Genomic DNA, 56,144 nt, shown 5'->3' with positions numbered 1-56,144 from the left:
CTGATAATAATAATAATAATAATAATAATAATAATAATAATAATAATAATAACTTCTATTGCAGAATTGCGGTCTCGTTCGCCCGGAGATAAATATTCTGGAGACCCTATTTTTCTCATATGAAGTCTTTCAAAAAAATTTTGTTGTATTGTAAACTGCATTAAGGTGAAGAGGAGCAAATTATTAAAGTTCCTACACACACACTCTGACAGTTTTAAAAGAAATAATTTGTAGATATTATGTGTAGAGAATTTACCTTAACAAAATTGTTAAACATGGTTTTAAAGCTGTTCAAAATATAATTTTTACATTTTGAACTGAATATCAAAATATCATTTCTCTAAATATTATTTTACAATACGTAAATCACATCTACTTAACGACTAGTAGCGCATATACCTACAATGCAAGTTACGAGCTAAGCCTAACTGGATTACGATAGTTCACGATAGATTTTGTCGCTAATTTTTTTATAAAATTTCTATAAAAGCACAAAAAAAGTAATAATTGAAGACTGTACTCACCTGAAAAATACTTTCTGTGTGTATTTTATTAAATATACTGTGAAGTAACTCCATTTTACGTGCCGGGGTACTGATAGTTTGGTTTATAATCACCCTATACGTCACAGAAATAGAGGGCGCTACAGGTATTGTTTAGAAATTAAAAATATATATATATAGAAGAAACTCAATGCAAAATTATATATGTAAGATATGATTAAAGAGGCCTGTTCGCTCTGGATTCATTATTATTGTGGATTATTGTGTGACACAGAGCGAAACGGAAGACAGAATAAATAATGACAAGTTTAATACTAATTGTAAAACACATATATATTAAATATTAAATATATACAAAAGCTTTCGGTTATTATGGTAATCTTCATCAGTCAAACTGACAGTTAAGAGTGTGGAACATGAGAGCGTGTACTGCTAGTCATGTATATGACACTGCGTGATGCAATAGTTAATTGTTTGATGTTGACGCCTGTGGCTGTGACGTATGTGAACGTTGCCAACGTTTGTCATTCATCAAAATGGTTGCTTCAATAATAGGGTGGACACGACATCCACTGCTTCTTTTGACTGAGGTATTTGAACAAGTGATGTTCAACGACTCCAGCCAGGTGCGTCGCCGGTAGTGGCAGAACCTATGTACAATCGCGGTGCGAGTCAATGTCGTGGCTGGTTGACCTGAAGTGTTCGGAAATGGCCGAGTGTTCTATGTCCGCTAAGCGGATGGCCCTTTCGTGTTCCGAAAGACGTTTGCCGAGCCGTCTCCCAGTTTCCGCGATGTAGCAGCTAGTGCAGTCACGGCAAGAGATGCGGTAGACTAGACCACTTTGTAGTAAAGTGGGAACCGGTGTTTTCACTCTTTCTGCCTGGAAGCTGTACGCACTTTATCCCATGTGATTTCAGGACCCTAGAAACCTGTTGTAATAGGTTTGGGTAGTATGGGATAAAGGCGCTCGCGGTTGAGTCATCACCTTGGATGTTCCTGTTGGTCGCTACATGGGCATGTGTCAGTAGGTCACACCTGTCAAGGGTGTGACCTACTGACACATGCCCACTGACACAAAGGCAGATCTTGCGAGGTGTGGCTGTCCCACTGGTGGGACAGCCACACCTCGCAAGATCTGCCTTGACCCTAGCGATCTCGATGCGCCTCTCATCCACAGAATTAGAGTGTGTCCAGGCACGGGGTTAACAAGGTCTGTGCAGCGCCAAGATAATGGCTGCGCGTGTGTGATCCGAAAGTTGGTAAATTGGCCAGCACACATTGGTTTACGGTAGACAGTTGTCTTCAAGCGCGTGCCCTCGCGTCGGACAAGGGTGTCCAAGTATGGTAGGGTATTGTCCGATTCTAGTTCGATGCTGAATTTTATGAAAGGCGATAGAAAATTGAGGTGGTCTAAGAGCCAGTTGCTCGAATCTCTGGGGATAACCACAAACACATCATCCATGTAGCGACACCAAAAGGTGATGGGATCTGGTACATTCGTAAATGCACGACCCTCTAATTCTTCCATCGCGATATTTGCCGTGACTGAACTAACTGGGGAAGCCATGGCTGTGCCGTGCGTGCACCTGTTGGTAAATGGAGTCGTTGAACATAATTGCACCACCTGTTAAGCACAGTCTGAGGGCAGTGGAGATATCGTCTGGCGCTAGTTCGGTCCTGCTGCAAAGGGTCTGGTCGTTATCCAAGAGTTCCTTTGCACATGTGATAGCAAGTTCCACTGGGATGAGGTGAAAAGCGACAATACATCAAACGATGCCATGATTTCATCTTCTGAGATGGATATGGTTCGGATCCGTTCTATAAATTCACTACTGTTGAAGACGGTGTTGGTGGTCTTGCCTACTAGGGGAGAAAGGAGTCCCGAGACAAACTTTGCCAACTCATAACTCGGCGAGCCACAACAGGAGACAATGGGTCTTAACGGTATTCCTTCTTTGTGAACTTTTGGTAGTCCGTAGAATTGCGGAATCTGGTAGCCAGAAGCACGGAGGCGACTACGTGTGGATTCTGTTATTTTCTTCTGTTTAAACCAACCGTTGACGAGGATGTTTACTTTCGACTCCCATCGTTCCAAGGCTTTGATGGGAGGAACGGTTAAGGGTTGGTAAACAGAAGTGTCCTGCAGGAGCAACAGGAACGGTTAAGTGCTGGTAAACAGAAGTGTCCTGCAGGAGCAACAGGGCTTTCGTCTCGTAATCTGTGCGATTCAATACGACTGTTCGACGTCCTCCCATCAAAGTCTTGGACCGATGGGAAAAAAGTAAAAGTGTAAAGTGTATTCGTGTCTAGCGGCACCGGAGGTTTCCCCCAACTCCGCGTTGCTTTCATTGTAGGTGTAACAGTTCACTGTAAAGGCCAGAGATTTAAAAGTGTATGGATTTTGTAAGTGTAGTGTTGTGTTTCGTTGTTCTTCTGGCCATTTAGCCGCTAGACCCCTGCTGGAGCCCAACGTTGTCCACACTTAGCCTCGTGGAGGCAGACCAGGTACCCAGTAATTGATATTTTACTCTGGCAGGCCCTGCCACCTAGTTTCCTGAGATTTCAGTGGCTAGGGCCTTAAAAAAAAAAAAAAATAAAATAAATAAAATAATCGCTGAAAAAGGTTTAAGCCGAAAGAGTTTTGCGTGCGCGGTTTGAATTTGGACATATTTTAGTTTTTAATATTGTGTGGGACGTTCGCTGGTGTATAGACAGAGTAGGGGAGGGAGACTAAAGACTGGGGGGAAAAGCCAGAAGTATGGGGACAATAGAGTAGGTGTCCCCAAAAGCAATGGGGCAGGCCCATGCCCCACCAGAGGTAGAGAAGCGGGGAGTGGCAGGGGGGAAACAGGAAACCGTCTCCCCCTGCCTGGGGATTGGGAATTAAAGGTGAATAGGACTATGGAGTCCTATTCAGACCGCCATATGGCGTAATGCAAGTAGTTCCTGCATTTATGTCCAGTCCGGGCTTTTTGTCACTTGGTTTGTTTGGCATGTAATCATCTTCGTCGGTTAGTTCCTATGGCAGTGTCTGACCAGGTTCCTTGTCACTTTGCTATTTTCTTGATCTTTGTAGGGTCCTGTTGGGTCCTTTGATCCATTTATGGCCTCACTTTGGTCGGGGTTGTCTTCTTCCACGCTCATTTTGATTTCCTCTTACTCTTTGCAGTCTTGTGGGGTGGTCGATTTTCTTCGAGCATGTAATTTACTTTCATTCATTGTGGATGGCAATTTCCGTTCTTCTTCGGTCGAAGACTTCTCGTGCAAATTGGCTGAAAGCCGCGTAGTCGTCTTCTGTGTCCAAGAGATGGTGTTCTTTATTTTTTGGTATGTACTGTATTTTAGTTATTAGCAGGCTTCTGTGTTCCTCATAGCACTCACAGTCGTGCATTATATGATGCCATGTTTCAGGCTCACCACAGGTGCAAGTTAGCTCCTCCGTTATGCCCAGCATGTTCAATTTTGCCTTGAATGGGCCATGGCCCGTTAGTAAGTATGTTGCATTTAACCCCGGGTTAAACCACGGGGGGGCTTTTGGATACGTCTTGGCAACCAGTGGTATGAATTTCTTCGTCACTTCGCCTTTGTTTGATGCTGTCCATCTGTCCTGCCACAGCTGTAGCAAGTGAGCCACGATTCTATGCTTTTCTGCTTTGCGGTTGTTGTTTGGTTCTAGGGTGAGTCCATAGATGGTAGTGGGTGTTCCCTTAGACAGGTGGTACATGAGCCCGCAGCGAGTCACCTCCAGGTCCAGTGGGAGGACTCCTGTCAAGACCTGGAGGGCGTGCGTGCTCACTGTTCTGCATGCACGAGAGATGATGAGCATAATGCTACGCTGGATTGTGTCCAGGTGTCTTCTATTTACTACTGTTCCTGCTTTTTTGTACCATATCGGGGATCCGTAAGTAATGGCTGGGATGAAAATTGCTTTGTAATACAGGGACAGGGTTTTTCTGTTTAATCCCCAGTCCCTGCGTGAGACTCTTGCTATTAATGCTGCGTAATTCCTTAGTTTTTCTTTCAGGTGGATGATGTGAGGGGTGAAGGATAAATTACTGTCGATTGTAATTCCTAAGTATCGTATTTTGGACCGATGGGAGTCGACAGTAAACATCCTCGTCAATAATTGGTTTAAACAGAAGAAAATAACAGAATCCACACGTAGTCGCCTCCGTGCTTCCCGCTGCCAGATTTCGCAATTCTACGGACTACCAAAAGTTCACAAGGGCTATAAGTGCAGTCCTGGCGTGTAGTTCAGTGGCTTCGATCGCCGTAACTTTTTTATGTTCAAATACGTGTGGAAAAGGCCTGGGTTCGAATCTTGCTACACAACGTAGCCACCGAGATCGTCGGTCTCGTGCGTAGTTATATACCCATGATTATTAAGCGGGCTATTTTATTTTTTGGACAGGAAAAATCAATTATGTGATTAAATATTTGATTTCGGATTAGGCTTCGTAGATTGTTAAGAGGAAAGACCTAATGCATATCCTGAAGTTAAACGTTGCTATAAATACGTCATTAATAGAATATAATTTTAGATTCAATTAGCATCTTGTTAATTTTTAAACTTAAGATGGTCAAAAAGAAAACAAAAACCTCTCATATTAAGGTGCCCCGAAAACAATCACATTTACCCGTGTGTATAATGTCTGCTTGTGTGTGATCTCTGGTCGGTTTGCCTGGTTTGCTTGACGAAAACCCGCAGAGGAAGAAAATACCTTGCAATCTACTCCTGAGACCGACTAATTCAGCCAAGGAGTGAAAAAATGCGCATGAAAGTGAACAAAGATCAAATAATCACCTTCCTCCACGTACTGGAAGGAAATTACTTGATTCGAATCCCGTCAATAATGCGAGGAATTTTTATGGGTCTTTTTCAAGACGTGGCTGAGTTAGATGATTTCAGGCAAGGGTAGCATGGCTTTTTACCCCCGGAAACTCACTCGGGGTTTTCGTCCAGTAGACATCAAATCGACCACAGAACACACGAAATTTACAGACATATTATATACGATGCAATATGGCCTAAGTTTCTGACACGCTTTAAACTTTACACCAGCCAACCCATGAAAGTTCCTCGCGTCGTTGACGAGACATTTACCCAAGCTCTTTCCACTCGGTGTGTGGAGAACGATTATGTAACCACAGTGTTACAAGCAAGGACCTTTGAGATGGTCATTGGCGTGAATGGGTTGTTGAGTGTCGCTTTATAGTCCATTTTGAAATTTTATTTTATTTTATTTATTTTATTATTTTTTTTGCTATTTCACTTAGTTTGTGGGTTGTTTTTTTGGCCCATCGATCAATTTGGTAATAGTGAGCTAGTTTCCTATGATTTATCCTGAAACTCATGTACAAGTGAGTTCACCAGCCGATTTGTATGCTGTGCTTGATGAAACTCGGAATAACTTATAAGAAAATCATACTCCCTCATCCTGACTACAAGTTATCATTATCTAACTACAAGTCTCCATTGAAAAGACATTTAATTGTTTAAATGTCAACCAGATATCTCTAAACGATAGAAAAGTTGCGAGCCCGCTTTTAGTCGAGAATAAATCATAGTTTTTAAATTTCTCTTTGTTCATTTCTTCCAATTATATTTAAGAAGTTTGAGAGCTGGACGTGACTGGTAGTTGCTTGATTTTTAGAAGAGCCTCTGTCGACTTAGACCATAATTGCGCCATCATGTATTAAGTCTGAAGAACGTGTTATTAGGGCTATCGAAGACTAACTTATCAGCCATGTGTATTATATCCATAAATTGCATATGTGCTCTGGTCGACTTGCCAGTATTTCTGGAAGAAAAACCTGAGTTTCTGGAAAAAAAAACTTGCTACCATGCCTGGGCACGACTAACTCAGTCACCGAGTGAAAAAACCCCCATAAAAGTTCCTCGCATTATTAACCTGATTCGAATTTGGGCATTTTCCACTCGCCTTGGGGAGGATGGTGATTATAACCACTGTCCTACCGCAGGGCCGATATGCATGTTGTGCGGAATGAAAAACCATAAATAACCCACTGGAGAAAACTACTCCTCCACCAGAGATCGGCTAACTATAGGCACGATTAAAGAGACCTTTAGAAATTCCTCATGGACGAAATTCGAACCTAAACCTCTCCAAAAGAATGGAGAGGTTTAGGTTCGAATGGAAAGTAACAAAACCACTATACTGTAACGGAGGACTGGACATGACTTAGCATATATATAATTAATTTCAGAAGTCGTAATTGGGAAGATGGTGAGATCAGAGATTAAAGTAATTCTTTTCGAGCTGCATTTCAAATATATCAGACTTGTTAAATTCATAAGGATAATATAAAGTTTACGAATTCCCATGCATCAATCAGAACTTGATCTTGACAAACATTTCGCTCCGTCAGCTTGTTATAATGAGAGGTATTGCACTAGGAATTATAAGTATTGACAAATTTGCAATAATAATTTCTAATTCCAAGTCTTAATTAACTACTGGATTAAGCAAGGATTCACTTCCTCTGATCCGTTTTGTTAGTTGATTGATTATGCATGCAGTAAACACCTGTAATACGAACCGAAGAGAAACTTCCTATCTGATTTATAAATTCTATTTGAGCTTCATTTCAATCCTCCTTAAGGATTAGCCTACACTAATCTGTAACCTTCAGTTGTTTAAATAACCTTTGAATATTCTTTGGAATAATACTCACACTCGAGTTTCTCTCAATACCCTCTGGCCTTCATGTTTTAAGGTTATTATAAAATCAAATCTGTTATTATCATGCATTATTTAATAGTTGAAAAAAAGAGCCATTAAGTTACATCTTTCTCCAAAGAGCTGACTGTCTAGCCAACCAATTTCCAAACGTCACACCACAATGCATTTATAAAGTGAAACCGTTTTTTTTCAACTAAAAGTTTAATAGGATTTTTAAAGCTAAAAGCTTTCTCGCAGATTACAAACATATTTCCTCTGATTAGCCAGCAACCTCCGAATTCTTGAAGTAAACAGAAACCACCTTAATGTTCTGTTCGCAGTCGGAGTGATCAGAATACTTACTGAAGTGCTTTGAACTAGAAGTGGTAAGAGCCACTTCTGGCCTTTGTAGTATATAAAGGCAAGTGACTGCCCTCTCTTTATTTATCAAGAAAAGCAAACGCTTTAGAGGTGACATTGTAAGGCGAATTTAAATCTTCTGCTTAAATAACCACTAGAATCTTTTCAGCTAGGCAATCGAAGAAGGAAGCACACATGTCAGCTACAAACAAATTGATTCATCGAAGGGGCTTCAACTAGTATAAGGCTAAATCCCTTCAGATTGTAGGTATATCTTGGAATAAAAGAGGAAACAGGCAAAGAGACAGATAAACAGAGAGAGAGAGAGAAAGAGAGAGAAACCAATAGATTAGTATAACAAATAGACAGTAGATCCTCGAAGTTGAATATATTTCTTTTCTCCATTTTAAGATAGGAATGGTGAATCACTTGTCCCCAAGAGCATTAAAATACTAAAAGATATATTTGTTAGTGGGGGTTTTGGGCTTTGGTTGAATCTCCTGGGAGGGAGGAGTGCATGTGGATTGAAAGAGTCTTTTCGGGTTATTTTATACAAATATCCACAGGCGCATACATTAGCTGAATTCAGTCTCTGAATATTTTCAGTAAGACTACGTTTCTGTCTGTATAAGCTTTGTTCATGCCATTCGCAAGAAAATGAAGACTTCAGTATAAATAATGAACATATTCATTGGGATGGACTTCTATATATTTAATAAAGATGTATTCAAAATAAACTATGATTATTCCTACTCTGCATCACCTTACTACCTAAATAAATAAAACTTGTATTTTCAAGGATTAAAGTTTTATACTTTGCATTATTAGATTTACGCCTACGGACATCTTGGAAGGTACAATTTCATATAGATACTGAGATCTTGGCAAGTACAAGATTGCTTTCAGCATAAGTGATATTCTTGGGCAGCCCGATCTTTGATTGTCAGTAACAGTCTGGTTTTCTTTGTACCTTATAAATGTTCGATCAAGAGAACGTTGCGTAGGCTGTGATTTATTAGAATGACGAAAGTATAGTTCTTCAGTGTTCTCTCTTTGGCTAAGACTGCACACATACAAAAGAAAAATTTCTAGATAGAAGAATACTCAGCCTCTACTTATCACGAGAGTGGTTCAAGGTTAATCTAGATTTTACTATTTTTACAAGAAACAAATATATGCTATGCTCTGCCATGCTTCACTAAAGGAAAAAACAACTCGTTAGAAAAACGAAATATTTAGCCCTCGTGGGTTGTAGTTAGTAGAATCGCTGTCCTCCCCTACACTGGGTGGAAAAGACCTAAGTTCGAGTCCCGCTAATGACGCGAGGAACTTTCTCACAACGTGGTTGAGTTAGTCGGTCTCAGGCGAGGTAGCGTGGTTTTTTCTCCCGGAAACTCAGACTTCTCGCTCGAAAAAACAGAAAATCGACCACAGAACACTCACAATTTACAGAAAATATATACGGAGCAATATGGCCTTAATCGCGGATGCTCCTAAAACTCTACTACAACAACAACGAAAATTTTAATATCGATGTGCTTTAATAGAACAATAATAGAGAAATCCTCCATTAAAAACTCTAATAGCCCTCTAGAGGAGGCTTTCTACAATTTACTTATTTGAAGACTGGAATTTTGGTTCTCGCTTCTGCAACTGGTTCTCTATTGGAACTAGGGTATCTTGTTCTTTCCCAAAACGTCCGAAAATGTTCAATTGGATTCAAATCTGAGCTGGAAATGGCAGGTTTGCCAAGGTATTCTTTTCAAACCACTGTTCTGCTGTTTGTGTACTTTGTGATACAGAGATTGATGCCGATATAACTACAACCACCCCTCCCACAGAGAATTGTCACAATTCAGGTAAAGCAGAACTGCTCAGAATGTCATGATAGACGCTTGCTTTCATGGTTTAATTGGCGTAAACAAGTGGAACAAGTCAAAATCGCCAAACGATCAGTCATGTGACCTCTGGAATTAACCATTACTTCCTAGGACGAAGTGTCGAGCTACTCTCTCTGTACACTAACAGAATTATTCCAACCTAATTGAAGTGCACTAATGACAGCAGAGTACCAATACCTAGAGGAATCGTGTAGCCGCTTAAGGACATCGCGCTGGAGTTCTTCATCAGTTTTGAACTTTCGCCCTCCCATATACTATTTTACTGACCTGGACAAGTAAAAATCACTGAGGGTCAAGTGTGGACCGTAATAGGGATGGGGGTTCGAGTCCGTCACCACCAAATACGGAGGATGCGGAAAGGTCAGGGAATGACCACCGCATATCCCGGAACAATATGGCCTTAGTTGCTAATGCTCCTAAAAACCAAATAACAAAGAAACAAAAACAAAAAAAAAAAAACAATAGGGATGGCTCATGAACTTCCAGAGGGATTGCCGTTAAAGTTGTAGTATCTGGTCATGCATTGTCTGTCTGGTGCACGTTATTCAGTAAGTGGTTATTCTAATGTTGAGCACGCCATATAAGTGCGTGCTCAACATTAGAATAGCCACTTAAAATAAAGAAAAAGGATGCTACCCTCTCCTGAGACCAACTAACTCAGCCACGCTAGGAAAAAAAACCCATAAAAGTTCTTTGCGTCATTGGTACAATTTGAACCCAAGCTTTTTTCACCTGGTAGGAGGAGGATTGTGATTCTATCGACTGTATAACCCCTGAGGACATTCTGAAAACTTTTTACATTGGCGACACAACTCATACGTGACAGAATCTCTTCACCATACTGTGCACATAACCTGCGTAGAATTACACTGGGCTTCACGTCCTCTTTCTCTAGAAATTTTATAATACGGTGTGCTGCACTTCTGGAATTTAGTTTGACGTCATCTTGTATTGTGTTTAGTGCGCAAGCGCTGAGAACACAGTTATGAAGAAGTGAGAGTAATGTCGCTGTATCCACAAAGAAAATAGTTTCATCATACTTGTGTTAAGTTCTTAAAAAATAATAAATAAAGTTAATGTCAACCTTGAGTTGCCTCGGGCTTTGTTAAAAATTAAAAATATTAATTCCATAGCATTGTTACTTGTGCACTGTATAAGTAATATTCTCCTTTTCTCTTATTATACTAGTGGCATCCATGAATGGAGAGAGTTAATCGAGAGCAATTGCAGATTGGTGTGTCCATCGTTTGCAGGTGATGTTCATCTGGCCCAGCGACTAACTATGCTGCAGTCGACAGCATTGTCCTCATATGCCTTCTGTAGTCGTTTATGATATTTATAGTAGTCTCCTCGCACAACAAAGTTCAATAATTGCATGCTGCTTCAGATGGACATCTTGAACAACGCGTTTGACGACTGATACAGCAAAGCCACCTGTGGGAAGACCCTTAGCATAATACCACCTAGGAAGGATGTCCCTATACATTGTATAAGTAATAATACTGTAGAGTGTAGAATAAAAATAGCTGCTTAAAAATTATAGTCCATTACTTTTGGAGTGGTCTTCGGTTGTGTTTATTAAACATGTAGAAACTAAATAGATCAATGATACCGGTTAACTCAAAATCTCTTTGGTGATGTTAAAAAAAGTATTAGGAGAACTCAAGACGTCATGCTTCGTTTTTGAAATAATTTTTTTCTGGCTGTTGTTTTTAATAGTTTTCTTTTAATTTAGTATTGTAGGATTAATTTTAATATATTGGGTGTGGACTATTCTTATTTTTATTGGGGATTTCATTAACGTTTTGCTATCGAAGAACAAAAAAAAAAATGTTTGGAAAAAAATTTAAAGAACACAAAATAAGAAAGAAAGAGATTTAAAATCGTTGTTCGCCAGGAAACTTCAGGTACAAAATAAAACCTCAAAACTTTCAACACTTTGAAACATTCTTTAAGTATGCTTGCCATCCGATCCTTATTTAGCAACTGATTCATATTAAACAACCTGTGGCGATACTTTAAAAATTATATCCTGCCGGTATACACGATATTCTGAAAAAAAAAAAAAAAAAAAAAAAAAGAAAAAGTGAACAGCTCGGTAACTTACTCCAAGCCATTTCTCGGGCAAGTTACCATGACAACCGCCTCTCCAGAAACCCGCTCCTCATCACTAGTATAAAAGGCTGCCGCAGGTGAAACCGGAGATTTCGTGTGCAAGGAAACCACGACACCTAGTGTGAGAAAGGAATTAGTGTTGGGGTGGTTTCATTTCTTCACATTCATCAGGTAAAGGTAAGAAGTTAAGTGGCAAGGCAAATCTCTGTGTTTTGAAAGAAAGCGAGAGAGAGAGAGAGAGAGAGAGAGAGAGAGAGAGAGAGAGAGAGAGAGAGAGAGAGAGAGAGTTTATTCCCTTGACTTCAAAATTGGTGAGTGTTTACTTCGATAGCACAACAGTGTTCTATGCTAAAATGACTGACGTCTGTATCTTAAGAAATAGCGCTGTCACTCCACTAGAAGATGAACAGAACTATGTCATGTTTCTTCTAAAAGGAATTCCATGTCAGCTGGCAAAGCTATATAAAAAGAATCATTCCAGGTCAAAGAGTAAAGTGGCTATCGGACGAGTTGATAGACTCCTGTGATTGTTGCGCAAAATGATTATTTTCAATTCAGTTGTCCTTTTATTATTGCGAAAACAATAATTGTCCTTTTAATGTTCCAATCCCAATAATTGTCTTAGATTTTTGCGTTACCATGGCAGCAGTTGTCCTTTTAGCGTGAACTATGAAGAAGTATCGTGTGTCATGGTCACGCTTGTCCTTGGAATGTTGTTATGGCAACAGTTGTCATTTTAGTGTTGTCAAGGTAACATATCGAGGCTTACAGCAAGGAAAAGTATATATAGAAATGGGAATATATAATCAATTTTACCTAAAATTTTTATTTTGTTTCTCTTATTTACTGAAAATAGAAATTATGCTTTATAATGCAAATTATAACCTCATTTGAAACTAATTATAAGTAGCTTGAGACCTCAGTGATGTACATCCATATTTATCGCAACCCCGGGTTCGACTAATCCAATCGTCTTGATCCCTTCTGAAAATTGGCTGCAATGTTTATGTTGCTCGCTCACTTTGAGGAGACCCCTACAAATTGAGTGATTCATCTTAGAAATAAACTGGAAAAAGTTTTAAGAGCGACCACGATTTATCATTCTTTGAGGATAATTGCAGTGGATTTGTCGCATTAGAGAGTAACTCATAAGAAACTGCGTATCATAACTGGATCTTTTTACAACTGGATACTACACTGACATTACTCGTTCCTTCTCATGGGAATATATAATCGATATATAAAATTGAAGACACCAAGGTGGGTCTTCTATTGTGGTCAATGTGCACTATGTGACTTATACAAGTATTCGTATGTCATACCTGCTTAAAACCCAGGAGGAAAATCTGACAAAGAAAATCAAATCCAAGCTTTTCTAAGCAGAAAGCAATAGAAAAGAGAAAGGCACCAAGATGAGATCTTCGTGCGTGTGTCCGCAGTTGAAGTGATTGCTCTTATGGCGCTTGATAACAATACACTTTAACACAGCTTAAGTTATTCAGACAGTTTTAATTTAAATGTCAGGAACGTTGGTCTGCGGTCGATTAAGTTTTGCATTAATGGTCTTTTCTTTTATTCAAATGTAAATTTTAATCACGTAGGTTTATGTGGATAATTACGTTTTTGCTTTTTTAACATTTTATGTGGTTTATAATTTTTGATTTTATTTCTTTTTGATTATCTTTTAGTTTTTCATTGAATCTTTCTATTTAATCGATTTTTATGATGTCAACCAAAGCCAAGTGCTTTTCCATTACATTCCTTAGCTAAATTTTGCTATTTTTTTTAGCTGTCGCCTTTTTTTCTTTGAAATTGCCCTTTCTCTGTAAAAAATTATCGGCATTTCAAGACTCTTTCATTGTGAATGTCAAAGAAAGTCCACAAAGCATCGTCAATGATGATTTATCGAAAGCTATCCTATAGAAATAGGAGGTCATAATCCTACTGTAAGACCACATTTGGAATACTTTGTTCAAGTATGACACCTCATCTGAAAAAAGACATTGAGCTTCTTGAAACGGTTGAAAGACAGGCAACTCGAACGGTGAGATCGGCAGAAGGATGACTGTATGAGGAAAGACTCCGATTACGTGGGCTACAAAGCTTGGCAACCAGGCACCTCAGAGGTGACATGATTGAGGATTATAGGGCTCTGAGAGGGATTAGTAAAATGAATGAAGGTGGAATTCTCACTGTTCTAAAGAATTAAACGATCCAAGACCTACACATTTTTAAATCTCTGGCATTTACAGCGTACTGTAACACACCACAATGTAAACTACGCGGAGATGGGGGAAACCCCTGGTGCCGCTTGACCCTAAACACACTTACACACTTACACTTACACTGTTCTAAAGAATTCCAGAACTAGAGGTAAAAATTCAAATTAGAGGGGGTTGAGGTTTATATAAAATTGTAGGAAGTTTTCTTTTAGCCAGCGAGTTGTTAATAGCTGGAACAAGTTGTCCTCGCAGGTAGTTGAGGCTGACAGTTTGAATAAATTCAAAGGTCATCTGGATACTTGATTGTGTGGGTAGGGAAGTATATCATTTGTGTTTTCTTATCTACTTGGTTGGATTTTTTTTGCAGTGCACTATATGGCGAATACAATTACTATTTTTACTATTACTATAATGACATTCAGGTCACTTTGATGACTTTACCAACCTTGAATCAAAAGAAACAAAAACTCCCAACGATGCTTCCCCAAACCACGTCACCTATGCAGCTAATGACAGAGCATAAATGTAGCCAGAGGAAAGTAGAAAAACTCCCATCTCGTACATTATTATAATATCATTAAAATGTTAAGGGTTTTTTTTCACAGAGTATTTTATATTTATACATTTTAAAATAATTTTATATACAGCGCACAGTTAGACTACTTTTTTACTTATGAAATAATTGTTAGTTTCTCTTTCTAAAGCCAACAACATCATTCATTGGTTTTGTTGATAGAGAAAGAAAAACACGGGTATCTGAAGTTCCCAGTTTATATTTCTATTCGTGTTTTCTATTTCAAAGAATTTCAATCTTTAGAAGTAGAATGGCACCCATTAAATCTCAGATGATGTCAATTTGCAGTGTTTGCCTCACTCGCTCTTCAGATAGGGGAATACAGTAATTGAAAATGATTGAAACCAGTTAAATTCTCAGCTGCTTTGAAAAGATTTCAATTCAGGAAGATTTGAGAACTTCGTATTCGTACCAAAACCAACAAGCAGTACGATTAATGGAAAATTAAGATATTCATACCAAAATATCCACAGGAGGCATAACTGAAATGTTAGAAAATTATTGCATAAATTATAAACTAGTTAACTGTGAAATATCAGGTTAAACGGTTATTAAACAATTGGATGTCTATCTTTTAAAATAATAATACTTTAATCTACTTATATAAAGTTATTAGTGTAAAATTAATTTACAATATTTACTTCTTTTTTTTTAAGTTTTCCATTGAGGTTTGATCATTCGCATCGACTTTTCTTGGCCATTCGCAGCTATAAATGAACAACCCAACATCACCAAAAACAGAAAGAAAGCATCAAAGATTTAATGAGAAACTTGGAGATATTTTGCTTAACAGTTGTGATGAATATCTCTTCAGGAAAGTGTTCCATGATCTCTACTGGTTAAACAAAGACGAAGCCAATATCTGAAGAAATGCGAAGCCACATACCTTGTTGCAACAACACTCCGGATAATCTTACATCATCTTCAATCCTGGATCTGGCAATGGGAAACCCTAATACCGTGGATAAAAACGAATCGACGATGGGGTTACCGCTTTATATTCGGACAGCTACCACGGTGTTCTGTGTGATAATTTTGATCATCGGAACTGTGGGCAATATTCTAGTGCCAATAGTAGTGTGTTGTACGAAAGACCTGTGGAACTCTACCAATGTCTTCCTGATAAATCTAAGCGTGGCAGATATGCTGGTGCTGTTGGTATGCATGCCTCCAGTTCTCATTGAGTTGCATACCAATCCAGAAGTATGGACCTTGGGACAATTTATGTGTAAGTACTGTTCACCTATAAAAGAAAACATTTTAGTTTTGTTGTTATTAGTTAAGATCAGTTAAACACGGTTATTTAATTATTTTTTGATTGTCGATTTTAACTGTATCGATTCTGAGAACGATTATATATGTTGCTAGTGACATCTACTGACCATTAGTTGAACTGCTTCGCTTATCGGTTACGATAAGTTTGAAAACAAAGTTATATTGCTTTAGTTTCCGATTTATCCACGAGATCTTCTCTCTCTCTCGCAATTTACAGACAGTATATACTGAGCAATATGGCGTTAATCGCTGATGCTCCTAAAACCCTACTAGAATAACAACAAGAATAAGCCTTTGAGAATACTTCGACTTATTAAAAGGAAGGAAGAAAGAAAAAAGAAACGAAAGCCGGTAGGCGTTGCTAATGAGACGAATAAAACTGTTGCTAGTATCTAATAATAGCTTCTACTATTAATATGATGCCGCTTTTTCACAGTCTGGCGCTTTCCTTCACTTTTTAAAATTAGTTTCATTGAATACCACTCACCAACTTTCCTTTACTGCTTTAAAAATAAATTAAATCCTTGACAACGTTGCTTCTCCACCTTTCAACTCTTAGACAACGTTACTGTCATGACCACGCGCTCCTACGAAGTTAATGGAGTCTCAGCACGACACTACATGTGAAAGGCTATTCAAATTAGCCTGCATGCTCGCATATGTTTCAATAAGAAAATTTTAACGAGAGTATCCTTATTCTTATGGAAAAGTTTATCATAACAAAACAAACAAAAAACATAAAATTGAATATTAAGGAAATAAAGTGACATAATTTCAAATTCTAACACTGTATGGCTGTGTGTTTTCGTTCTGAGTATTTATACCAATGTAAAGGTCATCAAAGGCATGTTGAAGGAGCAGAAAGTCTTATGAATAGCAAAAGAAGGACCAAAGGATCAAAGACACTAAGTACAGAAATTCTCAAGTGATTTTTACGGGAATTATGAATAATAACAGAATGTGGAACAGCTTATCCAGTGCATATTATACAAAGCGTGGGTTCCAAAGAATGCAATGTTAGGACAGACCTTTGTTTATTCAAGGTCAAATATCAATCAGTTTATGTCATACGTTTTGACATTCAAGGCCACTGAACCCTATCAAAGCAAGAAAAATTCCACACGTGCACCGTGAATGGAACACTCATTCTTTCAAATGCAAAAGGATAGACCACGTGCAGAGGCACAGCGAATGTACGAAAAACAAACAAACAAAAAATATAAAAAATTCGTTATTTGTGGACTGGGTCTTTGTCAGTTTTGTGTTAATGATATACAAGGTGTGGAAAAGCTTATATATGTAACTCATTTCAAAGTAATAAATGAACGTACTTGGAAATGATCTAACTGTGAACAGAATAAGTTGGGCACACCAACAAAATTTCCAAAGGGCAAGGAAATTAGATGAAAGAACAAACTAATAATGAAGGAAAATAAAAACGAAAAGAAATAATAAAAGAGAAAAGCAAAAAGAAACATGCTGCAAATGACAGCAATAGCAAGGACACAAAGGATTGAAATAGATTAGTAAACTGCCAAATTAATAATGAAATTAAAAGATATGGAAGAAAAGATAGAAGAGAAAGAAAAGATATACTAAATTATTTTAGAAATCGAGGGGAAAAGGACCAGCAAAATATACGAAAATTCTGGGAGCATGGCGCGTGCAACTGGTGAGTCTGTTAAAAGAAAGAACTGAAGCCATACCAAAAATTAATGAAACATTAGAGGAACTAATGGCGGACCACTAACTGAGGAGAGAAGTGAGAATCCTGTATATAAGTCCTAAAAGAAGCAAATAAAGTGATATAGAATAATAACAGGTAGAATTTTGAAAACAAAAGCAAAGTTCAGATATCTTTGATAAAATTTCTTGATAAAATTCTACATCTAATCGATTACACTAAGTTGATTAAATCCTTAGGTTAGGAAAGAGGTTGAAGAGCTCTTAGAACGAAACAAAACCAAGCACAAATGAAGAGAATGTGATAACAGGGCAAATACGAAAGAACCCTTTAAATCGAGTGCAAATTTGAACGACGATCAAATAAATATTAACCTGAAATATGGAGACGGTGAATCTAAGAAAGTGAAGCAGGTGAGAGACGGAAGGAATAAAACTAAGGAATTGAGAAGACAAAGTCAAAAAACGGAAGATGTGACCAGTTAGAGTTAAAGAAAGCGCATATGATAAAAACAAATATGGAAATAAATATAAAGATCAGAAATGGAATACAAGTCGACCTACTGGGGATACTCCATTATGATAGGAAAATTGATGTAAAAAATATGTCAGTGAATCAAAATTGGCAAGGAGAAAAAATAAGGAAGAGGAACATAAGGCAGTAGTAAGAAGCAAAGGGAAAAACACTTCTTTTGAAAGACGAGATGTTGTAGTTGGGTTTTTAGGAGCATCAGCGACTAAGGCCATATTGCTCCGTATGACCTGTCTGTAAATTGCATATGTTCTGTGAAATAAAGAAAAAATAAATTAAGAAAAGTGAAATAAAGAAAAAGAAAAAAAGAAAAGAAAGAGAGAAAACTTATACAACATCATCAAAAAAATAAATAAATTCATTTCATCTATCCATCCCCTCCAAAAGTTTGTCCAGTTCCTCCTAGAATTTATGCGAACTGTCCGCTTCTGCAATAACAGCAACGGATGGTAACTTATCCCAGCAATCGATCATCAGTTGGCTGAAGGAAAATTTCCGTATATCTATTTTGCAACCATTCTCCCTCAATTTGAAATTGTCTCCTCATAGACTCAGAAAGAGGAAGAATCCCATCATCACTGAGTTTGCTCAAGTCATTCAACGCCTTAAACACCCCAATCACATCTCCCCGCAGGTGCTTAGTCTCCAGACGCTGCAATTAGCAGAACTGAAGCCTTTCGTGGTAAGAGCATCGCTTTATTCCCATCACCAATTTGGTTTCCCTTCTCTGTACCCGTTCCAGCAGCTCTACATCCTTCCTAAAATGAGGCTTTCAGAGCTATATGCAGTTTCAAGATGTGACCTAACCATTGCTTTATACAATGGAATAACCACCTCCTTATCCCTGCTAGCAAAATTCCTGTATATCATTGACAATACTCCATGAGCTACTCTAGTAGCCTGTCTGCACTGGTCAGAAAGCTTCATATCTGACTGCATAGTTACCCATACGTCTTTTTTTTTATTTTCTACAACCCTGAGTGTTGTAACACAGAGTTGGTACGTCACTCTGAGATTACTCCTAACCATATGCAGTACTTTACATTTGTCAATGCTAAACCTCAATTGCCATTTCTCAGCCCAACTGCCTAATGTTACAGTGGCATATCGTCTTTTACTGTCATTAATCACCCTGAAAATCTTTGTATCATCTAAAAACTAAGACATTAAGCTTGGTATACCCTCATCAATATCATACAGAAAACAAAAATGGGCCCAGCACCGAACCTTGTGGGACTTCCCTAACAACATTAGTCCATGAAGAGCAGTGTCCATTGATAATCACTCTTTGTCTTCTCCCACTCAGCGATTCCTTTATCCATAGCAGTAACTTTCCCTTAATGCCACACTACAGCAATTTCTAAAGCAGTCTTTTATGCGCAACAGTATCAAAATATTTCCTGGAATCCAAGTATATGATATCAAAATTAAACTTTTGCATCCAGTTTCGCTGCCATAGCGTCATTGTATCCAATCAAATTGGTTAGACAAGATCTCCCCTTAAAAAACTTATTCTGGACCTAAGTATAACTGCTCTCCTGTCTATATGGTCCTGCATTACTTCTTTAACCAGTGACTCCATTATTTTCCCTGGAACAGAAGTTTCTACAGCAAACTGTTCTATAATTTCACAATACGCCCTCTGATTTCTCTTTTTAAATTAGCAATACATTCGTATATCTCCAGTCCACAAGGGCCTCTCCTGAATCCAAAGATGATTTCATAGTTATGGTTAAGGGTTTGTTTACCTCCTTTGCTGCCTCCCTTAGTATAATTGGATAGATCCTAACCACACCGTTGCCTTTTAAATGTTTAACTTCCATTTTCCTCCAGTTATCGTAAAATCATTCAGCTTTCTGTTTGATAAACTTCCGGCATACCCCACCCTAAAGAATTCCTCATGTGTGAATGTAGAGACAAAATACCTATTCAGCAACTTGAGCAAGATCATGAACAGTTAGACCATTAGCAACAAGAGGACCAATGTCATACAACCCCTTCCTTCTACTGTTAATATAAGTAAAGAAGTCTTTGCTATTTTTCTTTGCATCCTTCTCCAGAGATTTCTCGTAATCTGCCTACGCTTGCCTAATACAATTCGTACCTTGATTGCAGACTAATTCATATCTACCATGGGCTTCTGTATCACCTGATAATTTATGTTCATCCCATGCATTTTTTTCTCCGCCACTAGTTTCATTAGTTCATCTGACATCCATTTAGACCTAAGCCTTGAATAGTATTTCTTCGTTGGTCTAAAAAGCCTAGTAGTTTTTATGATTATCTCCCTGAATGCCTCCCTATTTAGAATTCGCTGTTGGTAACATCACCAGTTGGCCCCACTGTATAGAATTTAAAAACTGTCTGAGACCACTGTAGACACCTTTATGAAAGCAAAAACCCTTCTTTTTACCCTTGATGGTAGTTACTTCTTTAAGTAAATCCCACGTCAATACACTGTGATCACTGCCACCTAGTGGTTCGTTTTCGGAGGTTGCCGTTGTTTTGCTTGATGCTCCAGGGCAAGCTCTGGCGTTGAGGTGAGCAGTTCAGAACTTGATCCCCCCCACCACAACTTAATTCCTGAAAGAGCATCCATCTTGTTCAAGCTCTCACAAAACGCTCATCAGGACGTCTGAAAGGTGCTTTTCTTTCTATGTGAATTTCTGTCGGCTGACAAATATTTAATACTTAAAAAATATTTGAAGATTATTAAAAATTCCCTATCTGTATTTCACATGGGCATTTATGATTTACCGAACCTGATCTTGTTAACTAAACGAATCTTTTCAGCTATCTGACACTAAGTTCCTCATTTTCTGGACAGCCGTGGTCATGACAACGAATTGCATTACCGACATATTAACTTTACAGCAAATATTGGTAATTTGTTGCCATGGTGCTATGTGAGAAATATCTGATATCCATCACGAGAAATATTTGCCTGGAAGGTGGTTACGGCTTTCTTTAACATTAATCAGAGACGTGTATAGTAGAATTTCGTCAATAATTTGTTTTAATGAGATTCTACTTTGTTGCATAAAAAACTCCACAATTTTCTTATAAATTTTCGAGTTTTTTAATAACGAGATTTGTTATAACCGGAAAAACTTTAAAACTTTTATTATTATTAATTTTTTGATGCATGCCTTTTAATATTAACTTAATCGGTTTTTTAGGTTTTTGTTAATAATATATACTATTTTTAAATTATTTTTCTTTTGTTTATTAATAATTTTTGTTTAGATTTTCTTTTATTTATAAGAAAAACCATGAGAAAATAATATAATTGAAAGAAAATATATAATTAGTCATCTACCACCTAGAGTCATCTAGGTGGTAGATGACTCTCACCAACCGGTGCAATACCACCACTTTGTTAATGGAAGCTTGAAGTGGTGGAACGCATGTTTGGCATTTAGCGCAAAGCTTTGTCAACCCTCTCATCTCTTTCGTCATCCTGTATGATTGATGTCTTTTGAGGTTATAATGGACATCATGGTGAGATCCAATCTTCCTTACATTACAATGGTAAAGCGCTAAGACGGTGTTCGCATGCCTGCCGCTAGATAGTCCACCAGACCCAACCTATTGGTAACTCTCTAGGAGGCTTCCGGATCAGCTAGTGTATGATCTCGCTGCCTCTATTCTGCCAGATACCGACGGAATCTGGCAGAATAGGGAATACGAGGGAATACGAGTAGTGTGTATGCGGGGGCGCTGTTAAGGCCACATTATGTCAAGGAGCTGGGTATATTCTTCCCATGTGCATGCCATATCCAAAAGTTTCATCGCTTCATACAGCATGTCCTCGCCACCTTTTCTTACTCATGAATTGTCAAATTAACAGAACAAACTTACCTGCGAAAAAATCTAAACCTCCCAAACACGTTCTTGTTCATTTTACAAATATATGTGGTCTCAGTTCTAATCTCAATGATATTCATTTCCACTTACAGTCGGCCAAACCGCGTGTACTTTTTCTAACAGAATCCCAGTTATTGGTTGATTCAACGACTGCTCATCTTACTTGTCCGAATTACTCGCTGTATGATTCCTTTCGCTTTAAAGGTGGTACTTGTGCATATATTCACTCTGATATTCCCTATCAGAGAATCAGTATTTTGAAATCTCTTTTCGATCTTCTCTGGCTTCAAATCTCTCTACCACACTCTGTTAAATTCATCTGTGCCTTTATCGTTCTCCCAACTCCACTAATCGCTTGGAACTCTTTGACTTCCTCTCCAGCTGGCTTCCATTTACTAGTCACACGGACCCAGCTGTTCAAGATGCTGAGGCTTCTGCAATTACTACTGACGTCGCACAGATTCATTTACCTACGAGCATGCAAGACAATCCTAACCACTCATTGTGTGGTTAGGATTGTCTGGTACTCTGGTGAGTGGTCCTCTAGGCACCTCAGATCACAATTTGGTAATGGTCACTTCTCCAATGGAGCCTTTCTCTCGAGACCCTTCTCAAACTGGCGTTGTTTGCCATTACAAGAATGCAATGATATGTGAGATTTCTTTTCTTCTTTTCGTTGGTCGGATTACTATTTCAAATCTAATGTGAACGTTTGCTCAGATCGTGTGAGTGAAATTATTCTTGTACATGTTAACGTTATCATATTAATTATCATTATCCATAAATGAGAGCTGGCAAATTGTATGGGTCAGTTATTTTGCAGTTCAGTGTTTTATAACATTACTGTATATCGTATATGAGTCAGTGCACAGTGTCCGTCAAAGTTAATTGAACATGTTCAGTAATACACTATACAACAATGATTTTTTCCTTAGAATAAAGTTCAGCGTATTTTTGTACTCTGATTTTGAAAATGTTACCGAACCGAAAATGTTGTAGCAATCAATTTTTTTTCCCTTTTAGTTGTAAAATATATTTAAAATAAAATAAGAAATGTCACACCTCACAAAGGCTGGCTTGGAGAATATTATACTTGTAGCTATTGGTTAATATAATACATTGGTGTGCAAAACTTGAGGACCAACTATTTCTAAAGGTTACAACCACAAAATCTTTACTTAAGGTACTCTTTACTGATGAGAGTAGATCCAGTCTCAGCAGCGATTCTGAACGTCAGCTAATCTGGCGAGAGGTTGGCACACGGTATCACACCGCAAACGTCACTGAAAGGGATCGATATAGCGGTCGAGGTGTTCTCGTCTGGGGAGGCGTTATCTTGGATGGACGTACACAACTCCAGACACTGGAAGGCGGTACTGTAACCGGTGCACACTACTGTACTGAGGTAATCCTTCCACATGTGCGTCTGTTCCGAGGTGCCATTGGTCCCGTTTTCGTGTTTATGGACGATAAACACGAAATCCTATCGCACTACAGCTGTTGATATGCTTTTGGAAAGTGAGGACATTGTTCGTATGGATTGGCCTGCCCGTTCCGTCGATCTAAATCCCATCGAACACATATGGGACGCTCTGGGAAGACACCTATCGGCACGTCCACACCCACCAGAAAATGGTCACCAGCTGAAGATGGCGCTGACAGAGGAATGGACGATGTTACCGCAAGAACTTATCAACAACATTGTTCTAAGTATGGATAGACGGTGCAAAGCCTGCATCTACATTAGGGATGGCCATATCTCCTACTGAGGGCCACCTCTTCCCTTTGTTCCATCTTTGGCAGTGATGCATCTGTATCATAGCAGCTATGTTGCTATTTTTAAATAAAGTTCCTCTGCACCGTTTTGTTTCTGTTATTGTGTCGGTGTTTTTTCCTTCATCATTTCTGTACCCCACGAGGTTCCTTTGGTATGCTTTTCCCATATCCAGGCCACTCCTATGAGAAGCTACAGGTGAAAACCTGACTGGTCCTTAAATTTTGCACACCAGTGTACTAAATGTTATTTCTCCATTGGTTTAGAGGTATGTTCGACTCTGGTGGAAAAACTGACACATCATATCCTGTTGGATATTTTATAGATTTCTTACTGCTTGTTGTATATTAGTTTCGATTTTTGGTGCAGAAAGAGTTAACTGATGTCTTGAATGTGCGTTGAGAATCCTGATTGATTTTGTCAAGAATGTGAAAACTGAATGTGGCAGCTTTCAGAATTAACATATTTGAAATTATTCAACTTCTAGTGTGGCATCCGTGTTGGTAAGAAAAAAAAAAGGCTGCAAACTTGTGAAAGACAATGTTATCTAAGATCTTACCTAAGGAATTAAGAAGTGACCACATTTTATGATCGCAAAACTAAAAAACAATTTAAAATTGTTTCTTTCTGTGATAATTAACTTTCTCATCAGAGAAAACTATTTTTAACTTTAGATAAGGAGCTTTTAAATGAATTTTTAAAAATTTTGCGTATCATTTGGGTTTCTGTTAATTCCAAATTAAAGATTTGGTTATTAAATCACATCGTATATTTAATATTTCTGAATTCATTAGTGGAAACATGTTTTTCACAAACTTCCCACAAGTCCCTAAAAGCATTAGCTGCATAATTAATATTTAGAAATTGAGTTATGCCTAGTATTTTGTACAAAAAAAAAAACACTTGATAACAGATTATTTTTTTGTTTTAACTTTATGAAAACTATATTTAATCATGCATTTTAATAAACTATTAAATTCTTAAATATTTAAAGATATTGCTTTAAAACCCAGAAGTATTATTAAGTTTGAATGACAACAGCAGAAACATGTTCGTTTGAAAGTATATATCACCCTCCAAAAATATTAGGACACACATCGATTTCCACACTGGTTTATTGCCAACCACTTCAATAGAGTGTCTCCTGTTTTGGCCGCTATGACACACTACACCCTCTGGTACAGTGGGTCATAGCGACCAAACCGGGTAGGCTTTCCACCATAAAGGATAGATTCCAGCGGGTATAGTCCTCCACTCTTCCTTTAAAACAGTGACCACCTGAGGTACTAATATGCGATGTGTTGGTGTGGTCCTTATTCGAAATCCCATTTCATCCTATAAGTGATCCATAGGGTTCAAATTGTAACCCTGTGCCGGTTATTCCAACTTTTTCGCATTCATATCTATGAACTGTTCTCGGACACCACTGCCGGTATGGCACGGGACATTAAGCTGAAACAAACATTGGTCTGTACCAAAGAATGGCCACATCATAGGGAATATGGAATTGTCCAAAATATTAAGGTAGGCGTTGGCGTTCATGGTTCCCAGCACAACCACCAAAGGTCCTACGCCATATTATAATAAACAGCAGCCTATCTTCTCCAAACTTCATTGTTGGCGAAGCACTGCAGCAGCAGATATTCTTTGAGCATCCTCCACATCCGTATTTGTCCATCTGATTGAAACACAGTGTTCTTCACTCTATAGAGCCGATTTCCACTGATCTACGAACCAATTACGGCGTTTATTTCATCTTGTAAAGCGAGACCATTAATTACGATTGATGTTTGGCTTATGCATCACCGCTATCCCATGAAAACCGAGAGAGTGTATCTCTGTGCAAGTGCAGATTAAATTTGTACATAACAATGAAAAGACAGCGATAAATGTTATCTTGGTGATGAATAAGTAAGATAATTTTTGCAAATTAAAATCGCCATCGTAAGGTGCAATCTAATACATTTTCAAGAATGTTTTCAATAATCCCTTGTTTTTAGAATATTTTCTGAAAGACACTTTTTACTCATTAGCAAAAAAGCTTACCGATCTGATCTGATATTAACCTTAACGGAAAGCGAACACAGATATTTCTGATGACAGTTACCTTCAAGTTTATGGGATTGTTTCACAGGAGCGGAGTTAGTCAGTCACTAGCGAGGGTTCAAGGTCCCCCATCCCGAAACTGATTTTTCCAGACACCGGGGGACAACTTTGATATAGTAAGTTTCTACAGAGTACGGATGGTTTCCGTTTCCTGAAGAAAGTGTGGTAAGATTTTGCCATTGAGAATGGTATCGAATTTCACCTTGAAAACCGGACAACTATCAGGCACATTGGGAAGACTAACTTTTCTTATTCGTTCCTTCATTTGTAATTGCGATGTTATTAGTCTTAAAGGATAACCACGTATTCTGTGAGAAAGAACGAAGGTTATGAAATGTCCTCTCATCTGTTTGACAAATAGTTCTTTCCAAGCTATGAAACATTCTTCATATATCGCAGGCTATCGAAATTACCTCCATTAACTTAAATTATATCATGAATATTTGTAAATAATCCCAGAAGCACACCTTCCAAAAAAGTATCTTTCCCACCACCTTTATACTAATCACTGAACTTTAAAGGCGTGTACGAAAACCTCAGGAAACTTTGCTTGCATAATAAACTGTGATCAAAATGCTTGAAGTACACTGCTCGGAAAAATTAATAGAATAATATGTTTTTTATGAATATTTTATTGTGAACAGTTGCCGAAAGCAAATATTTGATATAATAGGCATCCTGGCATGCAAATTTGGAGTATCCAATAGAAATCGATTTACCACCTTACAGAGCCGCACATTATGCAATTATTCATGCTTATAAAAACATGGGCTGCGACCGCATCACTTCATTCTCGTTTTTTGGCTTGCTCAGTGGGATAGCTACATCTCCAGTACTCACGATGGCAAGTCATCGTTGTTTAGATGATTCTTTGAGAAGGCGAGCCATTAGATGATTTGAAGCTGGATAGTCGCAGGAGGAAGTGGCATATTGGCTTAATGTTTCATGCAGTGTCGACTCGGCACTATGGAAGCAGTTTTCAGCCCGGGTAACACAGAGGTATCGTCACCAACCACATGAAAGGTCATTACATTGCATGCGCTTCAGCCTTACCAGTTGAAGCGCATGTAATGTAGGTTATAAACGCTTTTCATGAATCATAAACGCTTTTTCCGCAACCAGCTGGGCCGGTCAAGAATATTTGAATCGATTCGCGATTGGAAGATAACAGACTCCAAATTACATGTATGAGTAGAATCTTTTGCTTGTCATTGGCCATTCAGAAGTCCTCGTTGGTCAACAAGTTTTCGCGTTTCTTTACAATTGCGCTGAGTCAGTTGAGCGTTGCGAGCTTTAGATCCTCATTCATCTTGCTGTTTGGATGATCGTAAAAGTTTCGAAAGGGGTCTTTTTTTCGCAGTCCCGTTACAAGGCTATGCTGGTCATTACCGCTTGCTTCGTCATGGTCACCGTCGTCATTACCTTGACACATCGTCTTACATATTTCAATCGTTTTGCGAATGTCCAAGTCCGATTCATACAATTTGCGATCTGGTATGAGCTCTTCATTTTCGTCGTAGAGCTGGACATATTTCATCTCTGACTGTATCTCTGTTTCCTCATTGCGAAATGGAATGTGCAACACTACCATCTCGAACTTGTACTCGTTGAGATCCTGAGCCAAGTCATAGTTTCGATAGCGTACTATGGGTGGATACTGCCGTTTCTTGCAGATCTCGTTAGCGCTGCAAATACTTGCATTGTTGCAATCATACTATTCAACAAATGACTAAAATAAAATGGGTAATTAGGCTATTAGCCCAACCTCTTTCAAACGTTGATTCGGTAGAGTAAGCAGCGGACATGTGTATCCTATTTATCACTAAAATTGATTCGGCAGAGTAAGTAGCGAGCGTGAGCATAAATTACATCGTTCATGATTTCGGTTCTAGCTGTTCGAAATTTAGTAGGTGTTGTGAAAGATGTTTATACATAAAACATCTTTCGTGCCTGCAGAGTACACACGCGATTTTTTTTTTTTTTTATGGAAGAAGTTTCAGGAGGCAGGAACCATTACAAGAAGACCTAGCCAAGGCCGCCCGAGGACTATGTCAACCAGAACAGACGGCTGTCTGGTTCTAACAGCAAGATGGAACCCTATGATGTCCTGTCATCAACTGTCTCTTAAGGTTGCTGCGACCACAGGTAAAAACAACTGAACTGTGTTAAGAAGGCTCCATTAAAGTGCACTGTACGCTAGGAAGCGAAGGGTTTATATCTCATTAACCACAGATTATTGGGGGAACCCTGGAGACCGCCATACAAATACAAATACTTTGAATCCTATTAACTCCAAACCGCTTCAGACCTCGCCAAAACTGGTGCCATGAATATGTGATTTGGAAGCCCTGACAAATGGGGACAGTTCTGTTCTTTGATGAGTTCCATAGCCTGCGAACAGATTCTAGAGGTTATTTCATCTGGAGACAACGTAAAATGCGGTACTATCCCACCAACACCAGAGAAAAGGACACGTACGGCGGAGACAATGTTCTCGTGTGGGACGGAATAATGATCAACGGCCGCACTCCTCTTCATGTTTTTGATAGGGGTACCGTAACCGCACAGAAGTACCAAGAGCAAATCCTAGAACCCAATGTGCGACTTTTTAGGGGTACGGTTGGCCCAGATTTTCTTTTCATGCACGACAATGCCACTGCCCATAGATCTCAAGTGGTGGCGGAATAGCTTGAAACTGAAGATATCCAACGACTGTCGTGGCCAGCACGATCAGCAGGCTTAAATCCGATCGAACACATGTGGGACGATACCCTTGGGCCTCGAAATTCACGCCGACAACCAACTCCTCGGTCACTTGGTGAGCTGAGGTCTACACTGGTAGAAGAATGGGATTTGTTGCTACAGGATCATATAGACACCCTTATATCGAGCATGGTTCACCGCTGTGGGGCCTGTTTACCCATTGGAGGGATTATACACCGTACTGATGTCATGTGACCATATTTTCGAGTACCTTGTATCGACTTCTGTAATAATGTGAACTTTTTGGTAATTCTTATACAACCCCTATAAATGTTCCTTATACCAGTCTGAAGTTTCTCGCTCTCTCCTCATTTCGTCGTTGTTCTATGGAACACCACCATACCACATTCTGTTCCTGTTCTGTTCATTGCAATCTGTACGAGTTACACCATGTTTTCTACGTGTTCTGTTTATTTTATCGAGCAGTGTAGTTCAAGCAGTTCAAGCCCTTCTCCTATAAATGGATTCAGTGTTATGCTTCTATTTCAGTCACCTTTACAACGCAAAATCTACACATCATTATGTACTTTGCTTAACGAGCTACGTCTAACAAGTACCGTAAAGACTAATTGACCTAGCGAAATGTTCTGTCGCTAATGCCCTTATAAGATCAATTACAGATGGAATTTATCCTCGGAGTCTCATATGCCCTTATGTCACTTTCCGCTAACAACTTCTGAAGTCACCATCATTAAATCAGTTTTGATTATTTCAGAAATAACCAAAGCAATGTCCTCCTCGACATTATAGTGGTTTCGTCATTTATGCTCGTTTGCAGAGGTCTGTGTGCGAGTTGTGTCACAGATCTGACGGTGACTGAGTAGGGGCTTTGCAGGTAGATCGCAGGAACTGTCCAGAAACATCACCAAATTATTGAACTAGAGAGTCTTATTATCTTGGAGTTAGGGATACTTCAATACATTGTACTGTAATTTTTTGAATCAAATATTCATCGCATTACATTTAAAAGTAAATCACGTCATTTAGCCTTTTCTCCACTTGTAATTTTTCATAAACCAAATATTATCATCAACACGGGTGTTGTCAGTTTTCGGCGCCCTGTATGGATGACATTTGGTTGGATGATAACCGAAAATTCGATAAACCAAATGTTATCATCCATACAGGTTGATTATTTCCAAAATTAAGCGTTTCAATAGCTGTTATGGGAAACATTTTTAAGAATTTTTACATTTATTAAGTTAAAATTCCGAATGGTGGTTTACATCACCATTTGGAATTTTAATTTTTTAAATTGGAAGTAGCTGTGTTATAAAGATACAAATGGACGAACAGATGCTCACAAGAAAGCGTAATTTCCTCAGTTGACAGGAATAACAGTTTTCGTAGTAGTAACAACAGAAATACAAATAATCTGGTAATGATGATAGAAAGGTAGACAAACTTTGAAGTGAAAAGAATCATTCGAGTTTTTGCATATGAACTTTTTATAATATGGTCAACAAGTCATTAACACGCTCACTAGTAGCATAGTAGGATAAAATTGCCGTCTTTCGTACATCGGATGATAAAGACCTTAGTTCGAATCCCGTCGATGAAATGAGGAATTTTGTGGGCGCTTTTTGAAATGAAACTTCTTTAGGCGCGCTCTAGGCAGTTTTCACATGGTAGCAACCTGCGTCCGTGGATTAACGAGTCCAGAGGATATTGCATTATGTTCAAGAATGTTTTTATAGTCTTCTTTTCTTAAAATTCCTTCAATTCTGACGATGTCACCCACTCCAGAAAAAGAAGCAACTCCAGATCATGATGGAACCACAGCCACGCTTGACTCTAGGCATTAAACAATGTGGCACCATTTCGTCTTCAGTTGATCGTCTCACATAAACTCTACGCTTGGATCCAAAAATTCAAAATTCGGATTCATCCGTCCACAGTATGTTTTCCAACTTTTCAACTGTCCAATGTTGTTGGCTCTTAGCCCAAGCCAACTGTTTTTTTTTTTTTTAGATTTTTTTTAATGAGGGATTTCGAACCGCTACACAGAGTCGTGTAGCGGTTCGAAATCGCCAAGTACTTATTACTTGTTTAAGACGAAGTTTTACAGTGGATGTACACACCGGCGTTTCTCCGTTCCAATCTCAGCATGGATTTCAGGTGCAGTAAGTCGTCGATTGCATTTAGAAATCAGCGTTATGGTCTTATCTCGTGCTTCTGCTATTACGCGCGATCGTCCTGATCATGGGTTGTCCCTTAAGCTGCCACTCTCCTTGAATCGGCGAATATTGAAACAAAACTCCATTTTATATAATGTTCTGGAATCATCTACACAGTTCAGGAATCTTCTACAATATTCTACCACATTTAGGAGTCTTCTGCACATTTTTGGAATATTCTCGTATATTCCAGAAATTTCTTAAATATTTTTTAGTTTTTTTTTCATTTTTATATATAATAGAAAATATTTTAATAAAAATTGGTAAACAAGTTGGTCCAATTTAGACGTGATTTCAAACTTTTAGGTGGAAGTGTATGTGGCGCAATATGGCCTAATTCGCTAATTCCCTTAATAAACAACAAAAAAACAAGTCATGGGCATCAAAAATATCTGTGTACTGCAGTGCGTTTAAATTGTGAGGGATAAAATAAAAAGACGAGCCACTACAAGAAGTCCCCATCCTTCTATATCAAATGATATTATTCTGGGGAAGAGGGCTAGTTATCTCATTGGGGAACAGAAATGGTGTCTATTGGGGGGAAAAGAGACATGTAGCTGGTAAAGATGTCATACAAGTGGGATAACCTAGCTGCATGCCTGTCCACCGTGATGTCAATTAACGAATCAACGTAGTATCTCCTTGTGTACCTTACTTCCTGGACTACCCATGAGAATAAACTTCGGTTACAACACTTTGTCATTAATTAGCGAAGAATATTGTGATGAAGGCTACGTATTAGTAGACGAAACGTTACAAAGTAAAAATAGTTTTAAATTTTACGAACACACGTTAATTTTAATAAATTTGTCTATGTTACTTAAATGAGTGACTTTTTATTGTGTTATTTCAGGCAAAATTGTTCCCTATCTGGAGCTGACAGTCGCACATGGATCCATTCTGACTATTCTGGCCATCAGCTTCGAACGCTACTACGCCATCTGCAAACCTCTAAAAGCTGGTTACACCTGCACGAGTATGAGGGCTCTAATGATCATTCTGATAGTTTGGATGATGTCGACATCGATCACGTGTCCAGTGATGACCATCACTCAATTCACGTATGTCGGTTACAATGAAGACAACAGCACGGTCCCAGCTTGCTTGACCTCTGCCCACCAACTGTGGCATAAGATCTACTACTGCTCAATGATTGCCATCCTCTTTGCCCTCCCGTTTGGGGTCCTCGTAATTGTCTACATCCTCATCGCTAGACGTCTAATGATTGACGAAGAGATATTGACCTTTGCCCTTGACGTCCCTCAGACAAGAGCAAGGAAACAGGTCGTAGCGATGCTGTTCGCTGTTGTGTTATCATTCTTCATCTGTCTACTTCCATTTCGGGTATTTACCGTGTGGATGGTTCTGGTCCCTGAAGAGCGTATTAAACAGCTGGGGATGGAGTCTTATTACAACATCCTCTACTTTTGCCGGGTGATGATCTACATCAATTCTGCTTCCAATCCATTGCTCTACAATCTCATATCTTCCAAGTTCCGGAAGGGATTCGTTCAAGTTTGCCGTCACAATAAAGTAAAAGGACTCGTCAGAGAAGGGACCTTCACTCCCACCTATTCGTCAGTGAACAGTCCCAAAAATGGGTGTCATTTTCTTTTCAATTGCGTAGCATCGTCTCGAGGCCAAGGAATTCGTGAAACCCAAGTTTGAAATCGAAGAAATTTAATGATTAAAATTCCTTTTGTTCACTTTCATCATTTTTTTTTTTTTTATTCAATCCATGGAATTTACTGAACGCAAAAACATATCAGATGGTTTCTTATGCAGTTTCAGAAAATAATTTTTAATTTAGAAGTTTGATCTTCCTGAATTGTCATCCCCTTGAAGTCAGACTTCAGAAAATATGAAACTACTGAGAAACAGTATTTAACATTCCGTCATTTTTCATTAGAGAACACTGGCTTTAGGAGTAATCCCCATCTAACAGTTAATACACTAAGCAACTCAGAGCTGTTATGTAATCATGTGTCTCCGTTGCCATGGAGAGACGCGATTAAATAACGTTAATAAGTACGCTAATAAGTACTTTATACATTGTTACTGGCTTTATAGGATTAAGATCGTAAACAGCCTCTAGGTGAATAAAGATGAAATTTATTTATAAGCTGGACAAAAGCGGTTAATCTTTCGCTAAAACTAGCAAAATATTTAAAATGAGCTGCTAGTTTTTCAGCTAGTGGTTAAATTTACGTCAATTTTTGCACATCTAGTGAAAAATGAAAATTAATGATGTTGTCTAAGGCCATAGAAGGTATATACTTTCATTAAACGTTGGTGATTGAATTGAGTCCATTATATTTTAATAAATGAATGTTAAGGGCAAGAGATTTTTGATTTCTTAAACATGGCAAAACTCGACAATATATTGCCTTTTTCTTCCCCCCCTCCCTCAACATTCTTTTATTTTTAATCTTTTCTTTCTATTTCCACATCACATGGGTTTTCGCTCTAAGCATATGGACTGTGCATTACGAAATCTGTATCCCATTTATCGGATCAAAGAAAATGACAAACGCATGCTGACAAGACCTATAGTCGAACCCCTTTCACCTGTCATAATTTCCCGCATCTTTTCATATTAAACTATGTGTAATCTCTTCAAAGGCTCCAAAATCGATCGCAATTTCTACCCACGCGTAGTTTATTTTTTCCTCAGATGGCTCGCACTGTAGCCTTTTATTCTATTCCTGAACTTACTTAAGATAAGTTGAAAAAAATAAATTGAAAGGAAATATTCAAAGCAACTTTCAATGATTTTACGCAATTTATTTTGTGTAAAGCGACAACACTATTTTACTTGGTTTTAATAAGAGTTAAATAACTTTTTTTCGTGGTAATAATTTACACCACTCTTTGTATTATTCTTGTATTATTTTTTACAATGTATAATTTATTTATTTTATTCTTTATAATTTTAAAAAATCACTTTTCTTTCCAGACGAATAATTTATTTTCAAAATCTATCAAACATAATAAACCTGTCGGTAGATGGCGCATTTGTACTTGTATTTATTTGTTAAAAATTAACACGCTTATTTGCTTTTACTTGATTTTCTAGTTGAAATAGTTATGAAACCCAAAGTAAAAAATTAATACTCTGGTCCCAGGAGACTTCATATTAGTGACAAGTGATGCCATCTACCGAGAGTAAATATAATAAATTAAAAAATTAAAGGCAAAAATAAGTGTTTTTGAAGAAAAGTAGAAACCTAATCAGTTAAAAGAAAAATCGCTTTATCTTTACATTTTAATTTTCTTGCTAATTCCAAACATTTTTATTGTTTGTTTTTAGTACTAATGACATTCTTTAATATAAAATTCCTCCCACGAAGTTCCGCATCCCTGGTGTTATCTGTACGCGCCCTTTCATATCTAGATAACAGTATTTTTACGCCAGATAAAAGTAGCACTATATTATTCGTAAATAGATTAGCGCTGCTTGATCATCTATTACTGCACCATAACTCACCTAGAACGACTCTCTAACCTCATTTTCTAAATAAAAATAAACATCCTCAGAGGAATTTGCTTTACGCGATCTTTCTTATCTAAAACACCGTTCACTTCTTAAACACAACGTTAATGTTTTGAATAATTTGTGTCGGGCTATAGGTTACAGAAAGTAACGTCCCCTGGCGGCTAACGACATAGACGATGATTAAGTAGACCATTTTATTTTACAAAGTTATTATTTAACTATCAGTAAACGAGAAATAACCCCAAAGTCGAACATGTTAGATTTTTATACACTCCCTGACCACGATATTAGAAGTCCTCACCTATGACGATAGGTAAATTCTATTTCCGGTGCACCATATTGCACTTTTAATGTATCTTTCGCTTTAAATTCAATTTTGTTTTTTGTTACGAAATAGTTATGTTTGCATTGTCAATATTTTCCTGTTCAGCATTGACTGGATCTAGTTCTTGGTGATTTCTACTTGTTCCCGAAACTGAAGGAGTACCTTATGCAGTATAACTATAAAATATTAAAACTGTAATAAATTATTGCGCTGAATGTAATATATTTAAGATACCTACGAATAAAAATATATATTTTGAGATATACGTGCTCGCAGAATACAGACAAAATCTTATTTTCCATTAAATTGATCCAGAAGTGTTTTCCCAAATGTCTGAGGTAGGAGAGTAAACGATATGCTGAATCACACGAGTTACGAGTTCTCCATAAAAGCTTGTTCCACTCACATGAATCGAATCTTGAACACATTTCATTCGCTTATAAAGCATGAATTCTCACTTGAAGGCTAATGATGGTTATAAAACTGTTTACTTCCTAGCAAATGCGTGCGTGAAAGAGTTGAAAATGCTCAGATGACGAAATTTAAAAGGAAGAAGGAACGTTAGAGTTTGGAGAAAATTAGGAATAAAAAAGGAAATTCTTTTTTTATGCACGCAATCGGGATGGAAGTGGTGGTGGTGTTGTGTGGTTTGCTTCTCAGAAACACAGTAAGATATCGGGTTTTCATTCATTCGGAACTTACAGTTTCGTTTATCCGCAGATTCCGGTTTCTCGTATATGCGTCGATTATTTAAAAAAGTATGTTTTCTTAGTTTAAAGCAACACCAGTTTCAGATACTATTGATTACATTTTAAAGAGAGTTTGGTTGTTTCAGGCTGAGGAAATTTGTCTAAAACTATCAATGACAGATTTAGACATGTTTGAAAGAACACACTACACAAATAATTATTACAATTTGAGCGGAAACATCTGAAGTACGCTTCGAGGAATATTTCTCGCGGTCTCAACTATAACTGTAGCGTACTTCTGTGTTAGTTCACCCTAATGTTGCCTTAAGCTATAGTTTTTTAAAAACTATTGCGGGTATATATGGAAATGTTTATTTTTCACCAATCTTCATTGACTATGAAATCTGCACGTTCCGCCATTATTTTCTAACAAACAATAAAGACGAGGAACTGTATTCTATACTGCCCTTAAAATTTCCCATAAAAATGTTTGGTTGCGACCTTCAAATCTAAAAGAGTCGTTGTGGTGAGTCATCAATCCTTGAAATCACTTCTTGCGATGCTGATGGACGATCTCTTCTAGGCATCTTAGATTTTACTTTGACCTCGAAGAATACGACCAAATTAACCGATTCTAGAACTATTCAAATTAACCGATTCTAGAAACAACTCTTTTTCTAACGGATGAAAAGGTTAATTTGTTTATTGGAGTGAATAAATCGCTTAGCCCTGTGGTGGCCAAATTCACTAATTATTTATTGAAAGAGTGGCTGGACATACACCAATTCTACTACCCAGGTAGTATGAATGCATCGTTTAATTATATTTCATATTGTGAATACCTTCACAACGACCGGCTGAGGTATTGCAGTGCTTTGAATAAGTAACGCTTCACCAGTGGAGAAGATTAATGTTACTTATTCTCGGCGGATATCACCACCCAGACGGCACCGTTTCGAAGCTGGTTGGCCGGTGCCGTCTGGGTGGTGGTATCCGCTGAGAATAAGTAACATTAGTCTTCTCCACTATTCAAGCTTTACTTATTCAAAGCAGTGCAATACTTCGGCCACTCGTTGTGAAGGTATTCACAATATCAGATATAATTAAACGATGCATTCATATTTATATTCATTCATACATATATCGATTTTACTACCTGGGTAGTAGAATTGATATATGTCCTGTAATCATGCATAAACAACTATTTCATACTCTTAGGCATCTAGCCAAGAAATATTTTTAATTATCTATTGTTTTAAAAAATCCTACATATATCGAATGCAGTGCACGAAAACCTTTTAAGATACGATCTACACTTTTCGAGTTGCTAAATTTTAAAAAAGGAGAAGGACTTCATAATCATAACCTCCCTACAAAGAGAAATAAAGAGAGAGAAAGGCAAAGGAGAAGGGAAACAGAAACACAGATGTAAAGAAACAGAGAGAGCGAACAAGCAAAGCTAAATAAAGACAGAATAAAGATGGAAAGAAAGAAAAATAGAGGTCGATAAGGGAAGTCAGTCAGTAAAATGAGAGAGAAGAATTGGAGAAGAAAATGAGGAGCATGGTAGAAACATTACCGAAAGGCGTTCAAGGCCATTTGGATGATTCTCTATCGTCTTCAGCTATAACAGTCCCTTGAGGACTGGCAGCTGACACAGAGCGCTCAGTGGACAAATGAGCACACATTAAGACTTATTACGCCAAATAGCGGACCATGTCAGATCCTATTTACCTCCATTACCAACAGGAAGCCTTTCTCGTGTAATGCCATCTCTGCGATACTTTTCGATTGTCAAGAAATGTTTCTGTGCATGCCTGATACACTGAATTATAAATATCTCCTTGGGAACTATCGGACAGCTAAGAACACGAACGCGATGATTAACGTCCGAGTTTCACATTGAATTAACTTTTAATAACATTCGGGCAATTTCGGGAAAATACCTCGAGTCAATCAATGTTTAAACTTCGTTTTCCAGAAAAAAATATCTACGATAAACGACAGCCCCCTATCGGGATAAAAGTAAAATAAGAACGAAGCGAGTTCTTTGAACACCGAGGCTAAAGTAGCTACTATATTTGTCAGGAAAATTCTTGGAAATTTTTCATATAATTCACTTTTGCTGTTAGAGGTGAGTAGTGAGATCACTTTAAGTGCTGTATTGCAAAATAAAGCGTCACTCATTCGTCTTACTGAAGATGGACCGGCCCTGAAACCAAAGCAGACAATATGTTGAAACAGCGGCAAAAGTGTCTCCATTATCATTCGTTCCAAGATACTTACGAAGCAAGATACCGACAATTGAGAACGTTTATTTACAAACGTTTCTCCTTATGACGGTCAATGAACCAGGCTCGATGTCCTCGTGGGGTGATTTATTTGCAGTCGAGGTGTGTATACTTCACACCATCTTAAAGCTGCAGCGGCAACCATCCATTTTCACAACAGCTAAGCCTAAAGTGAAGGGATAACCTGCTAAAGTATTTACAACTATTCATCTTGGCTAAGTAGTCGGATGAAAGGGTAGTTTATCTTTTCTAGAAATCTGGAAGGTCCATTCCTCATACACATTGTTGGCATAGATCCAGATCTCGACTCGACAAGGGAGAAAAATCTTTGTTGCTCTTCAAATTTTCTAAGTCATTGACCTAGCTATCAGTAAAGCTGTTTGTGTATGCTGTATAGAGAGCTCTTCCAGTACAATCAGTTACTATCTACTGCGCATGCCTCATTCTTATACTAATGAAACGGGTATCAAACTGCAATGCAGAATCAAATTCAACGCTGTACATGTTAAAAAATGCTTCCCGCTGGAAGGAGCTTTTATTGGTTTACTTCATCCCTGGCATGTTAATCGGTCTCGAGAGGACCTAGAGCTTTTCAATACTATTGTTAGAAATTGATCATTTTCGGGATTAAATTCTTGAGCTAACTAATCTCAAGATTGAACACCGAAAAACCCTAATTTTTTTAATCTCAAAAAAAAAAAAAAAGACAAAACAAACCACATAATAAGGAGAATTCACAAAACGATGTAGATCTACTAACGACTCATGGCTTTTAGTGCCGTGACGAAAATTCAAAACAGTTTGCAAGTTGTCATGAAATCTGCTTCCTATGAGTAACAAAAAGAGTATAAACTCTCAATCTTCTGGCTTGTTCTTTGCGGATAGCACAGCAGTTATAATCACCATCCCCCACACACCAGCTGGAAAAGGCTCGGGTTCGAATTCCGTCAATGGCACGAGTAACTTTTATGGCCTTTTTTCATTATATGAATTAGTCAATCTCAAGAGAGTATAGCAAAGTTTTTCCCTTCCTTCCCCCGAAACTGGGGTTTTTCGTCAAGCAAAACGAGCAAACAGACCAGGAAAACACGAAATTTAGAGACGCAATACACAGGTGTTGATGAGGTAATTCTCAGGTGCTCTTAATACATTGGTGTTCAAAGAAAGTATACCACCACTTAAAATTGTAATTGTCGCCCGAATAACGTAAGTATATGGCAATATTTCTTATAGATTGCATCAGATAAGATTGACAGGCGTAGGTGATGACGTAATATTCCATCAGCTGTTACTTTCAGCTATATAAGGACGCTCTGCAAGAGTTGCAGTCATTCCTTGCTTGTATCAGAATGGCGAGTTACGTGCAGTTGACGTCACGAAGGAGTGCTTTTGTTGCTTTACGTGAGGAAGGATGTTCTTCCCGTCATATTGCTTATAGAGTGTCTTGTAATCAGTTGACAGTGAGTAGCTTTCTTTCCAAACTCAAGAATACTGGTTCTGCTGATAGGAAAAATAGGAACCGGACGCAAACGAGTCTCTACGCCAAAATAGGACCGCGTTTTGAAGTGCTTATGTCTTAAAAACCGTAAAGCTTCTTTCGTCTGAACTGAGCTGAAAAGAGAATGGGAAGAATATACAGGCGTGGTAGCAAGTGCAGTAATAGTCAGAAGACACCTCTTCAAAAATGGACTTGTAGCCCGTCGTTCTAAGAAGAAGCCCCTCCTCACACAAAAAATGAAAAAGGCCCGATTAACTTGGCTAAAGGAGCATTTCAAATGGATCCCCGAGCAGTGGAAGTTAGTTATTTTCTCGGATGAGAAGAAATTCAACCTGCATGGCTCTGATGGGAGACAAATGATTCGCCGTAGACGTGGTGAACAATACCATCCAGACTGTATGGTGTCTAAAACGAAATTCCCTACCAGCCGGTGCATTTCGTATCGCGGAGTAGGTCACCTGAAGTTTATAAAAGGTTCCGTAAATGCCAATGGATACCTGGCTATATTGGAAGGCAAATTGCTGCCAACCATTAGAGACCATTTCAACCTGTCAAGTAACTGCATCTTTCAGGACAACTCTGCTCCTTGTCATCGGGTGAAAAGTGTAAATAGGCACTTCTGCAGTTACTTTAGCTTCATTTCTGCATTAGAGTTTCGACAGTAATGTGTTTACATTTGTTACAGGTGAAAAAATGGTTGGAAGAATGGTCCATTACAACTCTTAGCTGGCCAGGAAACAGCCCAGCCGGACCTGAATCCTATAGAGAACTGTTGGCATCGTGTGGAATCAGCAGTTGCCAGAAAGAAACCAAAGACTCTTCAGGAAGCCATAATTCGTGTTTGGAACCACGAACTATCAGTTGATTATCTTCAGAAATTGACCTTGTCAATGCCTCGATGGTGTGCTACTGTCATCAGGGCCAGCGGTTCAACTAAATATTATTTTACACCTGATGAACTTTTCATTTTGTTTTCCATTTAAAATGATAAACTGAAGAAAACTGAGGGCTTCTGATAACATTTCAGCCATAATTGTTTACCAAAACAATTATGTACAAAGTACATAATTGTTTTGGTAAACAATTATGGCTGAAATGTTGGTAAACAATTATGGCTGTTGTACAAAGGTTGCAAATGCACATTTTGGAATAATTTGAGAGCACCTGTCAAATATTACTTAGCTTTGCCTTAACTATTAATAAGTATCTTTTGTTTATATTTCTATTTGCGATGCTAATAATTAATGTAACATACCATCGCGAAAAAGGGTTAGAAATGTGAAATTCCTAGATGATACACTTTCTTTGAATACAAGGGTATAATAGTTTTTAATCTCCTGGATTTTAAAAGAACATAATAATGTTAGAAATCAACAGTTTCGAAGTTGGTGAACTGCTGACAGTTGCTCTTCAAGCTGAAATATAAAGACTATATTAATTGTATTAAAATAAAAAGAATTTTCAAAAACTGCACGTGCTTAATCTATCCATGCAATATTGAAGGAGGGGTTTTAAGAGACCAGAGAATATTCGCACAGTCGGATTTTCATCAAGTGACAGTCCGCATGAACTTTTACTGACACATTGCTGGAGCAAGTTAGAATCATGGATAAGATTCCAAGATGCATTACAGGATGACTGTATGGCAGGAGGAAGAGGGTAGTGATTATTGGTTACTTTTCAGATTGATCTAACGTTATAAGTGAGTCCCTCAAGAATAGGTTCTGGTGTACTGCGCTGTTTCCAATACTCTTAAACAGCATCGACGAAGAAACGCAGAGTGTGATGTCAAAAATTTGCATCTGATGAGAAGATTTGGAGGGTGGCTGGTGCAGTAAACATTAATACTAATGCCTGGGGCTTTCTTGCACCATACAGCTAATACCAATACTAACTTCTTCTGTACTTGAGATACGTATTTAAATGTTTACTTATACGATCAAAGGAGTTCTGCCAATTCTGTAAGTTACTTTCAACTTTAGGTATCTATCCCATCAGCTTATGGCAGTGGTTTTCAATCTTTTGCCATTGGAAACAAAAGATTGAGAACTATTGCCAATAACGACATACCTAAAAAGTGATCGCCATTGAACTCAATTCAATAGAGATTTTCTTAATCTCGCGGCACACCAATGTGACGGAGCATACAGTTTGAGAACCAGTGCTTATGGTTTTACTGCTGTAGTCCTGGTTGTCATAATCGTATCCAATTTAGAAATACATTCCCTTTCTAGTTAGCAACTTCGCCAGAATTTGCCTACATACAGTACAGCAAAACCTGTACGTTGAATTCTTCTGTTTCTTGCTCTTAAAAAAGAACCCAAACAAGATTTGAGTTTTGCTGTATAATATTGTTAAAGGAAAGCAAGTTCGACTTTCTCATTAGCTGTTAGTCTATTTGTTTTATTGTTTAAAAATATTTTAACTGAACTATTTTTAACATATAAAATAAACTGATGTACAGCTCTATACAAACCCGAGTATTTATTTAAAACCATTCCCATATTTTCATTCTCATTGAATACATATGGGCGAAATAATAGCTTGCATCGCAAATAAAATAAAAAATTTATTGTAGAGGACACACTTGATAACACTATATTTTGGGTTTAAAGTTTAAATGTTTACATCAGCTGTTAAGTTGAAGTACTTCGGTTGCAAAGTGATTAATACATGCCTCGGGCATGTATTAATCACTGCTGTATGTGCTCCTATGCCCTAATCAACGCCCCATTAATTAAGGCGAAATTCTCATTCTCAGCGGGTCTCCTCATGAGTAATGCTAATAAACCATCAATCAGTGAATTCGCATGCTCAGCAGTACGCAATTCATAAAATCCAGAACTCCACTATTCACTCTTACATACGTGAGTGGATATATGAATACAACATAAGCTAAAAACACTTAACTGCAATTTTTGTGTACGAGATTAACTAATCTTTTGCACAAAATTCGTAGTCTAGAAGCAATAATTATTCTTCTACCTATTCTGAGTGTAGCACAAAATTAAATATGTTTTAATTTTAATTTATAAATAATTCACGAGTTTCAATCGTTGAAAGTTAAACTTTCTTTTCTTCGAATTTTTAAGTAAACGTTTATAACTGATGGATTCCAATTACAGTAAAGAAATAGTATTTTTATTATATCAGGAAACATTGCTTGGTCACGAAGAAGAGAGTTATAATCGTTTGACAGCAGGACTGAAGAAGATATATTTCCTTGCCTTTTAATCCATTAGTTAGGCTTTCCACAAAGGTTAATGTACTCTACGGCCCATTCACAAATAAATGTCTTTCCTAAAATAAAAGCATAGAATTTTGTACTTGTTCCTGTCGTGTTGCTACCGAAATAAGTACTCACGATATGTGAATATTAATGAGTTGAGCTCTGCGAACGTAATGAAATTTCTTTAATGTCATATACGTGAAAGAATACGACTTCCAATAAAGTGGATTGTCTAAACGGACTTCAGTGCAACTGGATTTGTTCATTGCGCTAATCGACCCCTTGAAGGTACCTAACTAGATTACTCTATTTGGCATCTTTATGGGTCGAAACACAGGTGTTTATTGATTTACTAAAATGCAATTAGCGCTAACGTTTTCTTAGTCACTTCCTGATTCTACAGACGCATGCAATGCGATATTCTTACGATAATATTATCAGCTTGTTTAGACTTTAAGGAGAAACATTGCTCTATAAGTTTCTGGTTAATGGTTTATGAATATTTAACATCGAATATTGAAATAGTAGTTACACTCCACAACAGAGGTGCGCTGCTCCAACTTTATAAGTTATAAATGTTTTCCTTAAATGTATAATTATATTATGGTATTTATATTATATTTATAGTATTTATATTTATTATAGTATTTATATTTATTATAATATATATAGCATTTATATTATATTTACAATATTTATATTTATTATAATATTTATAGTATTTATATTTATTTATTTATAGTATTTATATTTATTATAGTATTTATATTTATTATAATATTTATAGTATTTATATTTATTTATTTATAGTATTTAAAAGTATTTTATTTGTGAATTTATTTATTTTTTTAGTTTTCTGTATGTCTAACTTTCTAACTGGTGGCGAGTTTTCTAACTCGCCACCAGGCGGCGCACTCTCATTCTCAGAAATCTCACAATGACGTTTTTTCTCTAATTTACCAGCGATAGCGCATTCTTTTGGGGTTGTTTTTTTTTTTTAAAGAAACTAATGGGAAAAAGTCCTACTACTGAAATACGATGATTGATATTTTGAAATAATCTTAAACGGATCGTGTACTGATATTTATTTATTTATTTTTTAACAAATGACATGTAAAATGAAAACTTTGAATCAGAATACACGCTTCATTGCGGATAAAACGTAATAAAAATCGATTTGAAATCATGATATTGACTTAACAACTCTTGTGCTATAACAGATTTCTTGTTTCATTGATAACAAAGTTCTTCTAAAAATACTCCCGCCGACCTGGCTTCTGGCCAAGAATAGAGTGCATTGTACTATTAATAACCTAAATTTTCAGATTGCATGTTTTTAGCGATTATAATCTGAAATTAATAATAGAACTCGGTACGCATCCCCCTCCCATAAAATATTTATTGACTATTAGTCATCTGATACACCCCATTTATAATTTTAGGTGTAGCTACAAAGGTCAAAGAGTTCGTTATTGCTCAGTTGTATATACAAAGTGTATGGATGATTATTGATAGTCTGACATTACACACACTTTATAATAGGCTGGATCTCGACTTCACTTCAACTGATATTTTGTTGCTGCGTTGTAAATACACAGTAAGAGGTCTTAATGTCTGTATGGTTGGCACTTAATACCAATAAAGTTTAATATAAAAAATCTAAATATAAATCTAATTTATATTTGAACCACCTCGTACTATTTACAATAATTAATTAATACAATTAGTAATTACTACTATTAATCGGTTAATAGTAATAATTATTATTGTATAATAAGATTCTAATTATAAATTATCCAAAATTGCTAGTTTTAAGTGAATGAGTATACGAATGTTTACAGAAGGTGGCGCCACTGATCTACTAGTCACAGATAGATTTGATACAGAAGAAGAAACAGTGATAAACGGTAAGATAATACATAGACACCGCTCCGGTAAAGTAGGAACCTAATCGATATTCATTTAAGGGGCTCATAAAACTGTTTAAATTGTCTGTTACTGTTTCTTTTGGCTGTGTCGGTCGGTTTGAAAAAAAGTGAGAAGTTTACCAACTTGATATCTCTCTACTAAAACAGCAAAAATTAGCTAGCGATGTTTCTAGATCTCTTGTGGAATCAGTCTGGTCATTGGCCAGGCCAATTTATGAATTTATTTATAAAGAGAACAAATATTCCAGTATTTAAGTGTGTGAGGAAAAAAATGAATTTTTGTGCCGTTGGCATATATGCGTAAAGTGCACATTGCCTTTACCATTTAAGTCCGTCCGTCCTCATGTAATAACTTAATTTTGAGTGGATGGATTTATATGAAATTCATATTTGGTTCTTTTAGAAAGATTTGTTGGAGCCATCCAAAATTTGCAGTGCGCTGATTGAATGGGGAAATTAATGCGCAATGTTGCGGTTGCGCAGAAATTAAATTTTCACGATTCACGCATAAAAGTCGTTGCTTTTTGCTCGCTTTATTTGTTATAAGTTTACAAAACAGACAAATTATGAATTATTACTATTTGCTTATTATATTAACCATAGTAGAATGCCTTAAATGGTGATTAACCTAACATTTAATGCCTTAAAAGATGATTAACCTAAACGGTGAGAGCATCGTTTACATTTAGTGATGTGTTACACATGCAAGGAATAGATTTAAACAGAGAGTGGATAAAATTATAAATGTCCGAAAATTTTCTTTTGATCAGTGACTGACTGTTGAGATAAATTCCCATCTACTCTAAATTTAAAGAGAGGTGGATAAATACTTGAAAGAAATGGGCTTTTAGTGTTCCGGTACTTTTGGTAACGTAGTGTACACCCAATATTTGGACTCATTACTGCATTAGCCTTCTTTGATTCATGAAATGTAAAGAACAGTTAGGAGGGTTGCTTTGAGAAGACAAGCGTTTATGAAAACATCTTTGGTTTGTGTGATCCCCTAGGCAGCTGTTCCACAGGACATGCACCATAAACGATGCTTAGAGGTTGAATCTGCGAATTATGAATTATCGTCACAATTAACAGGTTAAAATAAGTATTTGTATAAGTCGGTCATAGTTTATATCCATAATTCGCTATGTGAAAACTGGGTTTGCTACTTAGATAATCGATCTCATATCGTGGAGGAATTTCACTACGAGTTTCCTTGATATTGCTTTAAATAAAGCAATACTACTTTAAATAAAAAGCACTTATTCAATGGAGAAATATATTACTTTTTATTTAAAGTGTGCCATTACTTAGATTAATGATTTCAACAATCTAAATAATGGCACTCTTAAAACAGTCGAACTCGGATTTCGACTTGTGGGGGGGGGGAGTTTACCTTTTATATCTTATACTATTTTTATACCTTTATTTTATTCATAACATCTTTGGTATCCCCCCCCCCCTTTCCTATCCCCCCACTTTCGCATCTGACTTGTGTACCTTACAAAAGAAATCAGGCTCTAGGGAGTTTCTATATTGAGTATATTTCCCCCCTTTGGATTTGGCTGGGCGTTCAAAATGACTAAACGCAACTTCATTTAAGGCTATATACAAATTGTTTATACCAGCACTAGACAAAAAAACTTCTAACTTGGTCACCACATTACATCTGGATCATCACATATGATAGCATTCATCTCTATTATCCCCTTTAATTACCCTGTCCAATTTTTTTTTTACTTTACATCCATTTATTCAAAAGTAAATTCACCATATCTATATATATATTATCCGTTCTTTACCATATTCCAACAACATTATTCTACTCATCTACATTTACATGCATATACCTTACTGTATATTTCCCATATGACCTCCCGTAATAATTCTCTTATCTTTTTTATAGTCCTTTAAATTTGTAAAGGAGTACTTATGCTATCTAGGCACTTAGTTCTAGTGACTGGCGGGACGTCTCCATTAGGGCCTTCTGTCTTTCCTTATTTAAGGCTGCTATCCTCTGCCATCTACAGCAACATCTTACGGCTTCTGGGGAAATATCGTGCGGACTATAGGACTGCTACACAGCTTTCGGGATCTGCTACTCTTCCTGTCGGATACGCTCTTTCTGTTCCAGGGCTGCTACTTCTATTCCGGGCCTGCTATGTTCTGTTCCGGGCCTGCTATTTGCCTTCCAAGACATTTCCTGGGTATCATAGCCTTCATCGGTGGATCTGGTCATCTGTGGGAATCTCCTTCTCTCACTTTACTAATTTTTGCAAACTCCCTGACATTCCGATAGCCTCACTTTTCCATTATTTCTCGCCGACCACCTCCTCACTATACTTCTCTTGAAACCTTTTCAAAACTCCTTCATCCTTTTTCCCTCTGATAGGTTCTCTTAATTTTCCCGCGCTCTCTCTTTCTGTTTCCCGAACTCTATACCGCCCCTCAAGACTGGCACGCCTCCGTTCGGGACTCCAACCAATCCTCCCCTTACTATTTAAATTTATGTTCCGTTTCATTCGCTAATACCTTTCTCCCAAGCTGTCTCCTTAGTGCGCAAACCAACCTCCTTTTCGAACATTCTTATTTTTTCTTCCCAGGCAGTGTGACCCTTTGATGTCCACCGGCCACCTCCACAAACGCTCATTTTCATTTCGCACCTTGCCTTCTAAAGCATCAGAAAATTCACATCTCAGTCAGCCTGACGCCGGCCTTAATTTGGAACCGAACACTGGACGTGCACCCACTTCCTGTTTAGGTCTGACAGTGTTACAGATCAAGGGAGGTACTTCGTCTAATCACGTCTCCCGTCTTATTGTTTGTTCTCGAGCAACCCTTTTCACGCCTATTCACAAATGTCCCCCGTTACCTAGTCCTGCTGACCCTGTTTGCTCTCGTGTATTATGGGAGTTGATAGTTTATCCCTTTGCTACTATTTATTCTCACGCTTAACCCATCCCATCAGCTTTCTTCTGATTTAATCTTACCTCAAAAAAAAAAACCCCAATATCTTTATTTTATTTAATTTGTAACATTTTTCATTTTACACCATTACTATATCTAACGTTTTTTTTTTTCTAATTTAAATCTTACTTTGAGAAAAACAAACCCAATATCTTTATTTAAATTAACTTGTAAGATCTTACAGACTGTTTTAAGATTGATGCAGTTAAATCCGCAACCTCAAATTATCTCCTTTTTGACAATTCTGTCTAGAACTGAGTTTCGACCGTGATTGGAGTCTCATCGGTGGGCAAGCGGCCATTATAAAGGCCTGAGAAACCCAGTGACGTGATATATCCTCAATACGTGAGATGTAATATGGCGTATTCTACAGAATTAAAATAGACATATATGGCAAAAACCTCAAGCTATGAAATCTATATAGAGTTATTGTACATCTCGGACAGCAGATTCTAAACCCAGGTCTGGGTGGTGGCATACACCTTAAATAAAAAGCAGCATATTTCTCCATTGGAGCAGTGCCTTTTATTTAGAGTAGTGCAATACCAAGGCAACTCGTGTTGAAGTGCCTCCACAATATGACATTGATGCACTAAGTAGCAAACCTAGTTGTCTCATAGTTATGTACAGAGAGAGAGAGAGAGAGAGAGAGAGAGAGAGAGAGAGAGAGAGAGAGAGAGAGAGAGGCTATATCTGACACGTAAATAACTCTATGTAACTTACATTCTTTTACTCTAGACTTAACTAAATAAGTATTTGTTAAATAAGAACTTTGACGTAGCGTAGATCAAGTCATAACATGTATAGATCTGTTGTGTCCTGCAGTACAGAGAGTACTATTGTTTATCTAAATTGCTTAGATCGATCATCAGTAAAAGTAAGAAAGTTGGCTTTCTTCTCATCCCTTTGCCTTTCACTTTTCAGTTTTACTGCTAACTGATAAAGTATTCTAGAACACCGCCTAACAAGGTCTCTACATGCCTGGGAGTATATTTATTTTCTGACGTCAATAAATATTTGCGCAATATCGGTAGGTAAACATATGGACATCTAAAAAGACAGAATTCAAAAACCATGAAGGCCAAGGGAATCGTGGGCAGATCCCTTTTTTTTTTAATCCGCCAAAACCCTGTTAATAAAATCGACCAGGCCCGAGCTATTCAACTGTAAAACTCAATACTGCATACTATTTAAATTTATCTCCAAAAAGGTACGCGTTTGCTTATTGAGCTACTAATCTTTCAACCGAACTCTTCTCCTGGAGTCGTGCTTGATTAAACTGTCACTGGATCGTTTCTCATGACACAAAATCATCGCTGCCTTTTTAAAGCAACTATGGCAACGCTGAAGCAACCCACATCAGAAATGCCTTGTGACGAATAATTTATTTTTTTTAAACAAGCTGACAATAAACAGACAATATATGTGGCAGTCGAAATGATTTTCTTTTCCAGTAAAATGTCTTCCATTTCGGAGAAATGATGTATGGAAGACGCAATTTGAAAGCATGTTTAGAAATCAAATGAAAACTGAATAATGGCAGCGAAAAGAATTATTATGTTTTATTGATGGACGGAAATTATTTCCATTATAACTGATTTAAAATAATGAAACATTTGGTTTCATTATTTTAAATCTTTATATATTTATTTTATCTTTATTATTGTTATTATTATTTTATGGTGGCAATGTAAACAACGCTATATAGACTGTTTACGATGTTTATAAAGTTTACAGTATAAACTATTCGCTTTTCGAACTACGAGGCCAGTTTGCAAAGTAAGTGTTTTTTGTTATTTTTTCTTTTTGTGGCAGGATTTTGGAGAAATGAATAATGGCATGTGTATAACGCTTCCCTCCCCTTATTATTATCATTATTATTATTATAGAACACTGCGCCCCTGCGTTGGATATTAGGTGACCAAAGTAAAATGGCCGTCCTACTTGAAACATGGGTAAATAAATTTATTGCTTATCCGCTTTCTGAGTGAAAAGGGATTAGGAGCACAGAAATTCTTCAGCAACTGAAAATGTGTATGAACCAACGATCATGTCCAAGAAATAAGTTGACTCTTGGTGTTCCATTCATTTTAGGAAATAGGAAATTATCTGAAGAATTATAATTCTTCAGCGTATCTCGATGCTGAGAACTGATGGTGTTTCTTTCTGCGAAGAACACTTTTCTGCAACTTGCAGCACAAAACACGTTAACTTTGGACTATGTCAGAAGTGTTCCAAAACCAACATTAGGTTTTTCACTTCCCCACACTGACGCTGTGGGTGTTTTCATAGCTGTGATGTGGAACGCGCATCGTAGTAACCACAGAACGTCTAACGGCTCACCTTGTCGTCATCCGTAATGACCTACCATCTACAACTTGTATGGTTTTAGATGCAACCAAGTTCACCAAGTTCTGTTCTGGTCCGATACGTTGATTATTTGTGGACTGTGGATGAAATTACTCACTTCCTCAATGGTTTCCTCAGTTAGCGGTACCAGGACATTCGGTACCTACAAAAACCTGCCAGTCGTCCATCGTCAGTGGCGTTTTGTCGAATCTTTTACGAAATTTCCGCTTAACCCGCGTCATAAACTTCGCTTCTTCTATCCAAAAAAATGCAGTTTTCTTTCTGCACCACTGTGTGTCGCCATTTCTGTCTACAGCAGCGCCATAAGTGGCTACTGCAGAAATCAATAGAAAATGAGCGTGATTTTAATTCTGTTTGCAGAACTGTCAGCACATTTTGACTATAATGAACACACTTTTAAAGTTATGAAGATACTTTTGACTAGCGACTAGTTGTGCCTAATCGAACTTGTATTGGACCTAAATATCCAGTCCACCATAACAATCAGTGTCAAGTTTGAAAAAACAATAAGAAACTGTTCTGTTCCCATATTTTCGTGTGTAGAAAATCTATTTAAAAAGACATCTTGGATTCAGGGGCGGTACCTATGGACCAAACCCCCCTAATTAACTACTAGCGGGTTACTCCCGCGTGGAATTTAACTTTCCCGCCTCGGTTACTTCTCTTTCGGCTGCACGTCACTTCCGTTAAGAGGACAACTTCTGTAACCATAGTAACTGCCTCTGCTTCGATCAAACATTGTTGTAGGGTTTATAAAAGGCCTCGCGACTTCCGCATCAGGCTAAAACAAAGTGACACGACCACCGGCAACCCTCCGTGTGTCTGCGGCGTTCACGTGCAGCATCGTCGTGCTGAGGATAACCCCCGAGGAAGGTAAGTTACGGGACGTTATTTGTGAGGTTCCGTTTAACTCCAAGGTTCAGTTAACCCCAGAAGTCTGCAACCTTTTCCGTAGCTGGCCAAGGAAACTTTCTTCGGAAGGTATGAGACTCTCGGAGTGTGAGCGAAGTGATCCGACGAACACAATCGCTTTCTTTTCGGTATTTGTTACGCGTTCATTCATCAGCACGAGCTCAAATTATGAATGGACACAACCGGAGGACAAAAAGCTTGTGCAATGTCACAGGTGAATCTCTTCACTAAGGTAGGTTAGGTAATTTTCAATTATATCCGGAGTATGTTCTAAGATTTTATTCATTTATCTGTAAGAAAAAGTCGGAGAATTCTTTCTAAAGATTTATTTAAATATCCATTTTAGTTTGTTCTTACGTGGTTTCGTTTTATACAAAATTAAATCTTAATTTCGATTTTAATAAGTTAAGTATTATCATTCTTTTTTATAGTTCCTACATAGTTTATAAGCAGTAAAAACACTTTGATAATAGAATTTATTATATTGCTGACGTCACGCATTATTTGAGTGATATTTGCGTTAGAAACTATTCTGTCATGGCCACATACATCAGAGATGGTTGCAACCAGTCGTAGGTTGCTTTAACAATAATTATATTATTAATAATATTTTGCAGTCACGGGGATTCGAACACGGGCAATTCAGACACGTGTTCTGTTGCACTTTTTAACTGACCACTTGGCTACCTGACATTACTGCTTTAATTTTATTAAAAGTAATGAATTTATTCCTATTTTAAGACTCATAAATTTAAATTTTATTTATTTTGTGATTAATTTGTAGTTTCAACATGAAGTGTTTTGCCAGTAAGAGCGTACGGGGACAGTTATAATATTTCAAAAGATCATTTGGACCACATTGCCTCCAGCCACTTTTATATTCTGAAGGACGACACCTCTGTAGAGTTGTCTTAATTTGGAAGATCGCTTCAAAGGATTTAAAATCATGATCTTGTTTAACCACATAAAGCAATGAATAACTTTGTAAACTTTCAGATCTCTCGCGAATATTATTATTCAATGTTGAAACACTGGAACACGGTTGACATATTGTTCAGATGCAATATTAACAGACGGGGGCTTAAAGGAGAACCTTGTGGGACTTAATTAAAGAGACCAAACAAAATTGGGGACTCATCTTCAACAAAACAAGAGATGAATGTTGATTCTAGTGTAGGCAGTCGAATAGAGCAGAGTGTAAAGTATTTAATGATTCAGACAGAAATACCTGCGGGTATTTCCGTTGTGAGACATGGGTTTGTCGCTTGTACATCCTGTGGCATTTATTCTAAAGTCAGTCTAAGGGACAAACCAAGCTCAACTGATGATTCTTTGCACCCGATGTAAGGCGTGTACCGATCTTACATTAAAACTTGTTCCATTACTAGAAGAATTTGAGTCATTGAAGAAACGGGTGTTTGCCCATGAAACAAATGTAATTGGAAGCTCGTCAGGGAGTCAAGTAGTACAGCTTTTGTTGAAGATTCAGTTTTATTGGGAGACTATTGTCAGGAAAACGGGTAACGTTTTTTGTAATCAAGATACGTAAACCACCAGGACGCGTTTGCCGGGAGCAACAACTGATGATGTTACTAACACTGTCAGATTTTAAGGAGTGGTAAAGAGAGCATTGTTATTCATGTGGGGACTTAGATAGATACGGGGGCTACGCTAGAAAAATGCCACGAGTTCAGTCAGAATGTATATGTGTCTAATTCGGCCCAGACAGGATAGGAGGGATTATATGCTGAAAGCCTTGTGGATTAACTCAAGATTTGGGGGACTCTGCAAGGTTTTAGAGGGGAATTTTTATAAGGGTGGCCGCACTTGTAAGTAGAAAGAATCCGTTTGGTAGAGACGGTATTCATTTGAACAAATTAGTGCAAGGGCTTTTGCCGGTATCATTGAGGATACTGTAAGGGTTCGAGGTGACTGCTAGTTAGGGAGAGTAATATAGGAATGCATTTATCTAATGATATGGGTAAAAGTATACGTGCTTGCACACATCTCAAGAAGTCTTGTTTGTTGCTGCAACAGTCGACGTTGACAAGATGTTCTGAGGGTGGCAACGTTTCAAATGAGAGGGAAGACAAAGCTAGAGAAACAAGCTTAAACTTCAAGGGGTGTGTCAAGGTTATAACCTATAAAAGAATACTTAATCTTAACTGTGTCTACAGTAATGTCAGAAGTGTTGTCCATAAATTGGGTGAATTCGAATTCCTGGTTAGGACAACTAACACTGATATAATAGGGCTAACAGAAACGTGGTGCCACCCGGAAAATGGCGATGACGAGTTCCATTATAGTACTTATAATGTATTTATAAGTACCATAAGTGTGGGTGTCACAGAAAGTGTGGATGTCGCATTATGAGTGACTTCAACCTTTTTCCCTAATTGATTGGAATATGTGGGAGGGAAACTCACCATAGGAAACAAAATTTTTAAATAAACTAGATGATTATTATTGGTGCTAGCATGTAAGAGAAAATACTAGGAGAAAAAATATTCTTGATCTCATCATTACTCACGAATCAGATGATATCCCAGCGCTTAAAGTACAGGAACTATTGGCAAGTAGTGATCATGCAGTCGTTAGAGGGAAAATAAAGAAAGATGTTGAATTTGTTAAAGGAACGGTTTTTAAGGGAGGGAGGATACATTAGAATTATGGAATACATTTAAAGCAATAATCACAGAAGCCATGAACCCATAAATACCATTAAGAACACATAACACGATAAGGATGCGTGGATAAAAGTTCAGTAATGAGAAGGAAGAGTTCGCAAACCTGTTATCAGGAATCGGTCTGAAAGAACTTGACACATCACCAACAAGAGGATCGATCCCAGCGGCTAGATCTGGGATCGATCCCAGAGGATCGATCCCAGACCTGTTATGTTATTTCACAACGTAATCTGAGTTAGGAGCGCTCCCTCCCAAACAAAATTCTCTTCGAACCATTCACCTATTGTTATTGAGCTACCAACCAACATGTACTCTTCCTCTGTCGGAAGGCACCCTACCAAATCTACACGCAAGATAATTTTCTCAACCAAGTTCATCAAAAAAGCCGATATCTTTCAATATTTGAAATCAGTTGACTGGCACGCAATCACACAATTTCCGTCGACAGAGATTATTAACTCCATTGCGTTGCACCTTAAAAAAAATTGTTGAAATAGGAGCAGCTAGAGAATTCCGCATCTGCCACTGGACAAAGCCGTGGTTCTCAACTAGACTAAAAGCCTTCTTCACAAAAAAACATAAGACCTATAGGGCCTTTAAAAAATATCCTTCGGATCAAAACAGGACGATATACCACCAGGCAAGAGCGGCTTTTGTGAGAGCTAAGATTGAAGCTCACAGGCAAATTCTGTACAACAGGCTCGCTTCGAACAGAAGAGTCGGAACAAATAAGGAAATAATAATAAGTAAACATTCTCTTTCGGAATAGGCTCTCAACACCTTCAAAGATCTGGGAAAAGATAGTGCAGATGTAAACGTTAGCTATGTCCCAGGAACAAATACAGTACAACTGTCCTCCGTTACCCTCAACAGGGCTGACCTCACTCAGGCCATCAACAGTCTTCCAAACAAGGCTACGGTCGGGCCCGATGGCTTCCCCCCCCCCACTCTTTATTATCAAGATCTGTAGCATAATCCCTTACATAATCGATTTTCTTCTTCAAGCAATATAATAACATCTTGCAAACCGCCAACGTCCCGCAGATGTGGAAGCTTTACTATACAAAACCTGTTCCTAAAATGCACATCCCAAGACTGCAAAGGATTACAGGCCTATCTCAATTAGTTTCCGCACCCTAAAATTTTTTGAGAAAGCACTCTTAAAGTACATTGGTACCCATTGCTTTAGGCATCGCCCAGCATACCTTCATTCAACACTTAAGGGGAGATCAACCACAACCAACCTTCTTGAGATCTTTAGTCGAATACGTGCTCTGAATAGTGGAGATCAACCAGATGTAATTTTCATGGATATTTCTTCTGCATTTGACAGACTCTCCATCAAAGCCTTATAAAAATACTGCATGACTACCATATGATCAGGAGCCCCGTTCTTGATACAATTGCAGCTCTACTAATCAACAGGCAAACACAAGTTTTGCATGACAATACAGTCCTAACATACACCCTGAGCAGAGGACTCTCTCAGGGTGGAATCCTTTCTGCTTTACTTTTTGCTGCCACCATTGACCCCTATCTGACGCTACATGACAATTTCCTTTCATATGCAGGCGACCTAAAGATGTTCATTCCTTCCAGTGATGATCGCAATCCACTGTTAATTGCAAAGTATGCTTCCAGACAACTTGAAGACTTTGCCTCGTTCGTAAATGACATTGGACTTGCTCTGAACCCTAACAAGATCGCTCTAATGTCATTCATTATGAAAAGGCTGAAGAGTGATATCAATGTTGTCCTCAATGGGCATCCTGTTCAGAGAGTGCAACAATATAAAGACCTAGGTATGATATGAGATGAAAAACTCACCTTTGCCCCTCACCTCGCAGAGGTAAGAAAGAAAACCCTTGGGGCACTGTGGCGTGTTAAGCAAGAACTGACAGGGATACGAAGTTGTAATCTCGTAACACGCTATGTGGTGAAATGCGTTTCTCCCATCGCCCTATATGCCTCCCCTGTATAGACTTCTGCACCAGTTGAAAATCTTAGGAGGTTTCTGACTGTGGAATATTGGATCCTGAGGTTAAACCGCTACCTAGGAAACACATTTACCACCCTTCAAGCAAATCTAGATTGAGTACCCTGGCAACTGATACTAATCAAAATGAACATTTCTACCCTCTCAAAACTCATCAAAAAGATAGAAATCCCTAGCATAGCTGAGATAGATTTTCACCACCCAACTCCAGCAGACCCCGTCGACATAGCCAAAGTACAATGCAGCCACCCAGGAACGGGATAAAATCTGTAGACCGGATGTTCTCTTCCAATACTATAGGTATGTTCCTCACCCTAGACATTGACTGTGACCGATTTCACAAAGAAAAGAACTACCAGACTGAGATTGTGCATCGCGAGTACACCATCCTGCCAAACAACTACCAGGTCGATATTGGTAAAAGAAATGTCCTGACCAATTAATCATGTGACTATTTCCCTATTTCTATATACATCATATGCATTTAAGTAATATTGTCATATACTATGTCGTTTTATTCCTAAAATATCCCTCTCCTTGTGTTTTAGTCATGCGACTGTTTATGTATTCTCGTATTTATCCATTTATTTTCACTCATGTTACATTTAGGGATTCATAATGATTCCTTTAAGTAATTTTGTAAAATTCTATGTCTGTTGAACTGAGACAATCACTTAAATCTTACTCTCCTTGTATATTAGCAAGAAACCCCCTAGTTCTGTATGCCGTTTCCGGGGTAAGTTGTTCACCTTAATCTGATTTAAATAAATAAAATAAAAATAAATGAACACGGAGCTGGACAGTCTAGTAGAAAGGGAAAAAACAGCATGGGAAGCGATGAAAAGTTCTGAAGCGTACAAGAGCAACAAGTTGATCTGTAACTGTGCTGCAGAATGCCAGGCTGAGTATGAGAAAGCACTGGCTAAGAGAGCAAAGAATGTGGTCAAGAAGTTTTTCATGTACATGAATACAAAGAAAAGGAAAATAATCAGATCGGCCCCTTGTGTATTGGATGTGGGAAAATCTTAGATAACCCAGCTAATATTGGTATTTCGCAATGAATAGGTCCTTTGATTGATCGCTACTGACGAAAGATTCTTCATGCTGAGGAGAGGCTGAGTCATATGAAATTAGTGATTTCAAAATTGCAGATTATTGTTTATAAGAAAAACTTTCGGCCTAAAGGCAAGTAAGGCTCGTAGAGTTGATGGCATATGCTCAGTAAT

General features: G+C 37.8%; 1 protein-coding gene across 1 annotated transcript; it reads left to right on the top strand.

Annotated features, from left to right (window-relative positions):
• Positions 1–11,661: 11,661 nt before the first annotated feature.
• LOC150085409 (QRFP-like peptide receptor) lies at positions 11,662–32,204 on the top strand. The gene is made up of 3 exons (XM_090374558.1): positions 11,662–11,740; positions 15,016–15,587; positions 31,390–32,204. Exons 2-3 carry the CDS (start codon positions 15,230–15,232, stop codon positions 32,202–32,204), a joined length of 1,173 nt encoding a protein of 390 aa, XP_090230684.1. The 5' UTR covers positions 11,662–11,740; positions 15,016–15,229.
• The last annotated feature ends 23,940 nt before the right edge of the window (positions 32,205–56,144 follow it).

Source organism: Mastigoproctus giganteus, chromosome 5 (genome assembly GCF_048544385.1).
Source record: "Mastigoproctus giganteus isolate SK-2022 chromosome 5, ASM4854438v1, whole genome shotgun sequence".
Classification (NCBI taxonomy): Eukaryota; Metazoa; Arthropoda; class Arachnida; order Uropygi; family Thelyphonidae; genus Mastigoproctus; species Mastigoproctus giganteus.
Note: the sequence above shows the minus strand (reverse complement) of the source record. Positions and strands in the feature narration are given on the sequence as shown.

Excerpts from the sequence above, each read along its gene's own strand:
- LOC150085409 (XM_090374558.1), top strand. The coding sequence starts at position 15,230 with ATGCGAAGCCACATACCTTGTTGCAACAACACTCCGGATAATCTTACA. Across the intron at positions 15,588-31,389 it reads GACCTTGGGACAATTTATGT|GCAAAATTGTTCCCTATCTG; the intron begins GTAAGTACTGTT and ends GTGTTATTTCAG.